Source organism: Ascaphus truei, unplaced genomic scaffold (genome assembly GCF_040206685.1).
Source record: "Ascaphus truei isolate aAscTru1 unplaced genomic scaffold, aAscTru1.hap1 HAP1_SCAFFOLD_621, whole genome shotgun sequence".
Taxonomy (NCBI): domain Eukaryota; kingdom Metazoa; phylum Chordata; class Amphibia; order Anura; family Ascaphidae; genus Ascaphus; species Ascaphus truei.
Window position 1 is genome coordinate 129,590 of NW_027456954.1, and position 72,089 is coordinate 201,678.

The 72,089-nt window shown below is 48.6% G+C and overlaps 1 protein-coding gene across 1 annotated transcript; it reads left to right on the plus strand.

The window, feature by feature from the left end:
• The first annotated feature begins 25,941 nt into the window (after positions 1 to 25,941).
• Positions 25,942 to 50,910, plus strand: LOC142485692 (sulfotransferase 1B1-like). The gene is made up of 8 exons (XM_075584489.1): positions 25,942 to 26,099; positions 37,649 to 37,783; positions 38,413 to 38,538; positions 39,055 to 39,152; positions 46,512 to 46,638; positions 48,245 to 48,339; positions 48,921 to 49,101; positions 49,920 to 50,910. Exons 2-8 carry the CDS (start codon positions 37,651 to 37,653, stop codon positions 50,024 to 50,026), a joined length of 867 nt encoding a protein of 288 aa, XP_075440604.1. The 5' UTR covers positions 25,942 to 26,099; positions 37,649 to 37,650; the 3' UTR covers positions 50,027 to 50,910.
• Positions 50,911 to 72,089: the final 21,179 nt, after the last annotated feature.

The window sequence follows — 72,089 nt, forward strand, 5'->3', positions numbered from 1 at the left end:
TTTTTTTGACCAAAGAACTGCCATTTTTGACAAAAACTGAAACCTTTCAAAAATGTTCCAAACATAGTTAAAATTACTCTACAATATCAATCTTTAAATTCTGTGGTGTTAGAACCCTATTTGAACTACTGGATTTCAAATGAGAAGATTTTTCCCAACTAGTCTCTGAGATGTTTTTTTGACCAAAGAACTGCCATTTTTGAGAAAAAATAAAATGTTTCAAAAATATTTCAAACATAGTTTAAATGATTCTACAATGTCAATCTTCAAGTTCTGTGGCGTTAGAAATCTATTTGGACAACTGGATTTCAACTGAGAAGATGTTTTCAAACTTGTCTTTGAGATTTTTTTTGACCAAAGAACTGCCATTTTTGACAAAAACTGAAACGTTTCAAAAATGTTCCAAACATAGTTAAAATTACTCTACAATATCAATCTTTAAATTCTGTGGTGCTAGAACCCTATTTGAACTCCTGGATTTCAAATGAGAAGATTTTTCTCAACTAGTCTCTGAGATGTTTTTTTGACCAAAAAACTGCCATTTTTGAGAAAAAAGAAAATCTTTCAAAAATATTTCAAACATAGTTTAAATTATTCTACAATATCAATCTTCAAGTTCTGTGGCGTTAGAAATCTATTTGAACTCATGGATTTCAAATGAGAAGATTTTTCTCAACTAGTCTCTGAGATGTTTTTTTGACCAAAGAACTGTCATTTTTTAGAAAAAATTAAATCTTTCAAAAATATTTTAAACATAGTTTAAATGATTCTACAATATCAATCTTTAAGTTCTGTGGCGTTAGAAATCTATTTGGACAACTGGATTTCAACTGAGAAGATGTTTTCCAACTTGTCTTTGAGGTTTTTTTTGACCAAAGAACTGCCATTTTTGACAAAAACTGAAACCTTTCAAAAATGTTCCAAACATAGTTAAAATTACTCTACAATATCAATCTTTAAATTCTGTGGTGTTAGAACCCTATTTGAACTACTGGATTTCAAATGAGAAGATTTTTCCCAACTAGTCTCTGAGATGTTTTTTTGACCAAAGAACTGCCATTTTTGAGAAAAAATAAAATGTTTCAAAAATATTTCAAACATAGTTTAAATGATTCTACAATGTCAATCTTCAAGTTCTGTTGCGTTAGAAATCTATTTGGACAACTGGATTTCAACTGAGAAGATGTTTTCAAACTTGTCTTTGAGATTTTTTTTGACCAAAGAACTGCCATTTTTGACAAAAACTGAAACGTTTCAAAAATGTTGCAAACATAGTTAAAATTACTCTACAATATCAATCTTTAAATTCTGTGGTGTTAGAACCCTATTTGAACTCCTGGATTTCAAATGAGAAGATTTTTCCCAACTAGTCTCTGAGATGTTTTTTTGACCAAAAAACTGCCATTTTTGAGAAAAAAGAAAATCTTTCAAAAATATTTCAAACATAGTTTAAATTATTCTACAATATCAATCTTCAAGTTCTGTGGCGTTAGAAATCTATTTGAACTCCTGGATTTCAAATGAGAAGATTTTTCTCAACTAGTCTCTGAGATGTTTTTTTGACCAAAGAACTGTCATTTTTGAGAAAAAAATAAATCTTTCAAAAATATTTCAAACATAGTTTAAATGATTCTACAATATCAATCTTTAAGTTCTGTGGCGTTAGAAATCTATTTGGACAACTGGATTTCAACTGAGAAGATCTTTTCCAACTTGTCTTTGAGATTTTTTTTGACCAAAGAACTGCCATTTTTGACAAAAACTGAAACCTTTCAAAAATGTTCCAAACATAGTTAAAATTACTCTAAAATATCAATCTTTAAATTCTGTGGTGTTAGAAACCTATTTGAACTCCTGGATTTCAAATGAGAAGATTTTTCCCAACTAGTCTCTGAGATGTTTTTTTGACCAAAAAACTGCCATTTTTGAGAAAAAATAAAATCTTTCAAAAATATTTCAAACATAGTTTAAATGATTCTACAATATCAATCTTCAAGTTCTGTGGCGTTCGAAATCTATTTGGACAACTGGATTTCAAATGAGAAGATGTTTTCCAACTTGTCTTTGAGGTTTTTTTTGACCAAAGAACTGCCATTTTTGACAAAAACTGAAACCTTTCAAAAATGTTCCAAACATAGTTAAAATTACTCTACAATATCAATCTTTAAATTCTGTGGTGTTAGAAACCTATTTGAACTCCTGGATTTCAAATGAGAAGATTTTTCCCAACTAGTCTCTGAGATGTTTTTTTGACCAAAGAACTGCCATTTTTGAGAAAAAATAAAATGTTTCAAAAATATTTCAAACATAGTTTAAATTATTCTACAATATCAATCTTCAAGTTCTGTGGCGTTCGAAATCTATTTGGACAACTGGATTTCAAATGAGAAGATGTTTTCCAACTTGTCTTTGAGATTTTTTTTGACCAAAGAACTGCCATTTTTGACAAAAACTGAAACCTTTCAAAAATGTTCCAAACATAGTTAAAATTACTCTACAATATCAATCTTTAAATTCTGTGGTGTTAGAAACCTATTTGAACTCCTGGATTTCAAATGAGAAGATTTTTCCCAACTAGTCTCTGAGATGTTTTTTTGACCAAAAAACTGCCCTTTTTGAGAAAAAATTAAATCTTTCAAAAATATTTCAAACATAGTTTAAATGATTCTACAATATCAATCTTCAAGTTCTGTGGCGTTCGAAATCTATTTGGACAACTGGATTTCAAATGAGAAGATGTTTTCCAACTTGTCTTTGAGATTTTTTTTGACCAAAGAACTGCCATTTTTGACAAAAACTGAAACCTTTCAAAAATGTTCCAAACATAGTTAAAATTACTCTACAATATCAATCTTTAAATTCTGTGGTGCTAGAACCCTATTTGAACTCCTGGATTTCAAATGAGAAGATTTTTCCCAACTAGACTCTGAGATGTTTTTTTGACCAAAAAACTGCCATTTTTGAGAAAAAAGAAAATCTTTCAAAAATATTTCAAACATAGTTTAAATTATTCTACAATATCAATCTTCAAGTTCTGTGGCGTTAGAAATCTATTTGAACTCCTGGATTTCAAATGAGAAGATTTTTCTCAACTAGTCTCTGAGATGTTTTTTTGACCAAAGAACTGTCATTTTTGAGAAAAAATTAAATCTTTCAAAAATGTTCCAAACATAGTTTAAATGATTCTACAATATCAATCTTTAAGTTCTGTGGCGTTCGAAATCTATTTGGACAACTGGATTTCAAATGAGAAGATTTTTCCCAACTTGTCTTTGAGATGTTTTTTTGACCAAAAAACTGTCATTTTTGAGAAAAAATTAAATCTTTCAAAAATGTTCCAAACATAGTTTAAATGATTCTACAATATCAATCTTTAAGTTCTGTGGCGTTCGAAATCTATTTTGACAACTGGATTTCAAATGAGAAGATTTTTCCCAACTTGTCTTTGAGATGTTTTTTTGACCAAAAAACTGTCATTTTTGAGAAAAAATTAAATCTTTCAAAAATATTTCAAACATAGTTTAAACGATTCTACAATATCAATCTTCAAGTTCTGTGGCGTTCGAAATCCATTTGGACAACTGGATTTCAAATGAGAAGATGTTTTCCAACTTGTCTTTGAGATTTTTTTTGACCAAAGAACTGCCATTTTTGACAAAAACTGAAACGTTTCAAAAATGTTCCAAACATAGTTAAAATTACTCTACAATATCAATCTTTAAATTCTGTGGTGTTAGAACCCTATTTGAACTCCTGGATTTCAAATGAGAAGATTTTTCCCAACTAGTCTCTGAGATGTTTTTTTGACTAAAAAACTGCCATTTTTGAGAAAAAAGAAAATCTTTCAAAAATATTTCAAACATAGTTTAAATTATTCTACAATATCAATCTTCAAGTTCTGTGGCGTTCGAAATCTATTTGGACAACTGGATTTCAAATGAGAAGATTTTTCCCAACTTGTCTTTGAGATGTTTTTTTGACCAAAGAACTGCCATTTTTGACAAAAACTGGAACATTTCAAAAATGTTCCAAACATAGTTTAAATTACTCTACAATATCAATCTTTAAATTCTGTGGTTTTAGAACCCTATTTGAACTCCTGGATTTCAAATGAGAAGATTTTTCCCAACTAGTCTCTGAGATGTTTTTTTGACCAAAGAACTGTAATTTTTGAGAAAAAATCAAATCTTTCAAAAATATTTCAAACATAGTTTAAATGATTCTACAATATCAATCTTCAAATTCTGTGGCTTTCGAAATCTATTTGGACAACTGGATTTCAAATGAGAAGATGTTTTCCAACTTGTCTTTGAGATGTTTTTTTGACCAAAGAACTGCCATTTTTGACAAAAACTGAAACATTTCAAAAATGTTCCAAACATAGTTTAAATTACTCTACAATATCAATCTTTAAATTCTGTGGTGTTAGAACCCTATTTGAACTGCTGGATTTCAAATGAGAAGATTTTTCCCAACTAGTCTCTGAGATGTTTTTTTGACCAAAGAACTGCCATTTTTGACAAAAACTGAAACCTTTCAAAAATGTTCCAAACATAGTTAAAATTACTCTACAATATCAATCTTTAAATTCTGTGGTGTTAGAACCCTATTTGAACTCCTGGATTTCAAATGAGAAGTTTTTTCTCAAATAGTCTCTGAGATGTTTTTTTGACCAAAGAACTGTCATTTTTGAGAAAAAATCAAATCTTTCAAAAATATTTCAAACATAGTTTAAATGATTCTACAATATCAAACTTCAAGTTCTGTGGCGTTCGAAATCTATTTGGACAACTGGATTTCAAATGAGAAGATGTTTTCCAACTTGTCTTTGAGATGTTTTTTTGACCAAAGAACTGCCATTTTTGACAAAAACTGAAACATTTCAAAAATGTTCCAAACATAGTTTAAATTACTCTACAATATCAATCTTTAAATTCTGTGGTGTTAGAACCCTATTTGAACTCCTGGATTTCAAATGAGAAGATTTTTCCCAACTAGTCTCTGAGATGTTTTTTTGACCAAAGAACTGCCATTTTTGAGAAAAAATAAAATGTTTCAAAAATATTTCAAACATAGTTTAAATGATTCTACAATATCAATCTTCAAGTTCTGTGGCGTTCGAAATCTATTTGGACAACTGGATTTCAAATGAGAAGATGTTTTCCAACTTGTCTTTGAGAAGTTTTTTTGACCAAAGAACTGCCATTTTTGACAAAAATTGAAACCTTTCAAAAATGTTCCAAACATAGTTAAAATTACTCTAAAATATCAATCTTTAAATTCTGTGGTGTTAGAAACCTATTTGAACTCCTGGATTTCAAATGAGAAGATTTTTCCCAACTAGTCTCTGAGATGTTTTTTTGACCAAAAAACTGCCATTTTTGAGAAAAAATTAAATCTTTCAAAAATATTTCAAACATAGTTTAAATGATTCTACAATATCAATCTTCAAGTTCTGTGGCGTTCGAAATCTATTTGGACAACTGGATTTCAAATGAGAAGATGTTTTCCAACTTGTCTTTGAGATTTTTTTGGACCAAAGAACTGCCATTTTTGACAAAAACTGAAACCTTTCAAAAATGTTCCAAACATAGTTAAAATTACTCTACAATATCAATCTTTAAATTCTGTGGTGTTAGAAACCTATTTGAACTCCTGGATTTCAAATGAGAAGATTTTTCCCAACTAGTCTCTGAGATGTTTTTTTGACCAAAAAACTGCCATTTTTGAGAAAAAATTAAATCTTTCAAAAATATTTCAAACATAGTTTAAATGATTCTACAATATCAATCTTCAAGTTCTGTGGCGTTCGAAATCTATTTGGACAACTGGATTTCAAATGAGAAGATGTTTTCCAACTTGTCTTTGAGATTTTTTTTGACCAAAGAACTGCCATTTTTGACAAAAACTGAAACCTTTCAAAAATGTTCCAAACATAGTTAAAATTACTCTACAATATCAATCTTTAAATTCTGTGGTGCTAGAACCCTATTTGAACTCCTGGATTTCAAATGAGAAGATTTTTCCCAACTAGACTCAGATGTTTTTTTGACCAAAAAACTGCCATTTTTGAGAAAAAAGAAAATCTTTCAAAAATATTTCAAACATAGTTTAAATTATTCTACAATATCAATCTTCAAGTTCTGTGGCGTTAGAAATCTATTTGAACTCCTGGATTTCAAATGAGAAGATTTTTCTCAACTAGTCTCTGAGATGTTTTTTTGACCAAAGAACTGTCATTTTTGAGAAAAAATTAAATCTTTCAAAAATGTTCCAAACATAGTTTAAATGATTCTACAATATCAATCTTTAAGTTCTGTGGCGTTCGAAATCTATTTTGACAACTGGATTTCAAATGAGAAGATTTTTCCCAACTTGTCTTTGAGATGTTTTTTTGACCAAAAAACTGTCATTTTTGAGAAAAAATTAAATCTTTCAAAAATATTTCAAACATAGTTTAAATGATTCTACAATATCAATCTTCAAGTTCTGTGGCGTTCGAAATCTATTTGGACAACTGGATTTCAAATGAGAAGATGTTTTCCAACTTGTCTTTGAGATTTTTTTTGACCAAAGAACTGCCATTTTTGACAAAAACTGAAACCTTTCAAAAATGTTCCAAACATAGTTAAAATTACTCTACAATATCAATCTTTAAATTCTGTGGTGCTAGAACCCTATTTGAACTCCTGGATTTCAAATGAGAAGATTTTTCCCAACTAGACTCTGAGATGTTTTTTTGACCAAAAAACTGCCATTTTTGAGAAAAAAGAAAATCTTTCAAAAATATTTCAAACATAGTTTAAATTATTCTACAATATCAATCTTCAAGTTCTGTGGCGTTAGAAATCTATTTGAACTCCTGGATTTCAAATGAGAAGATTTTTCTCAACTAGTCTCTGAGATGTTTTTTTGACCAAAGAACTGTCATTTTTGAGAAAAAATTAAATCTTTCAAAAATGTTCCAAACATAGTTTAAATGATTCTACAATATCAATCTTTAAGTTCTGTGGCGTTCGAAATCTATTTGGACAACTGGATTTCAAATGAGAAGATTTTTCCCAACTTGTCTTTGAGATGTTTTTTTGACCAAAAAACTGTCATTTTTGAGAAAAAATTAAATCTTTCAAAAATGTTCCAAACATAGTTTAAATGATTCTACAATATCAATCTTTAAGTTCTGTGGCGTTCGAAATCTATTTTGACAACTGGATTTCAAATGAGAAGATTTTTCCCAACTTGTCTTTGAGATGTTTTTTTGACCAAAAAACTGTCATTTTTGAGAAAAAATTAAATCTTTCAAAAATATTTCAAACATAGTTTAAACGATTCTACAATATCAATCTTCAAGTTCTGTGGCGTTCGAAATCCATTTGGACAACTGGATTTCAAATGAGAAGATGTTTTCCAACTTGTCTTTGAGATTTTTTTTGACCAAAGAACTGCCATTTTTGACAAAAACTGAAACGTTTCAAAAATGTTCCAAACATAGTTAAAATTACTCTACAATATCAATCTTTAAATTCTGTGGTGTTAGAACCCTATTTGAACTCCTGGATTTCAAATGAGAAGATTTTTCCCAACTAGTCTCTGAGATGTTTTTTTGACTAAAAAACTGCCATTTTTGAGAAAAAAGAAAATCTTTCAAAAATATTTCAAACATAGTTTAAATTATTCTACAATATCAATCTTCAAGTTCTGTGGCGTTCGAAATCTATTTGGACAACTGGATTTCAAATGAGAAGATTTTTCCCAACTTGTCTTTGAGATGTTTTTTTGACCAAAGAACTGCCATTTTTGACAAAAACTGGAACATTTCAAAAATGTTCCAAACATAGTTTAAATTACTCTACAATATCAATCTTTAAATTCTGTGGTGTTAGAACCCTATTTGAACTCCTGGATTTCAAATGAGAAGATTTTTCCCAACTAGTCTCTGAGATGTTTTTTTGACCAAAGAACTGTAATTTTTGAGAAAAAATCAAATCTTTCAAAAATATTTCAAACATAGTTTAAATGATTCTACAATATCAATCTTCAAATTCTGTGGCTTTCGAAATCTATTTGGACAACTGGATTTCAAATGAGAAGATGTTTTCCAACTTGTCTTTGAGATGTTTTTTTGACCAAAGAACTGCCATTTTTGACAAAAACTGAAACATTTCAAAAATGTTCCAAACATAGTTTAAATTACTCTACAATATCAATCTTTAAATTCTGTGGTGTTAGAACCCTATTTGAACTCCTGGATTTCAAATGAGAAGATTTTTCCCAACTAGTCTCTGAGATGTTTTTTTGACCAAAGAACTGCCATTTTTGACAAAAACTGAAACCTTTCAAAAATGTTCCAAACATAGTTAAAATTACTCTACAATATCAATCTTTAAATTCTGTGGTGTTAGAACCCTATTTGAACTCCTGGATTTCAAATGAGAAGTTTTTTCTCAAATAGTCTCTGAGATGTTTTTTTGACCAAAGAACTGTCATTTTTGAGAAAAAATCAAATCTTTCAAAAATATTTCAAACATAGTTTAAATGATTCTACAATATCAAACTTCAAGTTCTGTGGCGTTCGAAATCTATTTGGACAACTGGATTTCAAATGAGAAGATGTTTTCCAACTTGTCTTTGAGATGTTTTTTTGACCAAAGAACTGCCATTTTTGACAAAAACTGAAACATTTCAAAAATGTTCCAAACATAGTTTAAATTACTCTACAATATCAATCTTTAAATTCTGTGGTGTTAGAACCCTATTTGAACTCCTGGATTTCAAATGAGAAGATTTTTCCCAACTAGTCTCTGAGATGTTTTTTTGACCAAAGAACTGCCATTTTTGAGAAAAAATAAAATGTTTCAAAAATATTTCAAACATAGTTTAAATGATTCTACAATATCAATCTTCAAGTTCTGTGGCGTTCGAAATCTATTTGGACAACTGGATTTCAAATGAGAAGATGTTTTCCAACTTGTCTTTGAGAAGTTTTTTTGACCAAAGAACTGCCATTTTTTACAAAAACTGAAACATTTCAAAAATGTTCCAAACATAGTTTAAATTACTCTACAATATCAATCTTTAAATTCTGTGGTGTTAGAACCCTATTTGAACTCCTGGATTTCAAATGAGAAGATTTTTCCCAACTAGTCTCTGAGATGTTTTTTTGACTAAAAAATTGCCATTTTTGAGAAAAAATTAAATCTTTCAAAAATATTTCAAACATAGTTTAAATGATTCTACAATATCAATCTTCAAGTTCTGTGGCGTTCGAAATCTATTTGGACAACTGGATTTCAAATGAGAAGATGTTTTCCAACTTGTCTTTGAGATTTTTTTTGGACCAAAGAACTGCCATTTTTGACAAAAACTGAAACCTTTCAAAAATGTTCCAAACATAGTTAAAATTACTCTACAATATCAATCTTTAAATTCTGTGGTGCTAGAACCCTATTTGAACTCCTGGATTTCAAATGAGAAGATTTTTCCCAACTAGTCTCTGAGATGTTTTTTTGACCAAAAAACTGCCATTTTTGAGAAAAAAGAAAATCTTTCAAAAATATTTCAAACATAGTTTAAATGATTCTACAATATCAATCTTCAAGTTCTGTGGTGATTCGAAATCTATTTGGACAACTGGATTTCAACTGAGAAGATTTTTTTCAACTTGTCTTTGAGATTTTTTTTTGACCAAAGAACTGCCATTTTTGACAAAAACTGAAACCTTTCAAAAATGTTCCAAACATAGTTAAAATTACTCTACAATATCAATCTTTAAATTCTGTGGTGTTAGAACCCTATTTGAACTCCTGGATTTCAAATGAGAAGTTTTTTCTCAAATAGTCTCTGAGATGTTTTTTTGACCAAAGAACTGCCCTTTTTGAGAAAAAATAAAATGTTTCAAAAATATTTCAAACATAGTTTAAATGATTCTACAATATCAATCTTCAAGTTCTGTGGCGTTCGAAATCTATTTGGACAACTGGATTTCAACTGAGAAGATGTTTTCCAACTTGTCTATGAGATTTTTTTTGACCAAAGAACTGCCATTTTTGACAAAAACTGAAACCTTTCAAAAATGTTCCGAACATAGTTAAAATTACTCTACAATATCAATCTTTAATTCTGTGGTGTTAGAACCCTGTTTGACAAAAATTGAAACGTTTTAGTTTCCAGGAGTTCAAATATATTTTTAACACCACAGAATTTAAAGATTGATATTGTAGAGTAATGTAAATTATGTTTGGAACATTTTTGAATGGTTTCAGTTTTTGTCAAAAATGGCAGTTCTTTGGTCAAAAAAATCTCAAATAAATCACATATAACTGTGTGTGTCTGATAACATGTCCTCTCCCTGCGTGTGCTGATGCTGTGCACATATAACTGTGTGTGTCTGCTAACATGTCCTCTCCCTGCGTGTGCTGATGCTGTGCACATATAACTGTGTGTGTAACATGTCCTCTCCCTGCGTGTGCTGATGCTGTGCACATATAACTGTGTGTCTGCTAACATGTCCTCTCTCTGCGTGTGCTGATGCTGTGCACATATAACTGTGTGTCTGCTAACAAGTCCTCTCCCTGCATGTGCTGATTCTGTGCACATATACCTGTGTGTGTCTGCTAACATGTCCTCTCCCTGCGTGTGCTGATGCTGTGCACATATACCTGTGTGTGTCTGCTAACATGTCCTCTCCCTGCGTGTGCTGATGCTGTGCACATATACCTGTGTGTGTCTGCTAACATGTCCTCTCCCTGCGTGTGCTGATGCTGTGCACATATACCTGTGTGTGTCTGCTAACATGTCCTCTCCCTGCGTGTGCTGATGCTGTGCACATATACCTGTGTGTCTGCTAACATGTCCTCTCCCTGCGTGTGCTGATGCTGTGCACATATACCTGTGTGTGTCTGCTAACATGTCCTCTCCCTGCGTTTGCTGATGCTGTGCACATATAACAGTGTGTCTGCTAACATGTCCTCTCCCTGCGTGTGCTGATGCTGTGCACATATACCTGTGTGTGTCTGCTAACATGTCCTCTCCCTGCGTGTGCTGATGCTGTGCACATATACCTGTGTGTGTCTGCTAACATGTCCTCTCCCTGCGTGTGCTGATGCTGTGCACATATAACTGTGTGTGTTTGCTAACATGTCCTCTACCTGCGTGTGCTAATGCTGTGCACATATAACTGTGTGTGTCTGCTAACATGTCCTCTCCCTGCGTGTGCTGATGCTGTGCACATATACCTGTGTGTGTAACATGTCCTCTCCCTGCGTGTGCTGATGCTGTGCACATATACCTGTGTGTCTCTGCTAACATGTCCTCTCCCTGCGTGTGCTGATGCTGTGCACATATACCTGTGTGTGTCTGCTAACATGTCCTCTCCCTGTGGTTGCTGATGCTGTGCACATATAACTGTGTGTGTAACATGTCCTCTCCCTGCGTGTGCTGATGTTGTGCACATATAACTGTGTGTGTCTGCTAACATGTCCTCTCCCTGCGTGTGCTGATGCTGTGCACATATAACTGTGTGTGTCTGCTAACATGTCCTCTCCCTGCGTGTGCTGATGCTGTGCACATATAACTGTGTGTCTGCTAACATGTCCTCTCCCTGCGTGTGCTGATGCTGTGCACATATAACTTTGTGTCTGCTAACATGTCCTCTCCTTGCGTGTGCTGATGCTGTGCACATATAACTGTGTGTGTAACATGTCCTCTCCCTGCGTGTGCTGATGCTGTGCACATATACCTGTGTGTGTCTGCTAACATGTGCTCTCCCTGCGTGTGCTGATGCTGTGCACATATACCTGTGTGTGTCTGCTAACATGTCCTCTCCCTGCGTGTGCTGATGCTGTGCACATATACCTGTGTGTGTAACATGTCCTCTCCCTGCGTGTGCTGATGCTATGCTCATATAACTGTGTGTGTAACATGTCCTCTCCCTGCGTGTGCTGATGCTGTGCACATATACCTGTGTGTGTCTGCTAACATGTCCTCTCCCTGCGTGTGCTGATGCTGTGCACATATAACTGTGTGTGTCTGCTAACATGTCCTCTCCCTGCGTGTGTTGATGCTGTGCACATATAACTGTGTGTCTGCTAACATGTACTCTCCTTGCGTGTGCTGATGCTGTGCACATATACCTGTGTGTGTAACATGTCCTCTCCCTGCGTGTGCTGATGCTGTGCACATATAACTGTGTGTCTGCTAACATGTCCTCTCCCTGCGTGTGCTGATGCTGTGCACATATACCTGTGTGTGTCTGCTAACATGTGCTCTCCCTGCGTGTGCTGATGCTGTGCACATATACCTGTGTGTGTCTGCTAACATGTCCTCTCCCTGCGTGTGCTGATGCTGTGCACATATACCTGTGTGTGTAACATGTCCTCTACCTGCGTGTGCTGATGCTGTGCTCATATAACTGTGTGTGTAACATGTCCTCTCCCTGCGTGTGCTGATGCTGTGCACATATACCTGTGTGTGTCTGCTAACATGTCCTGTCCCTGCGTGTGCTGATGCTGTGCACATATAACTGTGTGTCTGCTAACATGTCCTCTCCCTGCGTGTGCTGATGCTGTGCACATATAACTGTGTGTCTGCTAACATGTCCTCTCCTTGCGTGTGCTGATGCTGTGCACATATACCTGTGTGTGTAACATGTCCTCTCCCTGCGTGTGCTGATGCTGTGCACATATAACTGTGTGTCTGCTAACATGTCCTCCCCCGTGTGTGCTGATGCTGTGCACATATACCTGTGTGTGTCTGCTAACGTGTCCTTTCCCTGCGTGTGCTGATGCTGTGCACATATAACTGTGTGTCTGCTAACATGTCCTCTCCTTGCGTGTGCTGATGCTGTGCACATATACCTGTGTGTCTGCTAACATGTCCTCTCCCTGCGTGTGCTGATGCTGTGCACATATACCTGTGTGTGTCTGCTAACATGTCCTCTCCCTGCGTGTGCTGATGCTGTGCACATATACCTGTGTGTCTGCTAACATGTCCTCTCCCTGCGTGTGCTGATGCTGTGCACATATACCTGTGTGTGTCTGCTAACATGTCCTCTCCCTGCGTGTGCTGATGCTGTGCACATATAACAGTGTGTCTGCTAATATGTCCTCTCCCTGCGTGTGCTGATGCTGTGCACATATACCTGTGTGTGTCTGCTAACATGTCCTCTCCCTGCGTGTGCTGATGCTGTACACATATACCTGTGTGTGTCTGCTAACATGTCCTCTCCCTGCGTGTGCTGATGCTGTGCACATATAACTGTGTGTGTTTGCTAACATGTCCTCTCCCTGCGTGTGCTGATGCTGTGCACATATAACTGTGTGTGTCTGCTAACATGTCCTCTCCCTGTGTGTGCTGATGCTGTGCACATATATCTGTGTGTGTAACATGTCCTCTCCCTGCGTGTGCTGATGCTGTGCACATATACCTGTGTGTGTCTGCTAACATGTCCTCTCCCTGCGTGTGCTGATGCTGTGCACATATACCTGTGTGTGTCTGCTAACATGTCCTCTCCCTGTGGTTGCTGATGCTGTGCACATATAACTGTGTGTGTAACATGTCCTCTCCCTGCGTGTGCTGATGTTGTGCCCATATAACTGTGTGTGTCTGCTAACATGTCCTCTCCCTGCGTGTGCTGATGCTGTGCACATATAACTGTGTGTCTGCTAACATGTCCTCTCCTTGCGTGTGCTGATGCTGTGCACATATAACTGTGTGTGTAACATGTCCTCTCCCTGCGTGTGCTGATGCTGTGCACATATACCTGTGTGTGTCTGGTAACATGTCCTCTCCTTGCGTGTGCTGATGCTGTGCACATATAACTGTGTGTGAAACATGTCCTCTCCCTGCATGTGCTGATGCTGTGCACATATAACTGTGTGTCTCTGCTAACACATCCTCTCCCTGCATGTGCTGATGCTGTACACATATACCTGTGTGTGTAACATGTCCTCTCCCTGCGTGTGCTGATGCTGTGCCCATATACCTGTGTGTGTAACATGTCTTCTCCCTGTGTGTGCTGGTGCTGTGCACATATACCTGTGTGTGTAACATGTCTTCTCCCTGCGTGTGCTGATGCTGTGCACATATACCTGTGTGTGTAACATGTCCTCTCCCTGCGTGTGCTGATGCTGTGCACATATAACTGTGTGTGTAACATGTCCTCTCCCTGCGTGTGCTGATGCTGTGCACATATAACTGTGTGTGTAACATGTTCTCTCCCTGCGTGTGCTGATGCTGTGCACATATACCTGTGTGTGTAACATGTCCTCTCCCTGCGTGTGCTGATGCTGTGCACATATACCTGTGTGTGTAACATGTCCTCTCCCTGCGTGTGCTGATGCTGTGCACATATACCTGTGTTTGTAACATGTCCTCTCCCTGCGTGTGCTGATGCTGTGCACATATACCTGTGTGTGTAACATGTCCTCTCCCTGCGTGTGCTGATGCTGTGCACATATACCTGTGTGTGTAACATGTCCTCTCCCTGCGTGTGCTGATGCTGTGCACATATACCTGTGTGTGTAACATGTCCTCTCCCTGCGTGTGCTGATGCTGTGCACATATACCTGTGTGTGTAACATGTCCTCTCCCTGCGTGTGCTTATGCTGTGCACATATACCTGTGTGTGTAACATGTCCTCTCCCTGCGTGTGCTGATGCTGTGCACATATACCTGTGTGTGTAACATGTCCTCTCCCTGCGTGTGCTGATGCTGTGCACATATACCTGTGTGTGTAACATGTCCTCTCCCTGCGTGTGCTGATGCTGTGCTCATATACCTGTGTGTGTAACATGTCCTCTCCCTGCGTGTGCTGATGCTGTGCACATATACCTGTGTGTGTGTAACATGTCCTCTCCCTGCGTGTGCTGCTTTTGTTCTGTTTTGCTGCTTTTTCCAATACATTAAAGCAGAAACGTGTTGAGACCAAAAGCAAAACGCAAATCCCTCATTGTCTTTGATTTAATGTTTGAGTGCGGAACCAGTTTGGGTTTTGAGAGCCTTGTAGGTTAGGAGGAGAACCTTGTAGGGGATCCGGAACTCTATGGGAAGCCAGGAGAGGGATTTAAGGAGGCGATGAGACCCTAATGTCCCTGTATTTATACCCCGCCCCCCTTTGTTATATATGCTGAGACAGGGCACTCGCTGTGTGCTGTGACCCAGAGGCTCGGTGGCATGTACATCTCTCTCTGCAGGTGTCTGTCGCCCTCTTGTGGTGATAGCTGATAACTAACGGCCATGGACATTCGGTCAGGATGAGCTATAAAGAGTGGCCCAGAAGACACCATTCTCGCGTGTCACATTCACGGGATTAGGACATAAAGGGCCCTAAACTGTGCTGGAAGATCAACAGGGAAGAAAGCGCAAACCTCTCATTGTGCAGTATTACGTATTAATGTGTTTGGTATAAAAGGTGAGCTCGGCACGTACACGCAAATAATAATGAAAAGCAGTAGGTATAAAATTAGCTACAAATATAGCTAAACATATATGTGTACACAAGAGAGAACATCGTGTACATCTTATGAACCAGAGGTTGATCCTTAATAGATGTCGGAGAAAAGGGGGAGACAGCGGAAACCCCCAGGAAACGTAACTAGTGGTTAGTACAGTATATTTGGGAATGTATCAGAGTGCGCGGCTTATATTGTAAACCGCAGCAAGAAAAAGACAAATAATGCTTAGGTCTATGGGTCATATATGTGAGAAACCCTGTTCGGGCCTATTAGTGAGGACTAGAGGAGAACCACAATAGTGTACAGGTGAACGGAGCAGACAGAACACCATACGTATATAGAAATACAGAATATATATATATATATATATATATATATATATATATATATATATATATATATATATATATATATATATATATATATATGTATATGTATATGTATATGGACCGAAAACATCAAATATGATTTCCTAGTAAGTGCTACATGGAGTGCCATTTGGGAACCTCAAAACCGGTGTAGATTATATATCAGATAGAAGGAACTAGACACGCTGAGGACACCAGGAGGAACCGCCCTAAACATCCGGAGGAAAAACCTACATCGATCACCTTTATACAAGTGATACGAGGTCAATATCCTCATTGGGTCCAGATGGGATAATGGTCTTACGTTTGTATATATCCAATACCTCTCTTGTCTGGATAACTCCCTTTCACGATCCCCACCTCTTCTATTGATGGAGACGACATCTATCCCTTTATATTTCCACAGTGAAGGGTCCTGCGTTCGGTATGATTGGAAGCGTCGTGGAAAACGGTGTTTTTCTAACCCAAACCTGAGGCTCCTCACCTGCTCCAGTATCCTTCTTGGTTTTGTGCGTCCAATATAGGCCAGACCACGAGGGCATCTCAAATAGTATACCACACGAGTGGCGGCGCAGGCGATGCGCTGCTTGATCCCAAATGTATCGCGAGACCCCTTAGTGGCAACATGTTTCCTGTCGGGGTGAAGCATCTCACTGTAGCAGCACTGCACGGCAGCCCCTTTGAATCTGCAGGAGGATTACAAGCAGAGAGGATCTTCAACTATGCTGACGGGACTAAGTGCAGTATGTAACCAAGCTGATGTTTGCTCTCCGATTGCTGATTGTTCTGGACACTTGTGGTGTAAAGATGGTCAGCGCAAACCTCATGGACCTCACGATTTTGATGGATACGGATGAAGTATCAAGAAAAGAATAAATAAATAAACACAGTATTAGTGTATCATATCCACATATGGGGGATGGGAGGGCAAAAAGGGGGGGGGGAGAAGGAGTTGTGGGGTGGGTAAGGGAGGGGTATATGCTGGAATGGTTGATGGGGGGGTTCCCACTAGCTAATCACAGAATACATAAATTATATGGATCCAGTGACTCACACGGGCTTGTGTGGTGTCTCTCCCTCAACGCTGACTGAAGTGGGTTTCTACTGACTCATATACTGGAGTCTCAATAGTACATAAAACTCACACGGCCTGATGTGAGTCCTTGCCCTCAGAGGGTGGTGTCCTGTGTGGATGATGTCTTGTCGTCTCAGCAGAGTTGTCCCCCGATGGGTGTGGTGTGTGAGTGTCTCCTCTCCCCGTATCCCAAGTGACCAAAAAAGAATGTGTGCAAACCAGGATTAATAAAGTTAATGGTCTTTAATGGGTTAACAGTGGAAACATGAGCAAAAATGCATACATGTTGTGGCACTTAAAAGGTATAAAACAAATTAAGACACAATGACACAATGAACTAGACAGTAGAAGATAAACTGAAGCAAACACAAAAAAAGACACTCACACTATGGCAAATTTATTTGCCCAGCATCAGCCGCTCGGAACACTCCTGCACGATCTCCTCCTCCGTTCAGGCTCTCACTGGCGCGTCCGGCAGCGGAACCGGAAAAGGGGATCTGTACCGGATGTCCTGCAGTGTGCTGGGTCCCTCTCTCAATGAGCTCCGGCAGGGAACAACGCGTTTCGCAATAAGCTTCGTCAGGTTCCTGCCGGATGCTCATTGTGTGCTGCATAAATAGGTGCCCCCCTTAATTAATTGGTAAAACACCTGAAACTAATTAAAAGTTGGGAAATTAAAATAAATAAATATATATCTTTGCAGGCGCTACCTTTGATAGCCCCTAGTGTCAGGGATAATGGAATGTGCCTGTTTATACAGATGATGGGTTCAAACAGTATATGTTGAAATAAATATACATTAGAAATAAACATTAAAAATAATCACCCGAATAATCCTAAAAACACTCCTAAAACCATTCTCTGATTGTTAAAATGGGTATCAAATGCAAATTGATTGGTTTCATTGTGAATCTTAGTGTAGCTCCTTGTACAGCTTTTTCAAACCATTTGCTGTTGGTTAAAATCTTTACATTTGTAATACAATTTTGCCACCATGTGGCTGAATGTGGAAATTACATCATTTCATACTACTATTATTTCCACACTATGAGTAGTGTGATACACAGTAATACATCTTCTAACATATACATTTAGAATCATTCCAATAGTAAAAGAGTATATTACAGCTATATATTATGGATATATGATATAACAAAATCAATGTGTCACAAAATTATAAAGGTAGTTAAAACTCTAATAATTATAACCACCTTGAAGGACGGTTTCACCTAGACACCCAAAATCTTGGTTTGCTCATACTTTTATCTAAAGTGACTCCATGCAACACTTGTATTTAGAATAGCTTGGTGTAAGTTAGAGAATTCAAAAACATTCCCATTTGTAATACAATGCTGCCACCATGTGGCCGGGTGTCGAAATTACAATTTAAAATTCCTGATAGTATCTCTACCACACTGCTGGCAGTGTGGCACTCAGCAGTGTGTAGAGTCGTTGCAAAAAAGTATATTCAAAAGGTAGATGGATAGAGAGATATAAAATAAGAATTAAGTAAGTACAATTAAAATGCATCAGAAATATATTCCAAAAGTTACTAAGAAGACATAAAATAGTTATACACAGACATGTGTTATTAAAAAAATAGGTGATATTGACATGGTGCCCTCATGCGGTGAAATCTCCTACATGTACACGCTTGGATGTTTGATATTCATATATCAAATCCGAGAAGCTTCAAAATGTTCAAAACGTATGATTCAGATTATTTGCAATGGTTGTCACGATGGTATGCATCAATTTTGGTCCACATGGGTTGGTTCGAGGGTGATTCATCCATCAAAATCGTGAGGTCCATGAGGTTTGCGCTGACCATCTTTACACCACCACTGCCACGCTGAGAAGGACACGGGATTCCCTTCTCCAAGGTCAAGCAGCAACCACAGAATCAGCAAAAAGGGCCAGTATATGATTCTATATACTCTTTTGCACCACAAACACAACACCATATTTGTATATTTTATTATTTTGAACATACTAAGGCGTAACAATAACTTTTGAGCCACAACATCTAGGGAGCGCCCCAGTCCAAATACCCTCTGTTCTGGACACTTGCCTTCTTAGACATTTAGATTGCTCTAACTGACCTCTCGGTGCTGTATTCTTTGGACTTCTACCTTAGCCATAGACTATTGCCTTTGTCACCTTTTTGACATTTTGATTGCTCAATAGGAGCTCTAGTGACTTTTTGTCACTCATCTTTTTTGGCACTATTAACTTGCTAGGGAGTTAAGCTACTATTGTACGGGGTTGAAGGGAAGTACCCCTGGTCTTTTGGGAATGAGCCCGAGGAAGGGGCCTTTGCCTCAAAATGTTGCCCCCCCCCCCTATTTTCCCTTTTTTATTTCCCTGCCGCCCCCCCTCCCTTTTGTGGTTTCCCTTGTGCTCCCTCCCTATCCCTGTGTTATCTCCCTTTCCACATTCACTGTGAGCTACTTTGCGCCTCATTATTTTTTTGTTTATGTGTACAGGCGTGATCCTAAGTTTTGCACTTTTAGCTTCATTTGTTTATCCATTCATTAAATTATTTTTTGGCATATCCTCCATTTAATCTCCTTTATCTCTATTCGTCAGTGAGTGCTGAGGACCCCCCCCCCCCCCCGGGACACCCCCCCTCCCTGTGTGTCCTCCCTGTTCCCTTGTGTACCCTGCACATGGCCTTTTTATTTCTTTTTTTGAGTGCTGTTTATCTCTGTGGTTTTTATACTCTCCATGCTACAGTTCCTTTTCCAGCGAATACATTGACCCAAAGGTATGTTGTCAATCCACCCCTTAAAATGATTACTTGATGCTTGTAGGAAACTAGCACCCAGCCTCTGGACGGGCATGTGTATGACGGTGCACCCTTCCCAGGTGTCGCCTCAGGGAGAAAGTCCTTCTTCAGAGAAAATGGGTGCCCAGGGGTTCCTGGGGTAGCATCAGTGTCCCTGTCCCCGACCGTGGCCTCAGCCGTGGCCCTTCTTTTATTTCTGCTGAACTTGTGCGTGCTATATTGTCACGGTAACTTGTGATGGGTTATAATAATACACACCAAAATATCTGGGTTGAATTGAACACGACTTAGATATAATAAATATAGTTTATTCCTTAAAGAAGGGGAACACAAGATATACAAATAACAGGCAAAATATAGACACTTACTTAAGGGGTTTGGACAAGAAAGCAATCAGGATACCGGATTGGCAATTTCTTCCACAATACAGGTTCAGATGTAGACATCACGAAAAGACACGAAGACAACTGAGTATAGGGTGGACACAGGTTTATATGCAATTCCAGTCCTATACCTTATTATTGAGTGCAGGCCATTGGAGAACAATTACCTGCACCCAATCTCTCCTTGCCACCTCACCTGAGGGGCACCTTAATACCCGCCCACTGCGTGAATATTATTCTAATCGGGGGCTTATTTCCCTAGCCCCCCGCCCACAAGCTTGGCGTCTTAAAGTCTGGCTTTGCCAGGATACCCTTTGTCCAAGGTGTGAAGTACAACACTTAATATCAAGTACCCATGTCCTGCATTCCTTTGTGTTCGCATACACAAGCAGGGTGGGGGAGTCTTTGATCAGGAGTTTATGATCGACCACTTGTCTCCCATCCTGAGCATTGCCATACCATATGGGCTCTGAGTTTTTATACCAGACCCAAAATACAATTCACTCTTTAATATCTTCACATATTAAAATAATCCGTTCTCCTGGGCCCAGTGGGCTGAAACTGGCCAGTCCCTCATGCCGGAGGTGACTCTCCATGGTGGCCAAGTTTCAGCTCTCTGCGACCCCAAGAACTGGAGATACCAAAAAACAAGTTAAAATTCTTATTACTTTAATGCAGGATTCTCCGCTCTAAAAATGAATCTCTGCTTTTCACTCTTTCCCATTGAAATCAACGGGCTCCGCTGCTGTAGGCTTTCAATGGAGCAACTCCGCCTTTGAAGACAATGGGCTTCGCCGCTATAGGCTTTCAATGGGGCAACTCCGCCATTGAAGTCTATGGGCTCCGCCGCTATAGACTTTCAATGGAGCAACTCTGCCATTGAAGTCTATGGGAAAACCACAGTTCTTTACATTTGCCCATACTCCGTCTGGTTGTCCGGAGAGGGCTGGAAATGGCCATGCAGTCATGCCGGAGCAGTGACTACATGCGACCCAAATCCCAGCCATCTGGTCCTTGCAGAACCGGAGATATGGACTTACACATTCTACAGTTTCGGACTTAGCCGTTTTAACGCCACGCAGCTTTTCCCCCATTGGAATCAATGGCCGGCGCCGCCATGGGATTCAATGGGACCTCCGCTCCGCCATTAGAGTCAATGGCGCGACCCTCCTGCTGAACTCGACCCTTTACGGGGGTCCCTCATTCTCGGACCCGGTGGTGGTCGTGTGTGGGGGTTCCTAGGGGCTAGGGGCAAAAATAATTTTATTTCTGGGTGCCCTAGAACCTAGGGTTCCCACGCCAATTGTAGTTGACCTTGAACTAGTAGTGATAAAAGCTCTCTTTAAGAAAATGTGTCCGCTTTTGCGGTCTGCGGTTTGGATGGCTGCCAATCCGTTCCTGGAAGTCGGCGTCGAGGAATCCCCATTGAAATCAATGGCTCCATTGACTTACAATGGGGAACCGCCGCTCCTCCTCTCGGACGCCACCTGCTTGTCTTCGATGGAAACGGGCCCAAACCGCCGGATTCGCCATAGGTTTCAATGGAGCTGCAATGGCGACCTATGGGAAACTGCAAAATGGAGCCTGAAAAGGCGGGAACATGGAACAAAGGGCTATAAACACTGAGTTAATCTTAACCCTTTCCCTCCCGCATCAATCCCAGTGTATGTGTTGGTGCAAACACTGGAATGGGAACAATACACATTTACAGGGCAATATACATTTGGTTTCTGAAGCAGGGAAAAAAACACATTACTGGACCGCAGTCCAGTTAACCTCTTGCTTCCCAAGTGAGAGCAGGGGGTGGCCAAATGGGGTGTAACCCCTTTAATACCAGGCCAAACACCCGCTCCCATGACATATATATAAAGACCTTTTTGCTTGCTGCATTTCTGCAATCCTGAAAGCCTTTCCTGATCTCAGCAGCGCCCCCAACTATAGCACTGTTCTCTCCCCCCCCCCCCCACCTCCACCCCCCAGCGGGAGATACACAGCTTCTGCTACTTGATGTGTGGTGCGCATACCTGTTAGGGTCAGGAGAGCTGAGTTGGATCTGCGGTGGTATGGAGATCAGGACAGGCTTATGTTCCTCTTCTCATGGTCTTAGCGCCTCCAGCCGTAGTGGGCTCCAGATGCCGTAGTGGGCTCCAGGTTGTCCAGAGATCAGCCCCCACTATTGCACATGTTTTCCCTCCTGCCCAGGGACTGACACTTAGACAGGAATATAATGAGCAAGGGTCTTTATTGGCTGTCATTCACTGCAGTTCTTCCTTACAGCGGTGCAGGGTCTCCGAGGTTCCAGGCCTCTGGATGGTGCTTACCCAGGTATGATAGGGCATCTGCTGGGTATAATCAGATGTTCCCCCAGCCCCAGGGGCTAGGGGTGAGCACGCTCATCCCGCGATGGGAGAGATTCACAGCTCTACTGCTCTCTTACTCCCCCAGCGTACATCTGCGTTGCCCCAAAGGCGGACAGCCTGATGGGGCTCCCCAAGAACTGCTCCCCTCTGCACAGGACCAGCGTGCTAAGGGTTAACATGTGCTTGTACTTTGTGCAACGTCAACCCCACCCACTGGAATGTTAATGAGCCAAGAGGACTCAAAGAACTTTTTGTTCACAGCTGCAACAGGTTCCATCTCAACCACCCCAGTGTACATCTGCGTTGCCCCAAAGGCGGACAGCCTTTGGCGCAGCTGAAGGGCGTTAGCCATTTTCTGCCATTCGCTGATGTTTGATGTTAAAGCTGCTCTATTTCAATCTGAAACTCACAAGCACTTTATCCCCTGTAGCCAATTTTCCAACTCAATCTTTCCATGAAATGTCTGTGAATTGACTGTATAACCCTATTCTTTTATTGTAACTATGTATTGTTATAACTCTGTGCCCAGGACATGCGTGAAAACGAGACGTAACTCTCAATGTATTACTTCCTGGTAAAACATTTTTATAAATAATTAAAACAGGACTGACTAAATCTGGCACTCCCTCTCAGGAGGAACCAGAAGGGGCGGGCTCATGGTCTATACCTATCCCTGATAGGCTTACACAGGCCATGAGTCCCCACCACACTCATGTCACTCATAAAAGGGGTATAAGGGAATAAGCGCAGAGTAACAGTATTGTTTGACACCACTTAATGTCCATGGGATCCCTGCCCTTGTATGTGGAGTATTATCAACAGATGTGACTAAAGCTCTTTGTTAGTACTATAAAAGTTCCTGGCACCCTTCATTCTAACGTCTGCATATCTGCACCCAGCCTGCACGGACCAGCACCCTGCAAACGTACGAGACACTGAGCACTGCCATGTAAATAGTCTATCTGATGTAAACTTCTTAAGAGCCGGACACGGGGGGTTACGTGTACTATAAAAGTTCCTGGCGCCCATCCTTATTCTATCTGCATATCCACGCCCGGCCTGCACCCACCCAGCACCCTGAGCAGGTCTGAGAGACTGAGCCCAGCCTGCACCCACCCAGCACCCTGAGCAGGTCTGAGAGACTGAGCCCAGCCTGCACCCACCCAGCACCCTGAGCAGGTCTGAGAGACTGAGCCCAGCCTGCAGCCACCCTGAGCAGGTCTGAGAGACTGAGCCCAGCCTGCAGCCACCCAGCACCCTGAGCAGGTCTGAGAGACTGAGCCCAGCCTGCACCCGCCCAGCACCCTGAGCAGGTCTGAGAGACTGAGCCCAGCCTGCACCCACCCAGCACGCTGACCAGGTCTGAGAGACGGAGCCCAGCCTGCACCCTGAGCAGGTCTGAGAGACTGAGCCCAGCCTGCACCCGCCCAGCACCCTGAGCAGGTCTGAGAGACTGAGCCCAGCCTGCACCCTCCCAGCACCCTGAGCAGGTCTGAGAGACTGAGCCCAGCCTGCACCCACCCAGCACCCTGACCAGGTCTGAGAGACTGAGCCCAGCCTGCACCCTGAGCAGGTCTGAGAGACTGAGCCCAGCCTGCACCCGCCCAGCACCCTGAGCAGGTCTGAGAGACTGAGCCCAGCCTGCACCCACCCAGCACCCTGAGCAGGTCTGAGAGACTGAGCCCAGCCTGCACCCACCCAGGACCCTGAGCAGGTCTGAGAGACTGAGCCCAGCCTGCACCCACCCAGCACCCGGAGCAGGTCTGAGAGACTGAGCCCAGCCTGCACCCGCCCAGCACCCTGAGCAAGTGTGAGAGACTGAGCCCAGCCTGCACCCACCCAGCACCCTGAGCAGGTCTGAGAGACAGAGCCCAGCCTGCACCCACCCAGCACCCTGAGCAGGTCTGAGAGACTGAGCCCAGCCTGCACCCACCCAGCACCCTGAGCAGGTCTGAGAGACTGAGCCCAGCCTGCACCCACCCAGCACCCTGAGCAGGTCTGAGAGACAGCCCAGCCTGCACCCACCCAGCACCCTGAGCAGGTCTGAGAGACTGAGCCCAGCCTGCACCCACCCAGCACCCTGAGCAGGTCTGAGAGACTGAGCCCAGCCTGCACCTGCCCAGCACCCTGAGCAGGTTTGAGAGACAGCACAGCCTGCACCCACCCAGCCCCCTGAGCAGGTCTGAGAGACTGAGCCCAGCCTGCACCCTGAGCAGGTATGAGAGACTGAGCCCAGCCTGCACCCACCCAGCACCCTGAGCAGGTCTGAGCCCAGCCTGCACCCACCCAGCACCCTGAGCAGGTCTGAGAGACTGAGCCCAGCCTGCACCCACCCAGCACCCTGAGCAGGTCTGAGAGACTGAGCCCAGCCTGCACCCACCCAGCACCCTGAGCAGGTCTGAGAGACTGAGCCCAGCCTGCACCCGCCCAGCACCCTGAGCAGGTGTGAGAGACTGAGCCCAGCCTGCACCCACCCAGCACCCTGAGCAGGTCTGAGAGACTGAGCCCAGCCTGCACCCACCCAGCACCCTGAGCAGGTCTGAGAGACTGAGCCCAGCCTGCACCCACCCAGCACCCTGAGCAGGTCTGAGAGACAGCCCAGCCTGCACCCACCCAGCCCCCTGAGCAGGTCTGAGAGACTGAGCCCAGCCTGCACCCACCCAGCACCCTGAGCAGGTCTGAGAGACTGAGCCCAGCCTGCACTGACCCAGCACCCTGACACGGTGCGAGAGACTGAGCCCAGCCTGCACCCACCCAGCACCCTGAGCAGGTCTGAGAGACTGAGCCCAGCCTGCACCCACCCAGCACCCTGAGCAGGTCTGAGAGACTGAACCCAGCCTGCACCCTCCCAGCACCCTGAGCAGGTCTGAGAGACTGAGCCCAGCCTGCACCCGCCCAGCACCCTGAGCAGGTCTGAGAGACTGAGCCCAGCCTGCACTGACCCAGCACCCTGACACGGTGCGAGAGACTGAGCACTGCCATGTATACAGTATATCCAACTCCATGTAAGCTCCTTTAGAGACTGGCAAGGAGGGTTACACACACACACACACACGACAGATACTCTTTTGCACACTGAGTACTCATGCACACTTACCAAGTGCACACGTACACTCTGGCACACTTCTAGAGGGAGGGTACACTCAGAGAGCATACGCACACACTTTGCAAAATGACTGAGCATGCACACACATTACTTTGCACACTCACTAGGGGCTCACACACACTGCTTTGCACACCAACTGAGGGCACATGAACGGTATTTTTCACACTCCCGGGGGCACTCACACACACTGTTTTGCACACTTGCGGAGGGCACACACTCTTGCACACTCACCAAGGACACACATGCACTCTTTTGTGCACACTCACCAAGGACATACAGTTTTGCCCACACACACTGTTTTGCACACTCACTGAGGGTACACACACACTGTTTTGCACACACACTGTTGCTTGCTCCCGAAGGGCACATTTGGCACACATACACGCAACAGCTAGTTCACACCCCTTGGCATTTATTCATTTCCTCTCTGGCATCAGATTGGATTAAAGACGCCTCCCCCGGCACAGTATCCTGCACTCTGCTCCTGTGCGTCTGTCTCTCTGTCTCTCTCACTCTGTCTCGGTCTGTCTCTCTCTCTGTCTCTCTCCACAGGACAGGATCTCTCAGGTAGGTGCAAACTGACCTCATTATCTTCTTGTTTATAGCTTAATTAGATACATTAGGCAGGCTGTGTCTGTCCTCAGAGCTTACAATCTAATGTCTTGAACCTGGATGGCAGGGGGAGGTGGAATGGGAAGACGGGACAAAGCTTAACGTCCGCCGGTAGTTTGGAGGCGGGAGAAGGGACGAGGGGATTGTCTGGGACCCCCCTCTCTGCTCCAGATCTCAGGGCCGGGAAATGAGGTGACAGAGATGCTGGAACTTAGGTCCAGATCCCCAGATCCCCAGATCTCCTTTACCGATCTGAAAATATTTATATAAAGACATAGAGTATATAAAAACAAACAATCAGAAGCGCTAATGAGAGAAGAACCTTGTTATCAGCCGCCTGAGTAACTCATAACGCCCGGTTATCAAAACCGGTAACAGACTGTTCCCCGAGGTTAACATCAACCCCCAGTGCTAATTATATGCAAAAACAACGGCTGTTCGTTAGGGCCTTCGCATAGGTTTGACATGTACTGTATGGTACATGTATCTGATGTGTGTGTGTACGGTACATGTATCTGGTGTGTATTTGTATATGTAATTAGTATATTTAATATGTGTAGGTGTAGCCATGCTATCTGTGGCTACTAGCCTGCTTGCCTCCTGGCAGTAATCAGGCCTGAGCATGTCCAATCATGGGACAGGTCTGGTGCCCTCTTCCTGGCTGTACTTAAGGGCAGTGCCGCCCCAAATACAGTAGTGCCTCTACCCCCTTGAGAGAGGCAGGTCACACCACTACCATCGGCAGATGACTCCGCCCTCCTGTTACCAGAAGATATCATGCACCACGCGACCAGTAATGGCCAAATCTCCCACCGGTGGGGAAACACTGTTACAATGTATCTACTATATATTTCTGAAAGTGTCCTATGTGTCCGGGTCTGTATGTGTCTCCCTGTGCCCCTCCCTGTGTCCCTAGCGGCAATCTCATTGGACCTTGGGCCAGGCCAATGAGATTGCTCCCTTGGGCCGCTCGCCCCCGCACACCTCTCATTGGCCTGAGGCGGAGTGAAGGGCACACACACACACACACACACACACACACACATCACTATACACACACATCACTATACACACACATCACTATACACACACATCACTATACACACACACACATCACTATACACACACACACACACACACATCACTATACACACACACACCACTATACACACACACACATCACTATACACACACACACATCACTATACACACACACACACACATCACTATACACACACACACACACATCACTATACACACACACACACACACACACACACACACATCACTAAACACACACAACCCCCCCCCACACACACACACACAACCCCCCCCCACACACACACACACAACCCCCCCCCCCCACACACACACACACACAACCCCCCCCCCACACACACACACAACCCCACCCCCACACACACACACACACAACCCCCCCCCCCCCCCACACACACACAAACACACACACAAACACACACACACACACGGTGTTACATACATTAGCGGGGCTCACAGTGTTAGCAGCACATCTCCCGCTCTCTTCCCCACCGGTCCCGGAGGCTCCGCCTCTTCCTCCGCCTCTCCCTGTTTCCGCGCTTTCACCCCCCCCCCCCCTCCACGTGGGAGCTGCCGGACGGGTGAGGGAGCGGCCGGACGGGTGAGTGAGCGGCCTTCACCTCCCCTCACCCCCCTTCACCTTCCCTCACTCACTTCCCCTCCACCCCCCCCGGCACCGCTACAGTCAGCGGGGGAGCGGAGTGAGCGAGCGCGCGCCAGGGACACAGCGGGGGAGCGGCCACAACACGCTGCCTCCCGCCCCAGATCCACGTGGGAGCTGCCGGACAGGTGAGGGAACGGCCTTCACCTCCCCTCACCCACCCCTCACTCCACTTCCCCTCCACCTCCCCTCCACCCCCCTTCACCTCCCCTCCACCCCCCTTCACCTCCCCTCCACCCCCCTTCACCTCCCCTCCACCCCCCTTCACCTCCCCTCCACTTCACCCCACCTTCACCTCCCCTCCACTTCACCCCACCTTCACCTCCCCTCCACCCCCCCCTTAACCTCCCCTCCACCCCCCCCTTAACCTCCCCTCCACCCCCCCTTCACCCTCCCCTCCACCCCCCCCCCTTCACCTCCCCTCCACCCCCCCTTCACCCCCTCCCCTTCACCCCCCCCCTCCACCCTCCCCCCCTTCACCCCCCCCTTCACCTTCCCTCACTCACTTCCCCCCCACCCCCCCCCCCCCCGGCGCCGCTACAGTCAGCGGGGGAGCGGAGTGAGCGCCCGGGACACAGCGGGGGAGCGGCCACAACACGCTGCCTCCCGCCTCAGATCCACGTGGGAGCTGCCGGACGGGTGAGTGAGCGGCCTTCACCTCCCCTCACCCACCCCTCACTCCACTTCCCCTCCCTTCCACATCCCCTCCACCTCCCCTCCACCCCCTTCACCTCCCCTCCACCCCCCTTCACCTCCCCTCCACCCCCCTTCACCTCCCCTCCACCCCCCTTCACCTCCCCTCCACTTCACCCCACCTTCACCTCCCCTCCACCCCCCCCTTAACCTCCCCTCCACCCCCCCATTAACCTCCCCTCCCCCCCCCTTCACCCTCCCCCCCACCCTCCCCTTTACCTCCCCTCCACCCCCCCCTTCACCCCCTCCCCTCCACCCCCCCCCCCTTCACCTTCCCTCACTCACTTCCCCTCCACCCCCCCCCCCCCCCCCGGCGCCGCTACAGTCAGCGGGGGAGCGGAGTGAGCGAGCGAGCGCCCGGGACACAGCGGGGGAGCGGCCACAACACGCTGCCTCCCGCCTCAGATCCACGTGGGAGCTGCCGGACGGGTGAGTGAGCGGCCTTCACCTCCCCTCACCCACCCCTCACTCCACTTCCCCTCCCTTCCACATCCCCTCCACCTCCCCTCCACCCCCCTTCACCTCCCCTCCACCCCCCTTCACCTCCCCTCCACCCCCCTTCACCTCCCCTCCACCCCCCTTCACCCCACCTTCACCTCCCCTCCAACCCCCCCTTAACCTCCCCTCCACCCCCCCCCCTTAACCTCCCCTCCACCCCCCCTTAACCTCCCCTCCACCCCCCCCCCTTCACCTCCCCTCCACCCCCCCCCCTTCACCTCCCCTCCACCCCCCCTTCATCTCCCCTCCACCCCCCCCCTTCACCTCCCCTCCACCCTCCCCCCCCCTTCACCTCCCCTCCACCCCCCCTTCACCTCCCCTCCTCCACCCCCCTTCACCTCCCCTCCACCCCCACTTCACCCCCCCTCCACCCCCGCTTCACCTCCCCATCACCCCCGCTTCACCTCCCCTCCACCCCTACCTTCACCTCCCCTCCACCCCCACCTTCACCCCCCCCACCTTCACCCCCCCTCCACCCCCACATTCACCGCCCCCTCCACCCCCACCTTCACCCCCCTTCACCTTCCCTTCACTCCCCCCTTACAACCTCCCACCTTCCCACCACCTCCCCCCCCCTTCCCACCTTCCTACCACCTCCCCCCCCCCTTCCCACCTTCCTACCACCTCCCCCCCTTCCCACCACCTCCCCCCCTTTCCACCACCTCCCCCCCTTCCCACCACCTCCCCCCCCTTCCACCACCTCCCCCCCCTTCCCACCACCTCCCCCCCCTTCCCACCACCTCCCCCCCTTCCCACCACCTCCCCCCCTTCCCACCACCTCCCCCCCTTCCCACCACCCCTTCCCACCTTCCCACCACCTCCCCCCCTTCCCACCACCTCCCCCCCCTTACTACCTCCCCTCCACCCCCCCTTCATCTACCCTCACCCCCCCTTCACCTCCCCCCTCCCCCCAGCCCCCCACCTCCACCCTTCCCACCTACCCCCTCCGCCCCCCCTTCACCTCCCCTCCGCCCCCCCTTCACCTCCCCTCCGCCCCCCTTCACCTCCCCTCCGCCCCCCCTTCACCACCCCTCCTTCACCTCCCCTCTGCCCCGCCTTCACATCCCCTCCGCCCCCCCTTCACCTCCCCTCCGCCACCCCTTCACCTCCCCTCCGCCCCCCCTTCACCTCCCCTCCGCCCCCCTTTCACCTCCCCTCCGCCCCCCCTTCACCTCCCCTCACCATCCCCCACCACCCCCCCTCACCACCCATCCTCCTCACCTCCCCTCCGACCTCCCCTCCGCCCCCCTTCACCTCCCCTCACCACCCCTCAGACCTCACCTCCCCTCCTTCAATGCCTTTCGTCCGCCCTCCTGCCTCTGCCTTTCGCCCACCCGCACTTCTGTCTTTCACCCGCCCACCGCTCACACCCCTGCGCCACACAGCCGCCGCACGCACTCAACAGACACCCGCCACACTCGACACACACCCGCCGCCTCTCACCCACCCCACACACTCGACACACACCTGCCGCATCCTGCCCCTACGCAACAATATCACTGACCAGCTGTCACCCGCACTCGCCACACACCCTAGCAGGACCCCGACCCACAGCCAGCATTCACTACCCACGCGCCACCCGTACTGAACACCCACCTGCCGCCTCACACACGCTCACACCCTAGCAGGACACACGCCTCACATTTTCACATCACTTATGTCACCAAAATATACATTGTACTGTGGTGTGTTTACAATAAACCATTTTTATACAACATCGTATTACATTTTCTTCCATCTTTCTTTTCAACATTATTATCCAACCTTTACAACAAATACTCACCTATTGTTCCACCATTTATAAATAATACTACCTATTACGCATTTACATCCCGGGCAACGCCGGGTCTCTCAGCTAGTCTGTTATAAGTACATGTATGATGCATGTACTGTATGTTGGTGTATGGTGCATGTATCCGTTGTGTGGCACATGTATGATGGTACATGTACCAACGTGGGTCTGGGCGAGCAGAATAAAACAAAAAGAGGAGGAATGTGTTTTGTGTTTTGCTTATTTTGGGACTTTTCGAGCACAGTCTTTTTTTGAGAACGTTGCCAGGTTTGTGGGACGGTGAGACTTGTGGTGCAACGTTTTCCCGAAATCCATAAAAAACAATTATTGCCGGAGTCCCAGAAGTGGGGGCAAGTTCAAAGGGGCGGCGAGTGGTAGATATACCGAGTAAGGGGTGTCAGTACCACCCTGCTCTTACAATAAGAATAGGGACTTAGTAAAAAGCCCTTCAAAAAAAATAAAGGGTTAACGGGGGGAACTATTAACCACTGGGTAACGCATGCACTCCGACAGGGAAGTGACCAGCAGATAATACAGGCGAGAATCCATAGAAGAACGCGCCTAAACGGTATAAGTGCACACCCCGTTTCATTTGTGTATTAGCCACACACCCGGATAAAGAGGGTACTGTAGGTCGCTCCTAATAGATAGTTCGAATACTCTGCAGATGTAATGATAATACACAGTAAGTATTAGCTCATTGTCAGCGGCTCTGCCAGGCGCTGGGTGTGTGCAAACAGTGCTAGCACTATTCCACGTATTCTCTTGCACTACTGAGCTGAAATAAACCCTATGGGTAGGGTGTGCAAACCACACTGTGTGTGAGTTATCAAAGTGTGTCATCTAGCGAAAGTCAATGCCCTGAGTGAGACATAGCGACGCTAATATACAGTATAGATACAGTAGTAGATACAGTAGTAGATACAGTAGTAGATACAGTAGTAGATACAGTAGTAGATACAGTATAGATACAGTAGTAGATACAGTAGTAGATACAGTATAGATACAGTAGTAGATACAGTATAGATACAGTATAGATACAGTAGTACACAGGCGACACACTTTATTCGAGCTCGGCTAGTCCCACGAATTCGGGTATACCCGGGTGTATTGAGGTTTGTGACTGTTTTCTGCCCGAGTGCATTGAGTTATTTTTCAGGCAGGGATTGAAGCATTTTATTCCCGCTGGCTGCAATACTGCACAGTATATATATATATACTGCATTACAATTCATGAATTTATGCCATCTGGTAGACACGCGAAGCATTGCAGCCTATTAAATCCTAATCATTATCATTTAACAGATCAGCCGCCCATCAGCCAGGCATGAACCCAGGCTGGGAAGGCAAACACAACGGGGCTTGTCAGAGGTGAGGAGCGGCGCATTCCAGGTATCTGCCAGGTACATACCGGGTATTTGCTCGAATAAAGTGTGTCGGTGCAGTAGATACAGTAGTAGATACAGTAGTAGATACAGTAGTAGGCTGCCTAATTGGCGCTAAGTGTAAGCCCAGTAGACACTAGGGAGCAAGGTCCCAATAAGCTCAGTATAACAAATTAATAAGCGCTAGTGAGGGAGTTACAGTATTATAACCAGTAACCAGCCATTGTGACTGATAGAGAGACTGATAGAGATACTGATAGAGAGACTCATAGAGAGACTGATAGAGAGACTGATAGAGAGACTGATAGAGATACTCATAGAGACTGATAGAGACTGATAGAGACTGATAGAGAGAGAGACTGATAGAGAGAGATACTGATAGAGACTGATAGAGATACTGATAGAGATACTGATAGAGAGAGAGACTGATAGAGACTGATAGAGATACTGATAGAGAGAGAGACTGATAGAGACTGATAGAGATACTGATAGAGAGAGAGACTGATAGATAGACTGATAGAGATACTCATAGAGACTGATAGAGAGAGAGACTGATAGAGAGAGAGACTGATAGAGAGACTGATAGAGTGACTGATAGAGAGACTGCTAGAGAGACTGCTAGAGAGAGAGACTGATAGACTGATAGAGAGACTGATAGAGAGACTGAGAGAGACTGATAGAGATACTGATAGAGATACTGATAGAGATAGTGATAGAGATAGTGATAGTGATAGAGACTGATAGAGACTGATAGAGATAGTGATAGAGACTGATAGAGATAGTGATAGTGACTGCTAGAGATACTCATAGAGACTGATAGAGAGAGTGATAGAGAGACTGATAGAGATAGTGATAGAGGGACTGATAGAGAGACTGATAGAGACTGATAGAGATAGTGATAGAGACTGCTAGAGATACTCATAGAGACTGATAGAGAGACTGATAGAGACTGATAGAGATAGTGATAGAGGGACTGATAGAGAGACTGATAGAGATAGTGATAGAGACTGCTAGAGATACTCATAGAGACTGATAGAGAGACTGATAGAGACTGATAGAGATAGTGATAGAGACTGCTAGAGATACTCATAGAGACTGATAGAGAGACTGATAGAGACTGATAGAGATAGTGATAGAGGGACTGATAGAGAGACTGATAGAGACTGATAGAGATAGTGATAGAGACTGATAGAGATACTCATAGAGACTGATAGAGAGAGTGATAGAGAGACTGATAGAGATAATGATAGAGGGACTGATAGTGATCTTTACACCACAAATGCACACACTCAGAGTGTACTTGAGTAGGGCGGGAGAACAGGGAAGATTTGTGAGTCTCCCACAGGTACTGATAACGGGCTGACTGGTCAGAAATAGTTATTTAAACAGGCTATATCCTCTCAATTGTGTGAAAGGATTCGTTTAGGACATATCCATGTATTTACAATAGTTAGTGGATTTCAAACTACCACTTTTCCAGGTTAAATTAAAAATCAGACAGGAGCTCAAATATCAAGACAAAAACTTCTGTGCGCTCAGCTGATTCCAGAGATATGATTCTTAATGGGGATTTTTAAGCATAATGAGATAGGTACATTTATTTACAGGTATTTAATACCATATCGATCGAGCCAAGGCCAGGTAATGAGATACAGACCTTGCCTGTACAGATAGCTATATCAAATGGAGGGTACACCTTTAGGAGATAAGGTCTGTAGCATGTTCAGTATGCCCAACGTGCCGCCTTCTTCACCGGTTCAGTATCCCAGACGCCCTTCCTCAGGCCTGGAGAATACTGATCCATTCCCGTGACATGTAGGACATTGATATCACCGTTGTGACAGAGGTTCACCTGTTTAGCCACAGGAGTGTCTAGATGATTCCGTATTGTGCCAGTATGTTCTAGGACGCGGTGCTTGAACGGGCGCCTAGCTTTGCCTATATATTTCTCAGCCACAAACACATAGCCCCAGGTATACAGTAACCCTCCAGTGGTTATACAGTTCACAAACCTCCGAGTTTGGTAGATCTTAGTCATTCCAATGCGTGAGCTGTTTTGAACACCTTAGTATGCTTGCACGATTGACATCTTTGGCTTTGATAGGTGCCCTGTGGTTTAGTCGGCAACCAGGTCGAAGTAGGGCTATCACGCGATGACTATGTGTGAGAATATCCCATAAATTCCGTCATCGCCTGCTTGCCAGTGACGGGTACAGCTGTAAAACATCACTGATGTCCTGGTCCACTTTCAAGATATGCCAATGTCTCTGCAATATCTCACGTGCCTGATGCCACTGTTTATTATGCCACTGTTTATTATGCCACTGTTTCTTATGGGTACCAATAAAGCGTACCACCTTTTGACCTGGCTCTAGATGTTTATCTTTATGAAGATCAGTTCTGCACACGTTCTTGGCTCTTTTTATGATCTTATTACTGTAACCTCTGTCTTTGAAGCGATTGCTCATCAATGCAGCTTGTTTCTCAAACTCCAATGTGCTGCTACAGTTCCTTTTAAGATGTAAAAACTGTCCCACGGGTGTCCCTTGTACTTGGGTCCTTGGGTGGTGACTGTTAGCCAAAAGGAGGCTATTAGTGGCCGTGGGTTTGCGATGTATAGTGGTATTCAATTGACCATCGCTGCTTCTCGATATATAGAGATCTAGGAAGCAGATATTGTTCATATCTTGGGTAAGTGTCAGATGTAGATTGTACCGGTTAGTATTGAGGATGCTGATGAATTCCTGCAGTGTATTTATGGAACCATGCCACAGTATCAGCACATCATCTATGAATCTGGCCCTTAGATCTGTACATGAGGTGAATTTTTCCATCTCTTCAGTGAATACCACTTGTGCCTCCCACCATCCCAGATACCGGTTTGCATACGAGGGGGAACATTTCGTGCCCATTGCAGTTACCTGTATCTGGTGATAGATTTTGTTATTGAACCAAAAATAGTTCCTAGTTAGCACAGATTGTAGGAGTTGGTTAACAAACGGATTGTGCGCAAGATGCCAACGACCTCTGGTCATCATTAAATATGCAATCGCCTCTAATCCAAATATATGGTGTATGATGGTATATAATCCTTCGACGTCGAAACTGACCAAGATAGTGTCGTCAGTAAGAAATACGCCCTCAAGTTTATTCAGGACGTCCTTTGTGTCTCATATGCAGGATGGCAAAGCTTGTACAAACGTTCTTAATATTTGATCCACATATGAGCTAGCGCGTTCTGTTAAATTCCCAATCCCTGACACAATAGGAGGTCCTAGCGGTGGGAACTTGTTCTTGTGTATTTTCGGAAGGCTGTAGAATGTAGCATCCATAGGAGCTTTAACCAGGATTAACTCATATTCGTGCCAGAAAGTTTGGCTCGGGTTATAGGGACCGAGTTTTTTTGCCAAGAATCCAACAGTGCATGCGTGCAACGCTGTGCGGCGCCCGATGCCGTGGTATGAAAGTAACAACATTCTGGAGAAACAGGTAACCAGGGGCCCCACCCTATCCTGTGGATTTTGTATGGGGAGGGGCTTATTGTTGCTAAAAGAAGGAAGCACGTGCAGCTGAGGGTGACCATAACACTCACTCTATTTGTATGTATGTATGTATATCTTTATTTATATAGCGCCATCCAGGGAAGCGGAGACCCGAGTGAAAGACGCAGTGTCAGATTTCCTGTTAGGCCCATGCCTAATGCGGCAACATTTTGGAGTGGCAAAAATGTCCACCCCCATTTGCATTTGCCGCACTCGCAGGCCTATCGGACCTAATGGGAAGGACATACCAGTGCCAACCACCTCCGTTCTGCCACCCTGCTTCTCCTTCAAAATCGAGCATCAGATGACGCCGCGGACGTCACAAGGCGTCTCATTGCCATAGCAACCGCGACATTGCGACGTTAAATTGTGATGATGCCGCGTTACCATGGTAATGTGACGCCTTGCAACGTCACATTGGTGACGTCCACGGCGTCATTTGATGCTGAAATTCTGAAGGAGAAGCAGGGCGGCAGGCACAGGCGGCAGACACAGGCAAGTGCCTAAGGGCGGCGGATTTGTTAAACCGCCGCTGGATGGACGCCTCCTTTCCCAGAAGACCTGCAAAGCCTGAAGGACCGGCCAGTGTGGATTGTCCAGTCTCATCAGGGACATGCCCGGTGGCTGTCGTGCAGCTGGGTCGTACCAGGCACCCGGAAACTCTGGATCTTGTTGAGGCATCTGCAAGGGAGCCCAGGAGTAAGGAGGGCCTGTCTGCCGGGTGGTACCGGGAGGTTGGCCTGACTCGCATGATGACCGGCCGAAGGGGTATTGAAGGGGGACTTATGATCTCCAACGAGGAAAATGAGGTCTATGTAAGCCATAGTGATGAACTCGATGACCGCCTGCTTGTCAACGATGAGGTACAATGGGACATGACTATGGCCGAGACCCCTAAAGATGAGCTCTTAGTCTGAGTCCTACAACATTCAGTCGTATGCTGACCCGACTGAGTCAGGCTTGTTCGTATGATCCGGGACCGGGTCAAGAAGACATGGGGATAGGAGTACCCTTATATCATGGCTGATACCATAGTTGATATGTTATGCGATCCTTGGTTACAGTGCCAGGCAAAGGACCACATTACACAATACGGCCCAGCTCACTGGGAATCCAGGCAGGGTAGAGAGATTAGTCTGAATATGGCACACTGGACCGAGCATTTACAGGGATTGGGTGGAGTCTGTAGAGGAAAAGGAGGCCAAACGGGTTCACTTTGTATAAATGCCCAATAGGAAAGGGGAATACGGTTAAGACGTCTGGGCCGGTCCATACGGGCCTGATACACGTACTTTACCACGTTTCTGATCCCGAATGGGTCAGATGTTACTACAGTAGTAATCCACGCCCACTGTAGACCAATGCTAATGTTACAGGTAATACATGTAGTCCTGTGACAGACATTTGCAACAGATCAGTGTGTAGAGTAGATGGTCAGAGTGTGGTTTGTACTTGCTACCTCATCGCCCCGCCGCCCGAATCCAGCACCCGGAATAAGGTAACGCCTCCTGTGTGGCCAATAATAGAGCCACTGGTGTGACCTCCCGAGGAGCCGGGCGGGGGGGGGGGGGTTACATACAGTATTTGGTGTGTGTTTCGTGCATGTATGTGGTGTGTATGTAGTATGTGTGCGTGTTCTGCAGTTATCTGATGTGCGTTGGTAGACAGCTGTTACCTGGGCCGCTGGGCTGTGTCTGTCCCCCAGCCTAATATTTGCCGGCCAGCACCTGATTGTAAGCTCTTTGGACAAGAGGTTTAGTCAGTGTGATTATTCTGTATGCTGTACACTGCCATACATTAGAAGGAAGGGGCCAATGTCTTTGGGGGCGTATTATGGGGAGAACCTAACTCCTGCTGTGCTTGCTGCCCCCCAGACATGATTAAGCGGCCCCCCGGGAAGATAGTGAGAGGTATGCCCATCCTGGGACCTTTCGCAGAGAACTGGGAGAATGTGGAGAAGTTCCAGGCCAGAGCAGACGATCTGCTGATTATCACCTACCCTAAATCTGGTGAGCTATATCAGGGGTGCGCAAATTTCTTCTTCTGTGCCCCCTGCCTGCTCTCCCCCACCTACTGCCCCCCACCCCCTCCCGAGATTGTCTGCCGCGGGGTCATGTGATGTTGCATTTAATTGAAATGCTTTGGGGAAGAGCACGGGGCCTCTGTAACCGCTGCGCCCTCCCCCCCCCCCCCAAACAATCTCACGCCACCCCAGCGGGGCGCACCGCCCAGTTTGCGCGCCCCTAAGCTATATAATATGTGTAGAGAGAGAGCGAGAGAGTGTGAGAGGAAGAGAGAAAGAGGGAGTGTGTATGTGTGTGTGAGTGTGTGAATTAGTATGTGTGCATGTATGAGTGTGTGCATGAGTGTGAGAGGGAGAGAGAGGGAGTGTGTATGGAAGAGACTGAGGAAGTGTGTGTGTGTGTGTGTGTGTGTGTGTGTGTGTGTGTGTGTGTGTGTGTGTGTGTGTGTGTGTGTGTGTGTGTGTGTGTGTGTGTTGTGAGCGGTGTGTTGTGAGAGTGTGTGGGTGTGAGAGTGTGTTGTGAGAGTGAGCAAGAGAGTGTGAGCAAGAGTGAGTGTGAGCAAAAGTGTGAGAGAGAGTCCATGAGTGTGTGAGAGTGCTCTGTCTCCCTCGCAGGTACCACCTGGGTGAGTGAGATTGTGGATCTGATCAATTGTGGAGGAGACACCGAATGGACCAAGAGAGGCGCCATTCACCAGCGCGTGCCCTTCCTGGAGTTTGCAGTGCCAGACATGCCCACAGGTGTGTGATCCCAAGAGCTTGCAATCCAGCCTTACTGCTGCTAATAATTGCACAGCTGTGCCGGTACACACACATCTCACATGTCTGATCCTGGGAATACAGCGCATTGCAGGCCACGCTGCCACTTAAGGGGATAAACACTCTCTACACATCTCTCTTTACCCCTGCGCCCTGTTCTTCACACTCTCACACACAGTCTCACACACACTCTCACTCACTCTCACACTCACACTCTCCACTCACTCTTTTCACCCCTGTTTCTCACTCCCCTTGCGCTCTCTCTCACTTCCTCTCTCCTCTGCTCTCTCGCATCCCCTCTCTCTGACTTTCCCCTGCTATCTCCCTTCCTCTCTACCTTTTTCATTCCCTCTCTCCCCTGGGCTCTCACTCCCTTCCTCCTTGCACTCTCACTCCTTCTTTCTGCTCTGCATTCTTACTCCCTCTCTCCCTTCTCTGCCTCCCTCTCTCCCCTGTGCTCTCTCACACCCCCTCTCCCCCGCTCTCTCTGTTCCTCAGGGACGGAGATCCTAAATAAGCAGGACTCTCCTCGTGTGATTAAATCTCATCTCCCCATAAAGTTACTCCCTCCGGGCTTCCTTGAAAAGAACTGCAAGGTACAATCCAGAGACTGCGCTATCTCTCACTGCGCCCAGAGACTGCGCTATCTCTCACTGCGCCCAGAGACTGGGCTATCTCTCACTGCGCTCAGAGACTGAGCTATCTCTAACTGCGCTCAGAGACTGAGCTAACTCTCACTGCGCCCAGAGACTGAGCTATCTCTAACTGCACCCAGAGACTGAGCTATCTCTCACTGAGCCCAGAGACTGAGCTATCTCTCACTGCGCCGAGAGACTGAGCTATCTGGCACTGCGCCCAGAGACTGAGCTATCTCTCACTGCGCCCAGAGACTGCGCTATCTCTCACTGTGCCCAGAGACTGAGCTATCTCTCACTGCGCCCAGAGACTGAGCTATCTCTCACTGCGCCCAGAGACTGAGCTAGCTCTCACTGCGTCCAGAGACTGAGCTATCTCTCACTGCGCCCAGAGACTGGGCTATCTCTCACTGCGACCAGAGACTGACCTATCTCTCACTGTGCCCAGAGACTCAGCTATCTCTCACTGCTTGCAGAGGCTGAGCTATCTGGCACTGCGCCCAGAGACTGAGCTATCTCTCACTGCGCCGAGAGACTGAGCTATCTGGCACTGCGCCCAGAGACTGAGCTATCTCTCACTGCGCCCAGAGACTGCGCTATCTCTCACTGTGCCCAGAGACTGAGCTATCTCTCACTGCGCCCAGAGACTGAGCTATCTCTCACTGCGCCCAGAGACTGAGCTAGCTCTCACTGCGTCCAGAGACTGAGCTATCTCTCACTGCGCCCAGAGACTGGGCTATCTCTCACTGCACCCAGAGACTGAGCTATCTCTCACTGCGCCCAGAGACTGAGCTATCTCTCACTGAGCCCAGAGACTGAGCTATCTCTCACTGCGCCCAGAGACTGAGCTATCTCTCACTGCGCTCAGAGACTGAGCTATCTCTCACTGCGCCCAGAGACTGAGCTATCTCTCACTGCTTGCAGAGGCTGAGCTATCTCTCACTGAGCCCAGAGACTGAGCTATCTCTCACTGCGCCCAGAGACTGACCTATCTCTCACTGCGCCCAGAGACTGAGCTATCTCTCACTGCTTGCAGAGGCTGAGCTATCTCTCACTGCGCCCAGAGACTGAGCTATCTCTCACTGCGCCGAGACTGAGCTATCTCTCACTGCGCCCAGAGACTGAGCTATCTCTCATTGCGCCCAGAGACTGAGCTATCTCTCACTGCGCCCAGAGACTGAGCTATCTCTAACTGCGCTCAGAGACTGAGCTATCTCTCACTGAGCCCAGAAACTGAGCTATCTCTCACTGCGCCGAGAGACTGAGCTATCTGGCACTGCGCCCAGAGACTGAGCTATCTCTCACTGCGCCCAGAGACTGAGCTATCTCTCACTGCGCTCAGAGACTGAGCTATTTCTCACTGCGCCCAGAGACTGAGCTATCTCTCACTGCTTGCAGAGGCTGAGCTATCTCTCACTGAGCCCAGAGACTGAGCTATCTCTCACTGCGCCCAGAGACTGACCTATCTCTCACTGCGCCCAGAGACTGAGCTATCTCTCACTGCTTGCAGAGGCTGAGCTATCTCTCACTGCGCCCAGAGACTGAGCTATCTCTCACTGCGCCGAGACTGAGCTATCACTCACTGCGCCCAGAGACTGAGCTATCTCTCACTGCGCCCAGAGACTGAGCTATCTCTCACTGCGCCCAGAGACTGAGCTATCTCTAACTGCGCTCAGAGACTGAGCTATCTCTCACTGAGCCCAGAGACTGAGCTATCTCTCACTGCGCCGAGAGACTGAGCTATCTGGCACTGCACCCAGAGACTGGGCTATCTCTCACTGCGCCCAGAGACTGCGCTATCTCTCACTGCGCCCAGAGTCTGAGCTATATCTCACTGCGCCCAGAGACTGAGCTATCTCTCACTGCGCCCAGAAACTGAGCTATCTCTCACTGTGCCCAGAGACTGAGCTATCTCTCACTGCGCCCAGAGACTAGGCTATCTCTCACTGCGCCCAGAAACTGAGCTATCTCTCACTGTGCCCAGAGACTGAGCTATCTCTCACTGCGATCAGAGACTGAGCTATCTCTCACTGCTTGCAGAGACTGAGCCATCTCTCACTGCGCCCAGAGACTCAGCTATCTCTCACTGCGCCGAGACTGAGCTATCTCTCACTGCGCCCAGAGACTGAGCTATCTCTCACTGCGCCCAGAGACTGAGCTATCTCTCACTGCGCCCAGAGACTGAGCTATCTCTAACTGCGCTCAGAGACTGAGCTATCTCTCACTGAGCCCAGAGACTGAGCTATCTCTCACTGCGCCGAGAGACTGAGCTATCTGGCACTGCGCCCAGAGACTGAGCTATCTCTCACTGCGCCCAGAGACTGCGCTATCTCTCACTGCGCCCAGAGTCTGAGCTATCTCTCACTGCGCCCAGAGACTGAGCTATCTCTCACTGCGCCCAGAGACTGAGCTATCTCTCACTGTGCCCAGAGACTGAGCTATCTCTCACTGCAATCAGAGACTGAGCTATCTCTCACTGCTTGCAGAGACTGAGCCATCTCTCACTGCGCCCAGAGACTCAGCTATCTCTCACTGCGCCCAGAGACTGAGCAATCTCTCACTGCGCTCAGAGACTGAGCTATCTCTCACTGCTTGCAGAGGCTGAGCTATCTCTCACTGAGCCCAGAGACTGAGCTATCTCTCACTGCGCTCAGAGACTGAGCTATCTCTCACTGCGCCCAGAGACTGACCTATCTCTCACTGCGCCCAGAGACTGAGCTATCTCTCACTGCTTGCAGAGGCTGAGCTATCTCTCACTGCGCCCAGAGACTGACCTATCTCTCACTGCGCTCAGAGACTGAGCTATCTCTCACTGCGCTCAGAGACTGAGCTATCTCTCACTGCGCTCAGAGACTGAGCTATCTCTCACTGCGCTCAGAGACTGAGCTATCTCTCACTGCACCCAGAGACTGAGCTATCTCTCACTGCGCCCAGAGACTGAGCTATCTCTCACTGCGCCCAGAGACTGAGCTATCTCTCACTGCGCCCAGAGACTGAGCTATCTCTCACTGCGCCCAGAGACTGAGCTATCTCTCACTGCGCCCAGAGACTGAGTTATCTCTCCCTGCGCCCAGAGACTGCGCTATCTCCCACTGCGCCCAGAGACTGAGCTATCTCTCACTGCGCTCAGAGACTGAGCTATCTCTCACTGCGCCCAGAGACTGAGCCATCTCTCACTGCGCCCAGAGACTGAGCTATCTCTCACTGCGCCCAGAGACTGAGCTATCTCTCACTACGCCCAGAGACTGAGCTATCTCTCACTGCGCCCAGAGACTGAGCTATCTCTCACTGCACTCAGAGACTGAGCTATCTCTCACTGCGCTCAGAGACTGAGCTATCTCTCACTGCACCCAGAGACTGAGCTATCTCTCACTGCGCCCAGAGACTGAGCTATCTCTCACTGCGCCCAGAGACTGAGCTATCTCTCACTGCGCCCAGAGACTGAGCTATCTCTCACTGCGCCCAGAGACTGAGCTATCTCTCACTGCGCCCAGAGACTGAGCTATCTCTCACTGCGCCCAGAGACTGAGCTATCTGGCACTGCACCCAGAGACTGGGCTATCTCTCACTGCGCCCAGAGTCTGAGCTATCTCTCACTGCGCCCAGAGACTGAGCTATCTCTCACTGCGCCCAGAGACTGGGCTATCTCTCACTGCGCCCAGAGTCTGAGCTATCTCTCACTGCGCCCAGAGACTGAGATATCTCTCACTGCGCCCAGAGACTGAGCTATCTCTCACTGCGCCCAGAGACTGAGCTATCTCTCACTGCGATCAGAGACTGAGCTATCTCTCACTGCTTGCAGAGACTGAGCCATCTCTCACTGCGCCCAGAGACTCAGCTATCTCTCACTGCGCCCAGAGACTGAGCTATCTCTCACTGCGCTCAGAGACTGAGCTATCTCTCACTGCTTGCAGAGGCTGAGCTATCTCTCACTGAGCCCAGAGACTCAGCTATCTCTCACTGCGCTCAGAGACTGAGCTATCTCTCACTGCTTGCAGAGGCTGAGCTATCTCTCACTGAGCCCAGAGACTCAGCTATCTCTCACTGCACCAAGAGACTGAGCTATCTCTCACTGCGCCCAGAGACTGAGCTATCTCTCACTGCGCTCAGAGACTGAGCTATCTCTCACTGCGCCCAGAGACTGAGCTATCTCTAACTGTGCCCAGAGACTGAGCTATCTGGCACTGCACCCAGAGACTGAGCTATCTCTCACTGCGCTCAGAGACTGAGCTATCTCTCACTGCGCCCAGAGACTGAGCTATCTCTCACTGCTTGCAGAGGCTGAGCTATCTCTCATTGCGCCCAGAGACTGACCTATCTCTCACTGCGCTCAGAGACTGAGCTATCTCTCACTGCGCTCAGAGACTGAGCTATCTCTCACTGCGCTCAGAGACTGAGCTATCTCTCACTGCACCCAGAGACTGAGCTATCTCTCACTGTGCCCAGAGACTGAGCTATCTCTCACTGCGCCCAGAGACTGAGCTATCTCTCACTGCGCCCAGAGACTGAGCTATCTCTCACTGCGCCCAGAGACTGAGCTATCTCTCACTGCGCCCAGAGACTGAGCTATCTCTCACTGCGCCCAGAGACTCAGCTATCTCTCACTGCTTGCAGAGGCTGAGCTATCTCTCATTGCGCCCAGAGACTGACCTATCTCTCACTGCGCTCAGAGACTGAGCTATCTCTCACTGCGCTCAGAGACTGAGCTATCTCTCACTGCACCCAGAGACTGAGCTATCTCTCACTGCACCCAGAGACTGAGCTATCTCTCACTGCGCCCAGAGACTGAGCTATCTCTCACTGCACCCAGAAACTGAGCTATCTCTCACTGCGCCCAGAGACTGAGCTATCTCTCACTGCGCCCAGAGACTGAGCTATCTCTCCCTGCGCCCAGAGACTGCGCTATCTCCCACTGCGCCCAGAGACTGAGCTATCTCTCACTGCGCTCAGAGACTGAGCTATCTCTCACTGCGCCCAGAGACTGAGCTATCTCTCACTGCGCCCAGAGACTGAGCTATCTGGCACTGCACCCAGAGACTGAGCTATCTCTCACTGCGCTCAGAGACTGAGCTATCTCTCACTGCGCCCAGAGACTGAGCTATCTCTCACTGCGCCCAGAGACTGAGCTATCTCTCACAGCGCCCAGAGACTGAGCTATCTCTCACTGCACCCAGAGACTGAGCTATCTCTCACTGCTTGCAGAGACTGAGCCATCTCTCACTGCGCCCAGAGACTGCGCTATCTCTCACTGCTTGCAGAGACTGCGCTATCTCTCACTGCGCCCAGAGACTGAGCTATCTCTCACTGCGCCCAGAGACTGAGCTATCTCTCACTGCGCTCAGAGACTGAGCTATCTCTCACTGCTTGCAGAGACTGAGCTATCTCTCACTGCTTGCAGAGACTGAGCTATCTCTCACTGTGCCCAGAGACTGCGCTATATCTCACTGCGTCCAGAGACTGAGCTATCTCTCACTGCGTCCAGAGACTGAGCTATCGCTCACTGCGCCCAGAGACTGGGCTATCTCTCACTGCTTGCAGAGACTGGGCTATCTCTCACTGCACCCAGACTGAGCTATCTCTCACTGCACCCAGACTGAGCTATCTCTCACTGTGCCCAGAGACTGAGCTATCTCTCACTGCATGAATAGACTGAGCTATCTCTCACTGCTTGCAGAGACTGGGCTATCTCTCACTGCTTGCAGAGACTGAGCTATCTCTCACTGCTTGCAGAGACTGAGCCATCTTTCACTGCTTGCAGAGACTGAGCTATCTCTCACTGCACCCAGAGACTGAGCTATCTCTCACTGCGCCCAGAGACTGAGCTATCTCTCACTGCACCCAGAGACTGAGCTATCTCTCACTGCACCAAGAGACTGAGCTATCTCTCACTGCTTGCAGAGACTGAGCTATCTCTCACTGCACCCAGGCTGAGCTATCTCTCACTGCTTGCAGAGACTGAGCTATCTCTCACTGCGCCCAGAGACTGAGCTATCTCTCACTGCTTGCAGAGACTGGGCTATCTCTCACTGCGCCCAGAGACTGAGCTATCTCTCACTGCACCCAGAGACTGAGCTATCTCTCACTGCACCCAGAGACTGAGCTATCTCTCACTGCACCCAGAGAGTGAGCTATCTCTCACTGCTTGCAGAGACTGAGCTATCTCTCACTGCGCCCAGAGCCTGAGCTATCTCTCACTGCGCCCAGAGCCTGAGCTATCTCTCACTGCTTGCAGAGACTGAGCTATCTCTCACTGCGCCCAGAGACTGAGCTATCTCTCACTGCTTGCAGAGACTGAGCTATCTCTCACTGCTTGCAGAGACTGAGCTATCTCTCACTGCACCCAGAGACTGAGCTATCTCTCACTACGCCCAGAGACTGAGCTATCTCTCACTACGCCCAGAGACTGAGCTATCTCTCACTGCACCCAGAGACTGAGCTATCTCTCACTGCACCCAGAGACTGAGCTATCTCTCACTGCACCCAGAGACTGAGCTATCTCTCACTGCTTGCAGAGACTGAGTTATCTCTCACTGCTTGCAGAGACTGAGCTATCTCTCACTGCACCCAGGCTGAGCTATCTCTCACTGCTTGCAGAGACTGAGCTATCTCTCACTGCACCCAGAGACTGAGCTATCTCTCACTACGCCCAGAGACTGAGCTATCTCTCACTACGCCCAGAGACTGAGCTATCTCTCACTGCACCCAGAGACTGAGCTATCTCTCACTGCACCCAGAGACTGAGCTATCTCTCACTGCTTGCAGAGACTGAGCTATCTCTCACTGCTTGCAGAGACTGAGCTATCTCTCACTGCACCCAGGCTGAGCTATCTCTCACTGCTTGCAGAGACTGAGCTATCTCTCACTGCGCCCAGAGACTGAGTTATCTCTCACTGCTTGCAGAGACTGGGCTATCTCTCACTGCGCCCAGAGACTGAGCTATCTCTCACTGCACCCAGAGACTGAGCTATCTCTCACTGCACCCAGAGACTGAGCTATCTCTCACTGCACCCAGAGAGTGAGCTATCTCTCACTGCTTGCAGAGACTGAGCTATCTCTCACTGCGCCCAGAGCCTGAGCTATCTCTCACTGCGCCCAGAGACTGGGCTATCTCTCACTGCGCCCAGAGACTGAGCTATCTCTCACTGCGCCCAGAGACTGAGCTATCTCTCACTGCGCCCAGAGACTGAGCTATCTCTCACTGCGCCCAGAGACTGAGCTATCTCTCACTGCACCGAGAGACTGAGCTATCTCTCACTGCACAGTGTGTGTTGAAGTAAACTTTGTACTGCTGCTGTCCCAGTGACCTCTCCCCTCCCCCAGATTATATACGTGGCTCGTAACTCCAAGGATGTGGTTGTGTCGTATTATAATTTCTACTGCATGGCGATCGTGCACCCAGAGCCCGGAACATGGGAGGAATTCCTGCAAACATTCATGGCGGGGGGAGGTTTGTACGTGTGAATATGTATGTGCGTATGTGTACATGTACTGTATGTGTGTGTACAGTGTGTATGTGTGTGTGTGTGTGTGTAATAACACCTGGAGTTACTACACAACCAGTAACTTTACAACACAATGTCAGCTCCATGTATTACACACCCACAACCACTTCCAGTACAGTTTTAACACAACCTGTAAAATAGTAACTGACTATTACCGGGATCAACTCACCAGGGACCAACTCACCAGGGATCAACTCACCAGGGATCAACTCAACAGACAGAAACACAGAGTTTATCAAATTAGTTTATTGGAAAAAAGTTATCCACAACTGGCAGTACATAAAACACATACTCTCCCACCTGGGGTAACTAGGACTACCATATAGACCTAGGCGCGGGGATCCCCGGGAGGAAGTTTTCCCCGTTTTGCCTACACACCGTGTGAAGCAGTCACCGCCTCAAAAACCCCAAACAACTGACACGCAGGTGCTCAGAACTCTGAGGCCCGTAACTGCCACTGACTGGCTGGAACTGGATCTGGCTGGGTCTGACTGGATCTCGCTGGAACTGACTGGAATTCTCTTAGCCACAGAACCAACAGGGCCCCCTCCTCACCTTTATACGGTGAATACCTCATGCAACAACAAGGGAAAACATTAATGGAGGGATAATGCCAGGTGCCTTCATTATGACCCAGCCCCTGATTACTGGGGTTAACAGGCGAAATGAAAAGAGTTACATGGAAAAGTCACCGACAACGCAACACTCCCCTTGAAACCAAACGTAACCCCGGGTCCCTGAAATGCTGGAGCCAGGCTAAATCATAATACACAGATATACAACTGTATTAATGACAGGATGGGGTAACGAAGGGCTTGACCTTTACGAAACGCAGTCACAATCACCCCTACCATCACAGTAACAGCAACTAGAACAAACCCGATGAAAAGGGAACACAACTAGTATATAACTGGTATCCTTATAACACAAGTAGTCTATAACTAGTATCCTTATAATACATCTAGTATATAACTAGTATCCTTATAACACAAGTAGTCTATAACTAGTATCCTTATAATACATCTAGTATATAACTAGTATCCTTATAACACAAGTAGTCTATAACTAGTATCCTTTTAACACAACTAGTATATAACTAGTATCCTTATAACACAACTAGTATATAACTAGTATCCTTATAACACAACTAGTATATAACTAGTATTCTTCTAACACAACTAGTGTATAACTGGTATCCTTATAATACATCTAGTGTATAACTGGTATTCTTATAACACAATTAGTATATAACTGGTATCCTTATAATACAACTAGTGTATAACTGGTATCCTTATAACACAACTAGTACATAACCGGTATTCTTATAACACAACCAGTACATAACCGGTATTCTTATAACACAACTAGTACATAACCGGTATTCTTATAACATAACCAGTACCACTGTGAGATATCACAACACATGGCATTGTAAGAAAGGACAGTTTGAGCACTTCTCCCATCATAGCACAACTCCTAAAGTGCCTTATTGTGACAGGTCACATGACTGCCGTGCTCTCAGACAGCCCTTGGTATCTGTGTCTCTTGCAGTTGCTTTTGGGTCATGGAGCGCTCACGTGAAGGGCTACTGGGAGATGAGACAGCAGCAAGACATCCTGTACCTGTTCTACGAGGACATGTTAGAGGCGAGAGACGCCGCCCCTACCCCCCTCCCCAAAATTCAGCGCACAGATTTAGGGGGAGACGGGGCAGCAGAGCTGACAATCTGTTGTCAAGATAGGGAATCAAAAAGCAGATCTGCATGTCTTCTACAGGTCCCCAAACCTGCTTCACGCATCCCATTGTCACATGGCATACAGGGGTTAAGCTACAGACAAGGATTCTGGGTAGTGATATGATAATCAGCAGCATAAGAGTATGAGATTGTAGGAGGTGCAGATGATGCAGGAGGACTGAAGAACTAAGACTCTACTGGGGAATAAGAAACAGCATGGGGGAATATGAGGCCCGGGAGGTGTGGATAGGACCTCCATTTACAAATGGTTAGGAGTCCTCGGGAAAAGCGATTTACAAGCTATCGGGATCTACGTATGACTTGATGTTGAGAATGGGATCATGTGAACCGTATTCCGTTCTGCAGGAGAGCTGGAAATATGTTGGGATTGAAGAAGATCGTGAGGGTATGAGGTGGTAGGGAGTGTTGATGACAGGGTCGACAGGACCCAAGATACCCTCCTGATCTCTATCCCTCCCCCTCTCTGGACAGGACCCGAGGCGTGAGATCCGGAAGGTGGCGAAGTTCTTGGGAAAGGATCTGTCGGAGGAAGTTCTGGAGAAGATCCACCAGCGCACCACCTTCAAGGCCATGAAGGAGAACCCCATGACCAATTATACCACTGTCCCCTCTGATGTGATGGACCAATCTATCTCCCCCTTCATGAGGAAAGGTGTGAACCCTTCCACCCATTCCCTAACCCCTGAATAGGTCTATTATCTCTTCTACTAGATTGTCAGCTCTTTGGACAAGGCTCAGGATAGTGCTCTTCTTTATCTCTCACTCTTTCGCACTGCACTCACGCTCTGTCGAGAATGACAGTAATTAGCTATCTCTCTCTCTCTTCCACAGTCTATTATCTCACTGGAGCTCGCGTATGCCACACGTGGTCCTCTCTCTCTGCTGTCTGCCCTCCTCTCCCTGTGTGTTTCTATCTTTGTACAGCTCTTTATCTCTCTTACGCTAGGATCTTTCTCCCTCTCTCACTGGATCTCTATTTCTCTTTATCATTATTTCCCCCACTCTCTCACTCACTAAAACTAGATCTCTCTTTACCCTTCTCTCTCTTCTCCCCTCACTCAATTGTTCTCTCTTTTTCACAGGATCTCACTCTTTATTCCTCTCTCTCTCTCTCTCTCTCTCTCTCTCTCTCTCTCTCTCTCTCTCTCTCTCTCTCCCTCTAATCCACGGCATCTCTGTCACACACACACACACTCTCTGTCTCTCTCTCCCCTCCTAGATCTCTCGCCCTCAGACTGGAAATCCAACTTTTACTGAACCTCTCTCACTCTCACTGGATTTCTCTCTCCCTCTCTCTCACAGGATATCTCTCTCTCACACACACACACACACTGGATCTCTCTTCCTTCCTCTCTGAATCTCTTTCCTCCCTCTCTCTCATGGGATCTCTCTCTCACACACACACACTGGATTTCTCTCCCTTCCTCTCACTGGATCTCTCTGCCTCTCTCACTGGATCTCTCTCCCCAGGTGTCTGTGGTGACTGGAAGAATCATTTCTCGGTGTCTCAGAACGAGAAATTTGATGAATATTATCAGCAGGAGATGTCCGACACCGACTTATCCTTCCGCTTCTAGGACTGATTGCCCCCAAACCCCGCACATCCCATGATCACCCCTCACACACCCCTCTCATACACTACAACTCACACACTGTGGGTTTGAACACACCTCTCTGTGTATCTGTGTGTATTAATGTAACACAAACCAACAAGTGCATTGTAGAACTTGAGCCGGAACATTGAAACAATCCCCCTACAGGCATACCCCGGTTTAAGGACACTCACTTTAAGTACACTCGCGAGTAAGGACATATCGCCCAATAGGCTAACGGCAGCTCACGCATGCGCCTGTCAGCACATCCTGAACAGCAATACCGGCTCCCTACCTGTACCGAAGCTGTGCGCAAGCGGGGAGACTATAGAGCCTGTTACACATGCGTTATTTACATCAGTTATGCACGTGTATGACGACTGCAGTACAGTACATGCACCGATAAGTGGGGAAAAGGTAGTGCTTCACTTTAAGTACATGTTCACTTTACATACATGCTCCGGTCCCATTGCGTACGTTAATGTGGGGTATGCCTGTGTTACATAGTTACATACATGCTCCGGTCCCATTGCGTACGTTAATGGGGGGTATGCCTGTGTTACATAGTTACATACATGCTCCGGTCCCATTGCATACGTTAATGGGGGGTATGCCTGTATAGGGGATTGCTTTGGTAAACCTTTCCTTGTGGATGCCTCTCTGGGTGAAAGGGTTCAGAGACACAAACATTGTGCCTGGCACTAATTGTGTTAACACTGACGCGCTCTAAACTCTATCCCCTCTGGGACATTTCTAGAATGATCTCCTAAAAGCTTAATCCCATCACTATCGGATTTTCTGCGGATCATGCCCTGTAACACTACACTTTTAATTCAGTGTCTGCAATAAAAAATTACCCCACCCCTGTAGAGTTCGTCATCTTATTATTAAGAGCAATAGGGTACGGAGAACAAAGGGAGAACACCCGCTTCAGCGTAGTGATAACACAACAAGGAATGCTCTTCTCTGGTGCAAATAGGGATGTAATACACACTCATAGAAACATAAAGAAAAGCTCCCTAGTGAGTGCACTCACAGTAAATAGTGCAGTGAAATCGAGTAGAAATAAAAACCTTTTAATAGTAAATAGAATAAAGTACTTTTTGTACAGAGGGACTTGGTATTTATAGTTCTATGGCCAGTCCCTTTAACCACATACACATAAGATTTAGCATGTATATAAACGCTTGTTTAGCCGCTTCTTTAGTTTGTCCCCTATGTAATCCATATATCTACTTCCAACGGAATGTCATTAATATGATCATATATTCCTTGGCATATCAGTGCCCGTTTCTCATGTCTGACTGGGCCCAATGTTTGGCATTGATGCCTTTTACTAAACCCAGGGGTAGTCACTATATCCCTGAGCACTAAATCACTGAGAAGTGCAGAAGCCACATCAGGACGGTACATACAACGTCATATAACAGAAGCTGCATAAAACACACTTTGGTAACGTAACCACAACTTGGAAATCTATTGTTGTGGGGTCATGTGCTAGTGGAAGATCTGTACCGGTGTTAGCAGTCACAGTTTAACTCATACCCGGCAGTATTATATGTCTTGCAAAGGAGGAGTATTGTTCCCCTAGTAACAAATACATAGCAATTTCGGTGTTACTACTGAATTAGTTGTTGCGATAATAGATCCATTAGTTGTGTCGATACCTCCTAGATAGAATGATCTCACACGAATAAATGAGCAGTTTAGTTATATTACCACTCCATACCACATAATTAGCTGCTTATTAGTGGGTAGAAAATATATACGATTTTGTGTGCCAATCTTAAGTTTTCAGGTACTAGTGCCTGCCAACCCTATATGTATAGGCACACTTAGGCGTGTATTTATGCCTTGAGGTGCGGTTCAATGACCGCATCAAATTATAGCCTCAATCGGAGCGTGTAGCGATACACTTGTAGCTATTCTCACCTGTTAGCTACCTTCAAGCACTTCTGCATCATGACGTCATTACGCCGTACCACCTGACGTACGTTTCGCGCAATTGGCGCGCACATCCCCGCAAGCACCGTCCTTCCGCCCTCAACATCAGCCAGCTGTGTAATGTCATGAAAGCCAAGACAACTAAATAAACACAGACTGGCCGACAGCTCCAAGAGACACAACACACGGACAAGAAACATAAGGATGTACTGTCCTGGCATGTCTCAGAGTCACAACCTAGTGTGATCCATGTGAGAGAGGCAAGGCGGACAAGACATAACGGGAGAAGAAGCGGCTCAGTGAGTAAAGACGCTGACTGGCACTGAGTGTGCAGCAGGGGAGCCTGGTACAATTCCCGGTGTCGGCTCCTTGTGACCTTGGGCAAGTCACTTTATTTCCCTGTGCCCAAGCACCAAAAACATAGACTGTAAGCTCCATGGGGCAGGAACCTGTGCCTGCAAAATGTCTCTGTAAAGCGCTGCGTACAATTAGCAGCGCTATACAAGAACATGCTGCTATTATTATACTACTAGCTGATATACCCGGCATTGCCCGGGATGTAATTTTGGGGGGTTGGGCTTCCCCCTTCTTGACAGCTAGGTGGGTGACTGAGTTGACTGAGTGTGTGGGTGACTGTGTGGGTGGGTGACACTTCACTGAGTGGGTGGGTGACTTTGGGTCGGTGGGTGACTTTGGGTCGGTGGGTGACTTTGGGTCGGTGGGTGGGTGACTTTGGGTCGGTGGGTGGGTGACTTTGGGTCGGTGGGTGGGTGACTTTGGGTCGGTGGGTGGGTGACTTTGGTTTGACTTTGGGTCGGTGGGTGACTTTGGGTCGGTGGGTGGGTGACTTTGGGTCGGTGGGTGGGTGACTTTGGGTCGGTGACTGGGTAACTTTTTTGGGGTCGGTGACTGGGTGGGTCAGTGACTGGGTTGGGTGGGTGAGTGACTGGGTTGGGTGGGTGAGTGGGTGGGTTTTGGTCGGTCGGTGAGTGGGTGGGGTCGGTGAGTGGGTGGGGTCGGTGAGTGGGTGGGTCGGTCGGGTCGGTGAGTGGGTGAGTGGAGTCGGTGAGTGGGTGGGGTCGGTGAGTGGGTGGGTGGGTGGGTGGTTTTGGGTGACTGACTAAATGGGTGGGTGACTGAATGGGTGGGTGACTGAATGGGTGGGAGAGTGGGTGGGTGGGTGAGTGGGTGGGTGACTGACTGATTGGGTGGGTGGGTGACTGGGTGAGTAGGTTGGCTGATTGAGTGAGTGGGTGGGTGAGTGAGTGGGTGAGTGGGTGAGTGAGTGAGTGACTGAGTGAGTGGGTGACTGAGTGAGTGGGTGACTGCGTGAGTGGGTGACTGCGTGAGTGGGTGACTGAGTGAGTGAGTGAGTGAGTGGGTGACTGAGTGAGTGGGTGGGTAACTGAGTGAGTGGGTGACTGGGTGACTAGGTGAAAGTGGGTGGGTGAGTGAGTGACTGGGTGGGTCAGTGAGTGACTGGGTGGGTCAGTGACTGGGTGGGTGAGTGAGTGACTGGGTGGATGTGGGTGACTGGGTGAGAGTGGGTGAGTGACTGGGTGGGTGTGTGGGTGACTGGGTGGGTGTGTGGGTGACTGGGTGGGTGGTTGACTTTGACTGGGTGACAGTGGGCGGGTGGGAGACGGTGGGTAACTGGGTGACAGTACGTGGGTGGGAGACGGTGGGTGACTTACCTTGACCGGGTGGTGGTTCCTGGCGGCAGACGGTTCCCCTCCTGGCACTGATATCCCCGTGGCATCTGGCTGGGGCAGGAGGTGGGTTCGGGAAGTTGGCGGGGGGGCAAGAGTAGCAGGCTGGCACAGGAGGCCCACGCCACGCTTCCCCTCCGTCCGGGAGCCGGTGCAGGGCGGCGCACGTGAGGGTGATGGTGCGGCTGGGGATGTTGCGGAGCGGCCGGGTTTGGGTGAGGTGGGGGGGGGAGAGAGTGAGGGGCACCGGGAGAGGGGGGGGGTGTGTGGAAGGTGAGCTGCGGTCTGGCTGACGGGGGAGAGTGAGGCCACCAGGAGAGAGAGGGGAGGGGGTGGGGGGTGGTGTGTGTGTGGGGTTGGTCAGAGGCGCACGTGGTCACGGTGTGAGGAGTGTGCGCGTATGTGTCTCTCCTCCCTGCCTGGCTCCTCCCTGCCTGGCCCACAGGCCAATGAGCTGTCCAGCAGACATACACACACAAACATTATTTGAGACTTATATATATAGATAAACAGAGTCGTATATTGATTTATTGCATATATAAACGCTCCTACCTCCAACCTAGAGCGAATATTATGGCGATAAGAAGCGATATCCTCCACTTTATAGGGTCTCTATGGAGCTTATGTTTATGTTTAAGACAAAACAGTTTATTTGATCGGCTGTCACTGATCAGTTATATGTGTGTGTTCTGTTTTATTGTGTTACATTCCATCTAATGATAGGCATATTGTGTCCTTCCTGGGGGAGATCTAGGTATTGCAGTGAGCACACTATATACTCCATTCCAAGGGTATATCTAGAGCCAACTATTATGGCACCTCCTGTGTATATTTAGATATTGCAGTATACTCTATCTGCTACCACGTATTGCATTACCTAGCATGTTACATTGTATTTACCAATTATATGGATACACTATATATACACCATTTGGATACTAACCATATTGTATCCACATTTGGGTAGTTCAGTATTTTGATTGCAACTATATCATAACTGCACCATTAATTGGTGGGTACCGAACACTGGCATTATAGGACACTGTCACGGTGACTTATGGCAGGCTGTAATTTACACCAAATAACTGGGTTTGAACCGGTACGAGACTTAGATATGATAAAATATAATTTATTCCTTGATAAAGGTGAACACACAAGATATACAAATAACAGGCAAAATATGGACACTTACTTAAAGGTTAGGACAAGAAAGCCATCAGGATACAGGATGGGCCATTTCTTCCATAATTCAGTTGACATCACAGCAATACATGCAGCTCATGAAGACACATGAAAAGACCCATGAAGACATGAAGTACATGAGTAAGGGGGGACTCTGGTTTATATACCATTTCCACCCTTCTCTTACACTCAAGGCGTCGAGCTGTCTAGCACAAATCTCTTTGAAGCTCTTTGAAGCAGATTTTTGACTTCCATTGTTAGTGTGAAGTATCACACTTACAAACCACTCAGTTCCTTGGTTCCTGGGCCCAGCATAAACAATTAGGCAGTTAGCATTTGATCACCGGGCTATGTTAATTCCTGCAGGATGCTCTTCCTGCCTATTAATATAACAGAGGGAGTCTCCAGTTTCCAGAACAGACCCAAACCACATATACATTTTAATACATACACATATTAAAATACCCGGTTCTGGTAGGTCCAGCGGGTCCAAACTTTCCAGACCTTAATGCCGGAACTGGGACACCATATGGTCCAAGTTTCAGCCCGCTAGGACCTGGGGAACCGGAGTTACACAAATATAACATAAACCGTTTCATATTTTATTATAAAAATCTCCGCTAAAAAGAAATCTCAGCGTTTCACTAAATCCCCATTGAAAACAACGGGCTCCGCCGCCGTGGGTTTCAATGGAGAAACTCCGCCGTTATAGTCAATGGAGTTTCCTGCCATAGACTTTCAATGGGGAACCGCCGCCATTGAAGTCTATGAGAAAATCCACAAATCTTAACATTCGTCCACACTCCGTCTGGTTGGTCTGAGGGGACAGGGAAGGGGCATGCATTAAAGCCGGAACCTTGGCTATATGCCCCCCAAATCCCATCCCTCTGGGCATTCCAGAACCGGAGATATGGACTTACACTTTTCAACATTTTGCACTTAGTCATTTTTCCGCCACGCGGCTTTTCCCCCATTGGAATCAATGGCAAAAGTCCAGAACTTTCAAGGGGTCCCATACTCTGTCGGGTTGGTCCAAGAGGGTCAAGGATGGTTCTGCAGCCATGCTGGAGCAGTGCCTACAGGTACCCCAAACCCTGGCCCTCTGGACCCTCCGGAACCGGAGATATGGACTCATGGTTTTCAGCTTTTCACACTTAGTCAATTTCCTGAGCTGTTTCTGCCGCCGCCATTGGAACCTATGGCGCGACCCGCTCTCTCGGCATGACCCTTCTCAGGGCTCCAGGATTCGGGGACCCGGTGGTGGTCGAGTGGGGGGAGGCCTAGGAACTAGGGGCAAAAAGAATTTTATTTCTAGGTGCTCTAGAACTGTAGATTCCCACGCCACTTAACATTGAACTTGACTAAAGTGATTTAACTCTTTTAAAGGACATTGTATCCGCTTTGCGGTTTGGACGGCAGCCAACTCGTTCCTGGAAAGCGCAGTCGAGGAATCTCCATTGAAGTCAATGAGCCCATTGACTTACAATGGGAAACCGCCGCTCCTCCTCTCGGACACCACCTGCTGGTCTTCACGGGAAACAGGTCCAAAACAGCAAGATCCGCCATTGAAATGCATTGAGCTCTAATGGCGGCCTATGGGACTCTGCAAAATGGTGCCTGAAAAGGCGGGAAAATTACACAAAGGGCTATAATCACTAAAGAAATATTAACCCTTACCCTCCCGGATGGATCCCAGCATGTAGGTGATGCAAACACTGGCATAACACGATACATTTACACAGGGGAATAAACATTTGGATATTGAAGCAAGGCAAAACACATTACTGGACCTCAGTCCAGTTAACCCCTTGCTTCCCTGATGAGAGTAGAGGGTGGCCAAATCCTTCCTATCGTCACAGACACACACACACACACACACACACTTAGTGTGTTATATATGCACAACTTCGTGGTGCACATACTGATCAGACTCTCTTGTCCAGAAATAGTCCAAAGCCTGAGGTCTCTTAAAGCTCGAGGGAGAAGGAGTGGCTCAGTGAGTAAAGACACTGATTGATATCGAGATTGTTGCAGGGGAGCCTGGTTCAATTCCCAGTGTCGGCTCTTTGTGACCTTGGGCAAGTCACTTTATCTCCCTGTGCCTCAGGCACCAAAACATAGATTGTAAGCTCCACGGGGCAGGGACCTGTGTCTGCAAAATGTCTCTGTAACGCGCTACGTAAAACTAGCAGTGCTATACAAGAACATGCTGTTATTATTATTATCACACTCACAGACCCTGGAACGTGGATAAGTGCGTACATTTCCTCTGCTCTGAAGCCCAAGGATTCTTTTAATAGATGTCTTCCAATAAAAACCCCGTCAGGGCCAATCTCCTCTCCGCCCTTATACCTCAACATTACCACATTTCTCCTTTTCAAAGGTTCAGCATTTCTTGCCACAGCGCTTAGGCTAAGGCCCCGCTGCGCGCGCCGGCGCGGCCACACTGCGCCCAGGCGGCGCGTGTAGGGCACTTCACTGCTATCTGCGGTCTTTAGGGAGACGGTTATAGAAGTGGGGGGGCGTGGCCAAAACGGGTCGGGTGGGCGGGGTTATGATGCGGCTTTGATATTTCATGTTCTAATGCGCAACAGACCGACCTTAACGCAGCTTATTTATTTTATAACTGATAGTTTTTATTGGTTTTCAAATCACCGCATAGATGCGCAGCGCATAGATGCACCGCGCAAAGATGCAGCGCATAGATACACAGCGCATAGATACGCAGCGCATAGATACGCAGCGCATAGATGCACAGCGCATAGATGCAGCGCATAGATACACAGCGCATAGATGCAGCGCATAGATACACAGCGCATAGATGCAGCGCATAGATACACAGCGCATAGATACACAGCGCATAGATACACAGCGCATAGATACACAGCGCATAGATACACAGCGCATAGATGCAGCGCATAGATACACAGCGCATAGATACACAGCGCATAGATGCAGCGCATAGATGCAGCGCATAGATACACAGCGCATAGGTACACAGCGCATAGATACACAGCGCATAGATGCAGCGCATAGATACACAGCGCATAGATGCAGCGCATAGATACACAGCGCATAGATGCAGCGCATAGATGCAGCGCATAGATACACAGCGCATAGATACACAGCGCATAGATACACAGCGCATAGATACACAGCGCATAGATGCAGCGCATAGATACACAGCGCATAGATGCAGCGCATAGATGCAGCGCATAGATGCAGCGCATAGATGCAGCGCATAGATACACAGCGCATAGATACACAGCGCATAGATGCAGCGCATAGATACACAGCGCATAGATACACAGCGCATAGATACACAGCGCATAGATACACAGCGCATAGATGCACAGCGCATAGAAACACAGCGCATAGATACACAGCGCATAGAAACACAGCGCATAGATACACAGCGCATAGATACACAGCGCATAGATACACAGCGCATAGATACACAGCGCATAGATGCAGCGCATAGATACACAGCGCAAAGATGCAGCGCATAGATACACAGCGCATAGATGCAGCGCATAGATACACAGCGCATAGATACACAGCGCATAGAAACACAGCGCATAGATACACAGCGCATAGATACACAGCGCATAGATACACAGCGCATAGATGCAGCGCATAGATACACAGCGCATAGATACACAGCGCATAGATGCAGCGCATAGATACACAGCGCATAGATGCAGCGCATAGATACACAGCGCATAGATACACAGCGCATAGATACACAGCGCATAGATACACAGCGCATAGATACACAGCGCATAGACGCAGCGCATAGATACACAGCGCATAGAAACACAGCGCATACACAGCGCATAGATACACAGCGCATAGATGCAGCGCATAGATACACAGCGCATAGATACACAGCGCATAGATGCAGCGCATAGATACACAGCGCATAGATGCAGCGCATAGATACACAGCGCATAGATGCAGCGCATAGATACACAGCGCATAGATACACAGCGCATAGATACACAGCATAGATACACAGCGCATAGATACACAGCGCATAGATACACAGCGCATAGATGCAGCGCATAGATGCAGCGCATAGATACACAGCGCATAGATGCAGCGCATAGATACACAGCGCATAGATACACAGCGCATAGATGAAGCGCATAGATGCAGAGCATAGATACACAGCGCATAGATGCAGCGCATAGATACACAGCGCATAGATGCAGCGCATAGATACACAGCGCATAGATACACAGCGCATAGATACACAGCGCATAGATGCAGCGCATAGATACACAGCGCATAGATACACAGCGCATAGAAACACAGTGCATAGATACACAGTGCATAGATACACAGCGCATAGATACACAGCGCATAGATACACAGCGCATAGATGCAGCGCATAGATACACAGCGCATAGATACACAGCGCATAGATACACAGCGCATAGATGCAGCGCATAGATACACAGCGCATAGATGCAGCGCATAGATACACAGCGCATAGATACACAGCGCATAGATACACAGCGCATAGATACACAGCGCATAGATGCAGCGCATAGATACACAGCGCATAGATGCAGCGCATAGATACACAGCGCATAGATACACAGCGCATAGATGCAGCGCATAGATACACAGCGCATAGATACACAGCGCATAGATACACAGCGCATAGATGCACAGCGCATCGATACACAGCGCATAGATGCAGCGCATAGATGCAGCGCATAGATACACAGCGCATAGATACACAGCGCATAGATACACAGCGCATAGATGCAGCGCATAGATACACAGCGCATAGATACACAGCGCATAGATGCAGCGCATAGATGCAGCGCATAGATACACAGCGCATAGATACACAGCGCATAGATGCACAGCGCATAGAAACACAGCGCATAGATACACAGCGCATAGATACACAGCGCATAGATACACAGCGCATAGATACACAGCGCATAGATGCAGCGCATAGATACACAGCGCATAGATACACAGCGCATAGATACACAGCGCATAGATACACAGCGCATAGATACACAGCGCATAGATACACAGCGCATAGATACACAGCGCATAGATGCAGCGCATAGATACACAGCGCATAGATACACAGCGCATAGATACACAGCGCATAGATGCAGCGCATAGATGCAGCACATAGATACACAGCGCATAGATACACAGCGCATAGATGCAGCGCATAGATACACAGCGCATAGATACACAGCGCATAGATACACAGCGCATAGATGCAGCGCATAGATACACAGCGCATAGATACACAGCTAGGGTGACCATTCGTACCGGTTTTACCGGGACAGTCCCGTTTTTTTGTGTCCTGTCCCGGTTTTAAGTCGTCCCGGTTTTTGTCCCGGTTTTTGTACCTGGTCCCGGTATTGCGGGGCAGCGGCGGTGAGGAGAATGCGGCGCGGTAAGTATTTTATGCTGCCGGGGGGACTGAATGAAGGAGCATGCCGGGGGCGGGACTTAGAATGCCGCCGGGCAGCATGGGATTGGATGGAGGATGCGGGGGCGGGGCTTTGAATACCGGGCCGCAGGGGATTGGCTTAAGGTAAGCGGATGCCCCCCCCCCCCCCCCGGCACTCCAGCCCCTTCGGCCCTTCCCCGGCTCTCCCTCCCCAAAACTCCTCCCCCCAGCACTCCGGCCCTCGGTCACCAGTTCTCCCTCCCAGCACTCCGGCCCTCCCCCTCGGTCCTCCTTCCGGTCCCGGCACTCCGGCCCTCCCCCACCGGTCCCCGGCTCTCCGGCTCTCCCCCCCGGTCCCCGGCTCTCCCGGTCCCCGGCTCTCCCCCCGGTCCCCGGAACTCCCCCCGGTCCTCGGCAGTCCCTCCCTCCGGACCGGCACCCCAGCCGCTCGCTAGCAGTGTGGCACCTCAGGTGCCTACTGTTAGTGAGCGCGTGCCAGAGCTTGCCGCCTCCTACCTCAACCCGCCTCTGTAGCCACCTCCGCCGAACCCCAGCCGCCTGTGGTAGGCATATGGGGGAGATGCAGGGGGGGAGAGACATGGGAGACACATGGGAGATGGGGGGGGGGGGAAAGACACATGGGAGATACGGGGGGGGGGGGAAAGACACATGGGAGATAGGTGGGGGGAGATACACAAGGGAGATGCAGGGGGGGGAGAAAAATGGGAGAAGCAGGGGGGGACACATGGGAGATGCAGGGGGGGCACATGGGAGATGCAGGGGGGGCACATGGGAGATGCAGGGGGGGCACATGGGAGATGCAGGGGGGCACATGGGAGATGCAGGGGGGGCACATGGGAGATGCATGGGTGGGGCACATGGGAGATGATGGGGGGGGCACATGGGAGATGATAGGGGGGGCACATGACATCGGAGATGCAGGGGAGGGGGACACATGGGAGATGCAGGGGAGGGGGACACATGGGAGATGCAGGGGAGGGGGACACATGGGAGATGCTGGGGAGGGGGACACATGGGGGATGCAGGGGAGGGGGACACATGGGAGATGCAGGGGAGGGGGACACATGGGAGATGCAGGGGAAGGGGACACATGGGAGATGCAGGGGAGGGGGACACATGGGAGATGCAGGGGAGGGGAACACATGGGAGATGCAGGGGAGGGGGACACATGGGAGATGCAGGGGAGGGGGACACATGGGAGATGCAGGGGAGGGGGACACATGGGAGATGCGGGGGAGGGGGACACATGGGAGATGCAGGGGAGGGGGACACATGGGAGATGCAGGGGAGGGGGACACATGGGAGATGCAGGGGAGGGGGACACATGGGAGATGCAGGGGAGGGGGACACATGGGAGATGCAGGGGAGGGGGACACATGGGAGATGCAGGGGAAGGGGACACATGGGAGATGCAGGGGAGGGGGACACATGGGAGATGCAGGGGAGGGGGACACATGGGAGATGCAGGGGGGGGACACATGGGAGATGCAGGGGGGGAGAGAGATGGGAGATGCAGGGGGGGGAGAGAGATGGGAGATGCAGGGGGGGAGAGAGAGATGGGAGATGCTGGGCAGGAGAGAGAGAGATGGGAGATGCGGGGGGTGGGTATATGGGGATGATGATGATGATTTTACCTGTGCGGCCCAATTTTTTTTAAAAATGTATTGGGGCGGCAAGGGTCTTTTTAATATGTATTGGCGGGGCGGGTATTTTTATTATGTATTGCGGGGTGGGGTTTTTGGTATGTATTTTGTGGGGGGATTGTGTGAGCAGAGTGTGGTAATTGATGTAAGGTAGGGGCAAGTGAGAGGGGGAGTAAGACACAGGGGAGATAAATACATGCGAGGCGGGAGGGGGGAGAGGGAGTGAGACGGAGGGGAGAGATAAATACATGCGAGGCGGGAGGGGGGGAGAGTGAGTGAGACGGAGGGGAGAAATAAATACATGCGAGGCGGGAGGGGGGAGAGTGAGTGAGACGGAGGGGAGATAAATACATGCGAGGCGGGAGGGGAGGAGAGTGAGTGAGACGGAGGTGAGATAAATACATGCGAGGCGGGAGGGGAGGAGAGTGAGTGAGACGGAGGGGAGATAAATACATGCGAGGCGGGGGGGGGGAGAGCGAGTGAGACGGAGGGGAGATAAATACATGCGGGAGGGGAGGAGAGCGAGTGAGACGGAGGGGAGATAAATACATGCGGGAGGGGAGGAGAGCGAGTGAGACACGGGAGATAAATACATGCGAGGCGGGAGGGGGGAGAGTGAGTGAGACGGAGGGGAGAGATAAATACATGCGAGGCGGGAGGGGGGAGAGTGAGTGAGACGGAGGGGAGATAAATACATGCGAGGCGGGAGGGGAGGAGAGTGAGTGAGACGGAGGTGAGATAAATACATGCGAGGCGGGAGGGGAGGAGAGCGAGTGAGACGGAGGGGAGATAAATACATGCGAGGCGGGGGGGGGAGAGCGAGTGAGACGGAGGGGAGATAAATACATGCGGGAGGGGAGGAGAGCGAGTGAGACACGGGAGATAAATACATGCGAGGCGGGAGGGGGGAGAGTGAGTGAGACGGAGGGGAGAGATAAATACATGCGAGGCGGGAGGGGGGAGAGTGAGTGAGACGGAGGGGAGAGATAAATACATGCGAGGCGGGAGGGGGGAGAGGGAGTGAGACGGAGGGGAGAGATAAATACATGCGAGGCGGGAGGGGGGAGAGTGAGTGAGACGGAGGGGAGAGATAAATACATGCGAGGCGGGAGAGTGAGTGAGACGGAGGGGAGAGATAAATACATGCGAGGCGGGAGGGGGGAGAGTGAGTGAGACGGAGGGGAGAAATAAATACATGCGAGGCGGGAGGGGGGGAGAGTGAGTGAGACGGAGGGGAGATAAATACATGCGAGGCAGGAGGGGGGAGAGTGAGTGAGACGGAGGGAAGATAAATACATGCGAGGCGGGAAGGGAGGAGAGCGAGTGAGACGGAGGGGAGATAAATACATGCGAGGCGGGAGGGGGAGGAGAGTGAGTGAGACGGAGGGGAGATAAATACATGCGAGGCGGTAGGGGGGAGAGCGAGTGAGACACGGGAGATAAATACATGCGAGGCGGGAGGGGGGAGAGTGAGTGAGACACAGGGGAGATAAATACATGCGAGGCGGGAGGGGAGGAGAGCGAGTGAGACGGAGGGGAGATAAATACATGCGAGGCGGGGGGGGAGGAGAGCGAGTGAGACACGGGAGATAAATACATGCGAGGCGGGATTGGGGAGAGTGAGTGAGACACAGGGGAGATAAATACATGCGAGGCGGGAGGGGAGGAGAGCGAGTGAGACGGAGGGGAGATAAATACATGCGACGCGGGAGGGGAGGAGAGCGAGTGAGACACGGGAGATAAATACATGCGAGGCGGGAGGGGAGGAGAGTGAGTGAGACGGAGGGGAGATAAATACATGCGACGCGGGAGGGGAGGAGAGCGAGTGAGACACAGGGGAGATAAATACATGCGAGGCGGGAGGGGGGAGAGTGAGTGAGACACAGGGGAGATAAATACATGCGAGGCGGGAGGGGGGGAGAGTGAGTGAGACGGAGGTGAGATAAATACATGCGAGGCGGGAGGGGAGGAGAGCGAGTGAGACGGAGGGGAGATAAATACATGCGAGGCGGGAGGGGAGGAGAGTGAGTGAGACGGAGGGGAGATAAATACATGTGTGGCTCTGTGTGTGTGTGGCTCTGTGTCAGCGTCTTTGTGCGTGTCAGTATCTCTGTGCGTGTCACTGGCTATGTGCGTGCGGGTCAGTGGCTCTGTGGGTGTGGGTCAGTGGCTCTGTGGGTCTGGGTCAGTGGCTGGTGGTGTGTGGGCCACTGGCTCTGGGTGTGTGGGTCAGTGGCTCTGTGTGTGGTTCAGTGGCTCTGTATGCGAGTGTGTGGGTGAGTGGTTCTGGGTGTGTGTATGGGTCAGTGGCTCTGTGTGTCAGTAGCTCTGTGGGTGTGGGTCAGTGGCGTTGTGGGTGTGTGTGTCAGGGGCTCGGTGTGGGTCAGTAGCTCTGTGTGTGTGTGTCAGTGACTGTGTGTATGTGTCAATGGCTGTGTGTGTGTGTGTTTGTGTGTGTGTGTCAGGGGCTGTGTGTGTGGGTCAGTGGCTCTGTGTGTGTGGGTCAGTGGCTCTGTGTGTGTGGGTCAGTGGCTCTGTGTGTCTGTGGGTCAGTGGCTCTGTGTGTGTGTGGGTCAGTGGCTCTGTGTGGGTCAGTGGCTCTGTCTGTGTGTGGGTCAGTGGCTCTGTCTGTGTGTGGGTCAGTGGCTCTGTCTGTGTGTGGGTCAGTGGCTGTGTGTGTGTGGGTCAGTGGCTGTGTGTGTGTGTGTGTGGGTCAGTGGCTGTGTGTGTGTGGGTCAGTGGCTCTGTGTGTGTGGGGGTCAGTGGCTCTGTGTGTGTGTGTGTGTGTGTGTGTGTGTGTGTGTGTGTGTGTGTATGTGTGTGTGTGTGTGGGTCAGTGGCTCTGTGTGTGTGGGGGTCAGTGGCTCTGTGTGTGTGTGGGGGTCAGTGGCTGTGTGTGTGTGTGTGTGTGTGTGTGTGTCAGTGGCTCTGTGTGTGGGTGTGTGGGTCAGTGGCTCTGTGTGTGGCTCTGTGGGTCAGTGGCTCTGTGCGTCAGTGGCTCGGTGTGTGGGTCAGTGGCTCTGTGCGTCAGTAGCTCGGTGTGTAGGTCAGTGGCTCTGTGCGTCAGTGGCTCGGTGTGTGGGTCAGTGGCTCTGTGGGTCAGTGGCTCGGTGTGTAGGTCAGTGGCTCTGTGGGTCAGTGGATAGGTGTGTAGGTCAGTGGCTCTGTGGGTCAGTGGATCGGTGTGTAGGTCAGTGGCTCTGTGGGTGTGTGGGTCAGTGGCTCTGTTTGGGTGTGTGGGTCAGTGGCTCTGTGTGTGTGGGTGTGGGTCAGTGGCTGTGTGTGTGTGGGTGTGTGGGTCAGTGGCTCTGTGTGTGTGGATCAGTGGCTCTGTGTGTGGGTCAGTCGCTCTGTGGGTCAGTGGCTCTGTGTGTGTGGGTGTGTGGGTCAGTGGGTGTGTGGGTCAGTGGGTGTGTGGGTCAGTGGCTGTGGGTCAGTGGCTCTGTGTGTAGGTCAGTGGCTCTTTGGGTGTGTGGGTCAGTGGCTCTGTGTGTGTGGGTCAGTGGCTCTGTGTGTGTGGGTGTTTGGGTCAGTGGCTCTGTGTGTGTGGGTCAGTGGCTCTGTGTGTGTGGGTGTGTGGGTCAGTGGGTGTGTGGGTCAGTGGCTCTGTGTGTGTGGGTCAGTGGCTCTGTGTGTGTGGGTGTTTGGGTCAGTGGCTCTGTGTGTGTGGGTCAGTGGCTCTGTGTGTGTGGGTGTGTGGGTCAGTGGGTGTGTGGGTCAGTGGCTCTGTGTGTGTGGGTGTGTGGGTCAGTGGGTGTGTGGGTCAGTGGCTCTGTGTGTGTGGGTGTGTGGGTCAGTGTGTGTGGGTCAGTGGTTCTGGGTGTGGGTCAGTGGCTCTCTGTATGTAGGTCAGTGACTCTGTGGGTCAGTGGCTCTGTGTGTCTGTGTGGGTCAGTGGGTGTGTGGGTCAGTGGCTCTGTGTGGAGATCTATTTATTATATATTTATCTTGCCTTTGGCTGTATCCTCCCCTCCAAATTCCGATAACATGGCTGCGCGACGTCACGTAATGCTCATTGCCATAACAACGAGCCGCTCCGTGACGTCACGCAGCATCAAGTTGACATGACAACGGGACGCATTATGGCGCCGAGGCATCACGTGATGCCACATTGTCATGGCAACATGTCACCGCCTGACGTCAGTGTCTCGTTGTCATGGCAACAGGGTGCGTCATGTGATGTAATTTGTTTTATAAATAATTTTTTAATGTGTCCCGGTTTTTCATTTTGAAAATCTGGTCACCCTATACACAGCGCATAGATGCACAGCGCATAGATGCACAGCGCATAGATGCACAGCGCATAGATGCACAGCGCATAGATGCACAGCGCATAGATACACAGCGCATAGATACACAGCGCATAGATACACAGCGCATAGATGCAGCGCATAGATACACAGCGCATAGATGCACAGCGCATAGATGCACAGCGCATAGATGCACAGCGCATAGATACACAGCGCATAGATGCACAGCGCATAGATACACAGCGCATAGATACACAGCGCATAGATACACAGCGCATAGATGCAGCGCATAGATACACAGCGCATAGATACACAGCGCATAGATACACAGCGCATAGATGCACAGCGCATAGATACACAGCGCATAGATACACAGCGCATAGATACACAGCGCATAGATGCAGCGCATAGATACACAGCGCATAGATGCAGCGCATAGATACACAGCGCATAGATACACAGCGTATAGATACACAGCGCATAGATACACAGCGCATAGATACACAGCGCATAGATGCAGCGCATAGATACACAGCGCATAGATGCAGCGCATAGATACACAGCGCATAGATACACAGCGCATAGATACACAGCGCATAGATACACAGCGCATAGATGCAGCGCATAGATACACAGTGCATAGATGCAGCGCATAGATACACAGCGCATAGATGCAGCGCATAGATACATAGCGCATAGATACACAGCGCATAGATACACAGCGCATAGATACACAGCGCATAGATGCAGCGCATAGATGCAGCGCATAGATACACAGCGCATAGATGCAGCGCATAGATACACAGCGCATAGATGCAGCGCATAGATACACAGCGTATAGATACACAGCGCATAGATACACAGCGCATAGATACACAGCGCATAGATACACAGCGCATAGATGCAGCGCATAGATACACAGCGCATAGATACACAGCGCATAGAAACACAGCGCATAGATACACAGCGCATAGATACACAGCGCATAGATACACAGCGCATAGATGCAGCGCATAGATACACAGCGCATAGATACACAGCGCATAGATACACAGCGCATAGATACACAGCGCATAGATGCAGCGCATAGATACACAGCGCATAGATACACAGCGCATAGATACACAGCGCATAGATACACAGCGCATAGATGCAGAGCATAGATGCAGCGCATAGATACACAGCGCATAGATACACAGCGCATAGATGCACAGCGCATAGATGCACAGCGCATAGATGCACAGCGCATAGATACACAGCGCATAGATGCAGCGCATAGATGCAGCGCATAGATACACAGCGCATAGATGCACAGCGCATAGATGCACAGCGCATAGATACACAGCGCATAGATACACAGCGCATAGATACACAGCGCATAGATGCAGCGCATAGATGCACAGCGCATAGATGCACAGCGCATAGATACACAGCGCATAGATACACAGCGCATAGATACACAGCGCATAGATACACAGCGCATAGATGCACAGCGCATAGATGCACAGCGCATAGATGCACAGCGCATAGAAACACAGCGCATAGATACACAGCGCATAGATGCAGCGCATAGATACACAGCGCATAGATACACAGCGCATAGATGCAGCGCATAGATGCAGCGCATAGATGCACAGCGCATAGATGCACAGCGCATAGATGCACAGCGCATAGATGCACAGCGCATAGATACACAGCGCATAGATACACAGCGCATAGATACACAGCGCATAGATGCAGCGCATAGATACACAGCGCATAGATGCACAGCGCATAGATGCACAGCGCATAGATGCAGCGCATAGATACACAGCGCATAGATACACAGCGCATAGATACACAGCGCATAGATACACAGCGCATAGAAACACAGCGCATAGATACACAGCGCATAGATACACAGCGCATAGATACACAGCGCATAGATGCAGCGCACATTCATGGTGGATTCTTGAGTTATCAATATCTCACACATATAACAACTGTGTACATCATAAGAAAAATAACCAAAAAGAAAAGGGTCGGTAAACGAAAGTTAGAGAGGGTTTGGGGAGGGGGTGGGGGTGAGGGTTTGGGGAGGGGGTGAGAGAGGGTTTGGGGAGGGGGTGAGAGAGGGTTTGGGGAGGGGGTGAGAGAGGGTTTGGGGAGGGGGTGAGGGAGGGATTGGGGACGGGGTGAGAGAGGGGAGGGGGTGGGGTAAGGCCGCGGGGCCGCTCGAATGTATTTTTCCTATTGCTTTTGCTCTGCTATTTGGTTCTTGGTTGGGTGAGCTTGTCCTTCTCTCCAGTCTAACTATTAGGGGCTAAATGCAGCTTAATTAATGCAACCCGGGAGCATCCTGTTATCAACAGAGAGCAGGAGGACGTTTGTAGGCTGCTGGATCTTTGCCATTTTGCCCGGGGGTATGGATTGCACTCGTGAGATGGCAAAAAACCTTGATGAAGGATCCCCTCTCCCCCTCCCCCCGCCGCCGGGGGGGATCACAATCCTATTGTAACCCCTGCTGGCTGACGCGTCACAGTGCGCAGCGAGCCTGGCAGTGAGGAGACTGGGGCCGACTCGGGAGGACATCAGGCGCTGGTGAGTGGCGCGGGCGCGCGCACCGTCAGATGCCGTGGGACCCAGGCCTTACAAAGGGTCTCCCACCCCAGGCTGAAGACGGTGCTGTATGAGCTGGGGTTACTTTACTACTATTACTCTGCTTTACCCCAACTTCTGATTGGGCCACACTTTTATAAGGATCTGCATAGGAGCAGCAATTTTAGTCTCTAAAGAATTAATGCTGGTTCCATTGCTGCTAATTACCACCTGCTGTTCTCTCCGCTCAGGGTTCTGAATCACAGGACCTGCTAATAAGCAGGGGGGTGGTTCTGGAAGTCCAGGTGAGCATGGGTTCTCTGGCTCACTGCTCCGGATCTCCTCCCAGCATTTCTGCTCTCCAGAATTATTTGTAATCTCTGTAACTTCTCCCAGGATGAGAGTCTGAGGTAACCTAACCTCACAGGTGTCTGCTGCTTTCTTTGCATGCAATGGGCTTTTTTTAATCAAATTTTCTGCTGCTTCTGCTATTAACCCCTGGGATGCTGGGAGACCTTGCTCACAGTCTGATACACCCTGCGGTGAGTCCCCTTTCCTGAAGTCTTTGGACCGTTTCAGGGCTGTTACCTCCTCCTGTAGAAACATTTAGCTGCTGGTCCTCTGCTTTCCGTTCTTTAGCAGCTATAACCCTTTGGGTTTTTCCTGGCAGTCGTTTGATTTAAATTGTCAGGATGAAAGTCAGAGTTTTCCTGCGTTAAGCTCTGATTCAGACTCTAAAGATAACAGACTTCGCAGACTTGTTCTGGGATCTAGTTTCTCTCCCACTTCTTTTAGGCGTCTCCAAACGTATCTTTTCTTGTGACTCTTACTGGGGTTTTGGCTTCTTGTTCCTCAACATGAACCTTTCTCTGCACTCCGCTCTGCACCTTGCTTTGTGCCCCGCTCTGCACCATGCTCTGCGCCCTGTACCATCCTCTGCACCTTGCTTTGTACCATGCTCTGCGCCCTGTACCATGCTCTGCGCCCCGCTCTGCACCTTGCTTTGTGCCCCACTCTGCACCTTGCTCTGCACCTTGCTTTGTGCCCCGCTCTGCACCATGCTCTGCGCCCTGTACCATGCTCTGCGCCCCGCTCTGCACCTTGCTTTGTGCCCCGCTCTGCACCTTGCTCTGCACCTTGCTTTGTGCCCCGCTCTGCACCATGCTCTGCGCCCTGTACCATGCTCTGCGCCCCGCTCTGCACCTTGCTTTGTGCCCCGCTCTGCACCTTGCTCTGCACCTTGCTTTGTGCCCCGCTCTGCACCATGCTCTGCGCCCTGTACCATGCTCTGCGCCCCGCTCTGCACCCCGCTCAAGACTCTGCGTTTGCATTTATTTTCAAAAGGGAACGTTTGTTTGACTAGATCCACCTCTATTTTCGCAACCTCGCCCGCCAATCGGTTGAATTCATCCCGCACACAGTTTATTTGCTTCTTGCGCAGTGCGCACGCCTCTCTCAGAACTCCGACATTTCTTTAATGTAATGTTGTTTTCTTCTTGCCACTCTGCCTTCTTACTGTTATACGTCTGCAATAAAGCTCGGTTCTCTTCTTTCTTAAGTAGGATCTGTTCTGCACTTTCCATTTTCTCCAAACTCTCCTGTAATTTGCAGTCAGGCTCCCCAAGGCCTACACCCCTGCTGCAGCCCGCAGCCTCTCCTTCTGCCATCTCCACCACACAGCCACCAAGCGCTGGGTCTAAGGCCAGCCTGGCTCCCCTGCAGGAACTTGCAGCCCATCCTGGAGGAGTTATAGGGAGCGGTAATATAGGGTAGTAGGAGGAGTTATAGGAAGCGTTACATGGGGTAATAGGATGAGCTATAGGGAGTGGTTATATGGGGTAATAGGAGGAGTTATAGAGAGTATTATAGAGGAGTTATAGGGAGAGGTTATATGGAGCAATATGAGGCGTTATAGGGAGTTATTATACAGGACAATAGGAGTTATACGGAGCGTAGGGTGACCAGGTGTCCCGGTTTAGCCGGGACACTTCCGTTTTTTTAATGGCTGTCCTGGCTGCCCCGCATTCTTTAAAATGTCCTGGTGTTTTTTGTGGCTGTTCTGGTTTTAGCCATCAAAGCAGGGGGGGCAGCAGAGAGCACAGAATGCAGGCAGAGAGGAGATCGGAGGCCGGTCTGGCTGCAGAGTGTGAGGGCGGGGTTAGAGGCAGAGTGTGGGGGCGGGGTTAGAGGCAGAGTGTGGGGGCGGGGTTAGAGGCAGAGTGTGGGGGCGGGGTTAGAGGCAGAGTGTGGGGGCGGGGTTAGAGGCAGAGTGTGGGGGCGGGGTTAGAGGCAGAGGGTGGGGGCGGGGTTAGAGGCAGAGGGTGGGGGCGGGGTTAGAGGCAGAGTGTGGGGGCGGGGTTAGAGGCAGAGTGTGGGGCGGGGTTAGAGGCAGAGTGTGAGCGCGGGGCTAGCTGCAGAGGGTGGGGGCGGGGTTAGAGGCAGAGTGTGAGCGCGTTGCTAGCTGCAGAGTGTGGGGGCGGGGTTAGAGGCAGAGTGTGGGGGCGGGGTTAGAGGCAGTGTGTGGGGGTGGGGTTAGAGGCAAAGGGTGGGGGCGGGGTTAGAGGCAGAGTGTGAGGGCGGGGTTAGAGGCAGAGTGTGAGGGCGGGGTTAGAGGCAGAGTGTGAGGGCGGGGTTAGAGGCAGAGTGTGAGGGCGCGGTTAGAGGCAGAGTGTGGGGGCGGGGTTAGAGGCAGAGTGTGAGGGCGCGGTTAGAGGCAGAGTGTGAGGGCGGGGGTAGAGGCAGAGTGTGGGGCGGGGGTCTGGCTGCAGAGGGTGGGGGCGGGGTTAGAGGCAGAGTGTGGGGGTGGGGTTAGAGGCAGAGTGTGAGGGCGGGGTTAGAGGCAGAGTGTGGGGGCGGGGTTAGAGGCAGAGTGTGGGGCGGGGGTCTGGCTGCAGAGGGTGGGGGCGGGGTTAGAGGCAGAGTGTGGGGGTGGGGTTAGAGGCAGAGTGTGAGGGCGGGGTTAGAGGCAGAGTGTGAGGGCGGGGTTAGAGGCAGAGTGTGAGGGCGGGGTTAGAGGCAGAGTGTGGGGCGGGGGTCTGGCTGCAGAGGGTGGGGGCGGGGTTAGAGGCAGAGTGTGGGGGTGGGGTTAGAGGCAGAGTGTGAGGGCGGGGTTAGAGGCAGAGTGTGAGGGCGGGGTTAGAGGCAGAGTGTGGGGGCGGGGTTAGAGGCAGAGTGTGGGGGCGGGGTTAGAGGCAGAGTGTGAGGGCGGGGTTAGAGGCAGAGTGTGGGGGTGGGGTTAGAGGCAGAGTGTGGGGGCGGGGTTAGAGGCAGAGTGTGGGGGCGGGGTTAGAG

What these genes read in the sequence shown, in the direction of transcription:
- LOC142485692 (XM_075584489.1), top strand. Translation starts at nt 37,651, where the DNA reads ATGATTAAGCGGCCCCCCGGGAAGATAGTGAGAGGTATGCCCATCCTG. An exon ending in AGTGCCAGACATGCCCACAG is followed by an intron (nt 38,539 to 39,054) that starts GTGTGTGATCCC and finishes TCTGTTCCTCAG; the next exon opens with GGACGGAGATCCTAAATAAG. An exon ending in AACATTCATGGCGGGGGGAG is followed by an intron (nt 46,639 to 48,244) that starts GTTTGTACGTGT and finishes TGTCTCTTGCAG; the next exon opens with TTGCTTTTGGGTCATGGAGC.